Here is a 72,089-nt window from a genome sequence, read left to right on the forward strand (position 1 = left end):
GATGATTTTTGGTTTTGTTTTTATTGGTTACATGTCTGACAGTCCACTAAATAAATGCCAAAGAAATTTTCAGCATCTTTGAAGTATCCTTGCTTACCTGTAGAAAATGTTCAATAAAGAACAGATAGAGGGCACAGCCATGGTCATTGGTAAGTCCACCATTGTAGGCTAGCAAACTTGGGCAGTTTTTTTTCATCTCTGTGAGCTTCCTACCCACATCTATAAAATGGGAATCATAATAGCTACTTGACAGAATTGTCATGAGGATTAAAGAATTTCAGAGTAAGTGCTGAATAAATGGTAGATCCCTTTTCCTTTTTATTAAACACAGAGGACAAGGATGGGTTTAAGAAGTGGAAGGAAAGAAACAAATTTTTTTAAAATATAACTTGCCTAAAAATTATCCTAGCAATTTTTCCTAAATGTCAGTATTTTTTAAATGCCAAGTCTTTCTCCATCAATGCAACATGCAAAGATTCAGCCTGATATACAGTTGACCCTTGAACAACATGGGTTTTAAATGTGCAGGTTCACCTACATGAAGATTTGTTTCAATAGACACAGTATAGTATTGTAAACGTGTTTTCTCTTCCTTATGATTTTCTTCATGACAATTTCTTTTCCCTAGCTTACTTTATTGTAAGAACAGTATATAGTACATATACATATAACAGTTACTTGACTGTTTATTTTATCATTAAGGCTTCCAATCAATAGTAGACTACTAGTAGTTAAATTTTCAGGAAGTCAAAAGTTATACATGGATTTTCCATCGTGCAGGGAGATGGAACTCTTAACTCCTGCATTGTTTAAGGGTCAACTGTAGGGGGGAAATGTTGAAATTAGAAGAGTGCAAGTAACACAGTTTCTTGTTCTAGCTCTGCCATGTGACTTTGTATAAATCACTTCCCTTTATTGTCAACTTCTTTAATTTCCTTAATTGTCAAAATGAAGGTGGCTGAACCAGATCAGGGCTTCCCAAACTGACAGAAAACCATCACCAGAGGTTCTTGAATCCATACAAGCATCTGAATAAAATGCTCTCATATGGGGGTAGAAAAATAATGTTAAAAAGGGTCCTAGAATTTCAAAGTGTGAGGAACACTGGGTTAGATGATTCCTCAGTGCCTGCTGGTTCTCATTGCCTATGTTTCAGTGAAACTGTGCAGTTCTATTATTTCTACACACATCACATAAATGTAATTTCCAACATGACATTGTTATTAAGGAGGCATTTTATTAGTCACACTGAGTTCACACTATGAATGCAGATTGGGTATATGGATTCTTTCCTTGGCTGTTTAAAAATCAGGAAGCCAGCTCCGTTGTAGGGAGGCATGGTGACAATGTACACGATCAATCTTCCCCCTTTGAAAAAAGTTACGATTCCCAGTAATAAGGAAACAGGCTACTATGATGGAGAAACAGATGTGAGGCAGGATCTCAAGAGTGGCTGAAGTTAAGCAATTTCATTCATCAAATACACAGCTGCTGCTCTAGAACTAGAAGCAAATTATGAGACAGAAGTTGTTTTTGCCTGCTCAGCACCCAGTCCCGTTCTTGTGGTAGCACTTCAGTTTTCCTTGGAAGGGATTGGAAGGTGAGTCATAGTCTGTATGATTCTGGTATGGTGGGGCCCACACCTAGATTCCTGGAGGGGTCACATGATCCTAGTCTGACCAATCAGAATAATCTATCTCCCTGGACATAGTAATTGCCTTAGAGTTGGGCACATGAGTCAGATAGATCCAGTGAGAATTTGTTTCATCACTCTTACTGGAACCGTTGATAAAGATTCATTCCCATTCCTATGAGATTGTTTAACTGATAGAATGGAAGCCATAGTTGCCAACACACATACACACACACACACACACACACACACACACACAAATAGGCTCTCAGAGAACAGAATCAACACAGAAAATCAGAGCCAAAGAAGAGTAGCAATTTGCAGATTACTAAACACCTGGATTCAGCTGTACCTGAAGCAAGATACCCCAGACTTCATTTATGAGAGACGATAATTTTTTTTTCCTAAGCCAATATGAGTTGGATTTATGTAATGCAACTGCAAGAGGCTTGCTAACAATGAAAAGTCTAAGAAAAAGCAAATTATCACATGAGGATCTGTTGATAGACACATATGTGGACACATACACACACATCCCTTTGTTCAAGAGTTCCAACTTCTCCCATTTATTTGAGTCAGTAACCCAGTAGTCATCCTATCTCTCCCTATCACCTTCCAGTCCCTAAATATGCTCACAAAATTCCTAAGTTCTACTGAACTGACTTTGTTTCTTAAATATCTCTTAAACTCATCTGTTTTTCTACAACCCCATGGAGTACTGCTCTGAAGTCTTCCTCCATTCTCAGTAGAATCATTCCAACATGTACCTAATGAATCTCCTTCCCATAACTTGATTAAACCATAACCCTGTTCAAGCATTGCCCATATCCTTCCAAAATAGTGTTTCTAAAGTATGAATGTCACTAAACTCCTCAAAATCCATCAAATTTTCCATTGCATTCAGTGTAATCCAAATTCTATAGCACTGTGTGTAAGGTTGCTTGTGCTACAATGTCTAGACTCTGCATATTGTTCTAGCCTTTTCTTTAAATAGTACCCCCTGATCCCTTCAGGTCTCTTTCCTCCTCCCCATCACACACCTACTACTTATACTTCTCCAGAGTAAACTACTTCAGTTTTCCAGACAAAACAGACAACATCATACCTCTTGCTTTGTAGAATTTCACTGGCCTTGGCAAGCAGCATTTCTAGGAAATATACTGTTGTCTGCTGTATCAGACTCACCATATGCCTACATTACCAGGTAACTTGCTGTCATTCAATCCCATGGGAATTTGAACAATTACATTTTGTTGTTTTGACCCAGTCATTGCTAGACCAAGTCTCTCTAAATTGGATGCTCACCCAAAGCCAAAACAGAAAAGCAAAAATAATTAGGATCTCAAATTTTTTGATACCTCCTATAGGAGATTATTTGCAAAGACAGCCATATTTGAGGCTTCCTCTGGCCAAGATGGAATAACATTTTTATCCACCATCCTGAAACAACCAAAAAATATAATGTATGAAACAATGGTTTACAAGACACTTATGTCAGGAAAAAGAGAACAATAACCCCTGAGGGACAAGAAACAAATGAGGTGAGCCTTATGGTTGCCCCTGCTTCCTGTCTTGAGAGCATTTCCAGGACACAGTGTAGGGCGAGGCAACCTGTCAGAAGCTAATGGACTGAGTTGAAGAGACAGAGCTGAGAGTCTGGGGAGACCAAGGCCAGAGTACCAGAGAGGAGAGAGCCACACTGAAAGAGCATCCCAGAGGTCTGCAGAAGTCTCCTTAAGCACACAGCTAAGCAGTGACCATTACAAAAAGCCAAAATAGCATTGAAAAAAAGAAGAATGAAGGAAGGTAAAGGACTAACACTACCTGATTCCAAGTCTTTTAATAAGACTGTAAGCAAGATAGTATGTTATTAGCACACAGGTGAGCAAATACTTCAGTGGAACAAAACAAAATTCAAAAAGATGCATGCACACAAGGACAAGTGAGGCTTTGACAAAGATGCAAAGAGAGAAGTAATTGGATATCCATACCTCACACCATATATAAAGCTTAGCTCAATATGAATGTAGCACCTAAAACAATAAACTTTATAGAATAAACTATAAAACTTCCAGAAGAAAATATAGGAGAAAGCCTTAGTGATTTGGTGCTAAGGAAAGAGTTTTTAAATACAACATCAAAAGCATAATCTGTAAAAGAAAAAAATGATAAATTATATTTCAATAAAGGTTAAAACTTTTGCTCTTTAAAAGATACAGTTAAGAGAATGAAAAGAAAAGCCATAAAATGAAAGAAATATTTACAAATTATATTTCTGCAAAGGGATTTATATCCAGAATATAGGAGTATCTCTTAAAAGTCAATAATAAGAAAATAACCCATTTCCAAAAATAAGCAAAAGATTGGAATGGATACCTCACTAAAGAAGATATATCACTAAAGAAGATATAAGTGCATGAAAAGATTTTCAACATTATTAATTACTAAGGAAATACAATTTTTTAAAAAAATATTTATTTATTTTTGGGAGATAGAGAGACAGAGCGCAAGCAGGGGAGGGGCAGAGAGAAAGGGAGACACAGAATCTGAAGCAGGCTCCAGGCTCTGAGCTGTCAGCACAGAGCCTGATATGGGGCTTAAACCCACAAAGCGTGGGATCATGACCTGGGCCAAAGTCAGACGCTTAACCAACTGAGCCACCTAGGTACCCCTATTAGGGAAATTCAAATTAAAACCTCAGTGAGGTACCAGTGCATCCCTATCAGAGTAGGTAAAACTAAAAAGGCTACCAATTCCAAGGGATAGCTACCTAGAACCCTCATACACTGCTGCTGGTGGAAGTGTAAAGTGCTACAACCACTTTGAAAAATAGTTTGGCAGTTTCTCAAAAAACTTATACATAAAACTACTCTATGATCCAGCCATTCTACTCTGAGGTGTTTACTCAAGAGAAATAAAAATATATCTCCATACCAAGACTTGAACATGAATATTTACAATAGCCCAAAACTAAAAACAATCCAAACCCATTAACAAGTGAATGGGTAAACTGTTATATCTATACAAAAGAACAATCGCAAATAAGGAATAAACCAGGGATAAATGATTCAGCCTGGATAAATCTCAACAAAATTATGCTGAGGCAAGAAGTCGAGCAAAAAACAGCACCTACTTTATGATTCCATTTATATAAAAATCTAAAAAATGCAAGCCAATCTACAGAGACAGAAAGCCAATCAGTTGTTACCTGGCGGTAGGGAAATGGGAAGGAATGAAGGACTACAAAGAGCATGAGAAAACTATATTGAGGATGAGGGGTATGTCCATAATCTTGATTGTGATGGTTTTACAGGCATAATGATATGTCAAAACGTATCAACTATGCATTTTAAATATAAGCTCTTTGTTGGTTTGTTAATTATGCCTCAAAAAAACTGATTTAAAAAATAATAAGCAGAATTATTTCCTCTCTTGTATCCACTTCCCTTTGCAGTGTAAGTCTGCAGGCATTCCCACCAGAAGGTAATGTCTCTTTCTCTGTTCTTTGAATCTGCGATGGCTAATTGAATGTGCTAGAAGCAATGTTGCTGCCCATTCTGACCTAGGCCTTTAAAAAAATCATACATTCCCTACTGCCCTAGTCCATGTGAGCTGATATAACAGAATAGCATTGACTGGTTGGCTCAAACAACAAACATTTATTTCTCACAGTTGGTCAAGGTGCTGGTAGATTCAGTGTCTGATTAGAATCTACTTGCTAGTTCTCATAGACAGCCATTTTCTGTGTTCTCATATAGTGGAAGGGGTTGCTTTTATAAAGACATTAATCTCACTCATGAAGCTTCTGCCCTTATGACCTGATCACATACCAAAGGCTTCATCTCCTAATACCATCACAGTGGGAGATAGTATTTTAATGTATTGAATTTGGGGAAGGACACCATCAGTCTATAACATTCATTTCCCCCTCGGGACCCTCTTGCTGTCATGTGAACAAACAAGCATGATGGAGGCTGAAAGACACATGGCCCAGTCAGCTCCCCCTCCCTGTTGACATTTAGCCAACCCGCAGAAGCAGAGCCACCTACCTGGCCTGCAGGTGAGGAAACTGAGCACATGAGGGATCTCAGCCTAGAAGATATTGATGAGGGAAACAAAGGCAAGAAAATGTAGTTTAAAATTAAGTTCCCTTACAGCCTGCAGTCCATTGATAGATGCCAGAGACCTGCAGCGTGTAACACTCCACCAGACGTTTATGGCTGCCTTAATGCCTTAAGGCAACCTTACCTTGGCAAAACTAAAAATTAAAAGCAACCTTATCTTGGCAATAGCTAAATCTTTAGGGTCCTGTGAGACCCTGTTTTCAGCATCCAGGAATTACTTGGAGACTTACATTATCTATACCACCCCGCCGTCCACAAACTTGGAAGGGTATAATCAGTCATTCCTCACAACCCCAGTTCAGCTCTTTCTGTCCATGGGTCCTGTCCCCATGCTTTAACAAAATCACCTTTTTGCACCACAGACGTCTTAAGAATTCTTTCTTAGCCATTTGCTCAGGAACCCTACTTAAAGCCCATCAATATGACCCGCCCAGCTGAGGCCAACTTAAACTTTCAACCCTCCAAATCATGAACTAAATAAACAATGGTTGTGTCAAGCCACCAAGTTTGGAATGTTTTCATGTGTGACATTATTTGTGGTGTTACGTAAGTGATTTACTTCTCCATCAGGATCATATTCCTCAACTGAACTTTGCTTGCTCTTTGTAGGGCAACTAGAGGTATGGGAACTGGTTACTGTATGAGGTCAAGTACCTTCACTCCACTGAACACTCATTTGTTCATCCACCAAACACTAAGCATCTACTCTGCTCTAGACACTATGCTACACGCCAGTGTAGATGTGCAAAAGATATGGTCACAAACAGATTAGAGACTACAGACTAGAATGACCAGCCAGCAGCACTGGGTCTATCAAATCCATTATTTCCCTTTTCTAGGTTGATCTTGCCATGTATGTTTCTAAATCAATTCTTTCTAGGAAACACCTGTCCAGGTAGATCACCCTTATTTCTAATTACATCTCCCACCAGATTCCTGGAAAAGTGTTCACTTCAATGGAGAAAGGTTTCTTTTTAAGCTGGTCACTCTTTTTAATTGTTTTATTTTTTCTATCCTTTTTTTTAATTTTTCCTTTCCTTTTTGCTTTGACAGCTTTGTGCCTTTTATCATTGAAAGTGCAGTATCATTCAAATAAAGGTGAAGAATGACATTTCTAAGAAAGTGATAGCTGCTTGGGCACAGCACTAATGATTTTAGAAGGTTGCTGCTTCAAAGAGCACCCTTTTAGCACAGGATGTTAAGTGGTGCAAAGCTTAGCATGTCAACAGTCTACACACCAGCAATTTTCCTTTGCTTCCGAGACCCTGAAAAGAATCTCATTTGCTGGGAGCAGCCTGGCTGTACTTCCGGCCCTCTCCACACCAGCGCTGCTGACAGCTAGGCCCCAAGCCAGGCACCTGCTTAGTGAGCAAAACTGGATGCTCCCGCTAAGTACCACTGAAAGGAAACTGTAGCATTTTCCTGTAAGGCATGCTTTCATCACCTGTGTTCCCAACTTCTGGCTCCACTTGGCAACAGGCCGAGCCCAGAAGCCTTGATGAAGGAGCAGGAAACTTGTGAATCCTCTGGATGCTCAGTCTCCACAAGACATCAGGGAGATCTTCCCATTATGGCCTGCATTTGACCATCACGGTAGATTAAAGAGCCCATAAATCAAAGTCCAAAATAAGCCGGTCACAGCCCAATTCACTGGCAGACTGTATTCTATTGCTTCCAGATACATTGGCCTATGGGACTGAAGCCAGTAGAGGACTATTCCACAGGAGAGGTCAGCTTGGCTAAGAGACAAGAATGTAGGATATTGGGGATTGGTGTCAGAATGTGCCTTAATTTTAACCATAGTAAAAACTAACATCACTATATATCACTTAAACAGCTAGTAGTTGGAATGACTAAAATGGACGTGCACATTAAAAAAAAAAACATAGAAAAACTATCAGTTACCAACCCTGTTTTCATTGTTGCACATATAGTTTTGAGAAAATAGTTTCACTGGAGTTTGTCTGTTGTGCAGCCAATAAAATTCAGGAGGGGTCAGGGTAAAGAAGAATCAAAACGACTTTCTCCAAAGCCCACATGCATGCATTCTAAGAGGAGAATTGGTTTGATAACGCATTTCTGCTACATTCTGCAGCACTACTTTCTATCAATCAGGAAATTATTGTCATCATCATACATATTGCTAACAAAACCAGCCTCCTCCATCTCATTTCTCTTCAATTTGAACTTGTGGTTCTGCAGGAAAGACTAACATGAAGTCCAAAGGCAATGCCAGTGGTGTAGAAACAAAGTGTTATCTCCAAGACATTCAAAATTAAAGTTGACAACATCGAGGATCTCTATACTACCATTTTAAAAAGTCATCAGGACTCCCCCCACTGTCAAGGAAGTAAAATCCTTTCAAATTTCCTGGGAAGAGCTTGACAAGGGAGGAAGTGGCAGGTGGACGCCCATTCCCTTTAGAAATAGATAGTTCCAGGATAAAAATAATAAAAAGTGCTGTCCAAATCAATGCTTTGAATACAGTTTAATCACTGCTGCTAATAGTGAATGCCACATTACTTAGCTTGTCACTTTCTCTATATTAAATGTGTCTTGTTATCTGTCACATGGCATAAGTTGACTGTTTCCATCATGTTAAGGAACATTACATCTGCTGAGGACAACAGCCACTTTCTACAAATGCTCTTCAATCTGAGAGTGTTACTTGAGAATTGGTTACAGCACCGGCAAATTGGGGCTTTTCAAGGCTGAGCTCCAGTGCTGAAGGCTGACATGATGAATGTCTCCAAAGCCAGCTGAACTCACGCTCAGGACCAGACTCTGAGGGCTCAGCTCCATGTGACCAGACTCTGAGGGCCCAGCTCCATTTTAAAGCTTGCATTCACATCTTTTGATTCCCACACATGGCTTTGGTCTTAGCTCAGATTGAAGAACTAAAATCAGATGCCATCAGAACTGGCTGCACACTCCCCAATTCTCTTAATATGAGAACATCTGTTACCTGCATTAGCCTTCAGAAGCGAATATCGCCAAAGTGAATAGTATCGGGTCTGCTACTGACTTGAACTATTACCCTGAACACTTTATATCTTCTCTGCATCTAGATATTCCCTGAGGGGATTAGACTCAGTAATGCCTAAGCCTGCTTTCTGTTTTAAGATTGTGCTTAGGAATTGCCAATGAAAAGAAAAATGTATATCAAGACTGATAATTTGACCTCAAAATATTTAGAAGTTCCCCTAAATGCTGACTTGAATAAAAAAGTTCTGATTGATTGATTGATTGATTTTTACCGTGAAGGAAATGCCTAACTTTGAATGAAGGCAACATCAAGGAAGTCAGGGCACAGAAGAGCAGAGAACAGCCACAATGACACTGCGTGAGCCCCTGGATGCCAACATTCCTGAAGCACCTATGCCTCAAGACCTTTCAGTTATGAGAGTCAATAAGTTTCCTTTTATGCTTAAGCGTATTTAGGTTTAGTTTCCAGTCACTCCAAACCAGATGATTCTTGACCAAGAAGAGTGTTCACTATTTGTGTTGATCTTTGTCTCAGGAAGGTACTACAATCTCAGTAACTTGATCTTTAAAGAAGAAGCGGCCTTTGTGACCAAACTTCTCAGACTGAAATCTGCATTTGTCCAGATGAATTTGTAATAGGCTGGAAAGAAATTCACACAGTCTCCGTGGGGGGAAAGGACAATGTATAAGAGGGGCAGGAGTTAAATCTGTGGATGAACTAGTGAGTGCCAGCCCCTCTCTCCCGCATTCGTGGGCAGGCCACACACAGTCCCTGGCCAAAACCGCTGAGGCCACATCCGTGTCCTTGGAGCCAAGTGGTTGCACGGAACAGCCAAGGGCAGATGGAGGCAGAAAACAAGGTCACCCCACATCTTGGAGATTGCCAAATGACAGACCTGGGAAACCAAAATGTATCTGCAGGTCTAGAGGAAGAGACCAGGCTACAAAGGGATGAAGTCATGAAGTCCACTTAATAATGCAAAATGGTACGGGATGCTCAAACCTCACTGTAAGTGGGTCCCAGTAGTCTGGTGCATGGGGGTCAGCCTATAAAAAGTCTAAAGAGGAACAAAAGGCAGCATACCTTTAGGGTTAGGAGAGAGAAGAAAGAAAGGAAAAAAGGAACGGAAGACTGGAAGAGAGAATACAGAACAGGAGAAACAATCAAGAGGTGAAGTACCAGTGCCTCCGGAAACAGACAGACCAGGGTTTAGATTTGGGCTCTGCTCCTTCCCGGGAAGTTTATTTCCGTCCTCCTCCCTCCCCACCTTCCTTCTTTCTTCCCTCTCCTCTTTGTTTTTAAAAAATTTATTGAATTGTAGTGTACATATCAGAAAATTCACATTTTAAGTGCGCTTATCAATGACTTAGTAACTTTACCAAGTGGTGCAGCCTTTCCCCATAAAGCAGTTCTAGAACATTCTCATCTCTCTGATAAGAGCCTTCTTCCCATTTACAGTTAATACCCATTCCCCCTCTCAGCTCCAGATAGCCATTGTTTTCTATTTCTGTAAATAAATCTATTTCCAGTCTTTATGCATTTGCCTTTTCTGGACACCTCCATAAGTGAAATCATGCAATATGTGGTCTCTTGTGTCTGACTTCTTTTATTTAGCATAATGATTTTGAGGTTCATCCATCACCTACAGCATAGCAAATGTCAGGAGTTTGCCCCTTTTTTTGGTGAATAGCAGTCTATTGTAGGTAAATGAGACTTCTGTTCTTAAGCCTCAATTTCCTCACCTGTAAAATAGGGATAAGAAAAATAGCACCAATTTGATAGAGTGTTACAGGGATAAATGCAATACTGCATATTAAGAGCTTAGCACAGCAATAGGCATCCAGGACATGCGTAATTATCTTAGGAAGCTACTGGGGCAATCTGAAGAACGCACTACTGTTTAAACCTTCCTCAATTCTCTGACTAAACATCGCCTTCCTCCTACTCTTTGATCACCAAAGAGAAGGTATGTTTGTTTGCATTTTTATAGAAAGGGAAGAACAAAAGCTAAGAGACTGCCTCAAGCCCCTCTGGGTGGAATGCAGAGGGGTGCTTTGGCACAGAGAGCTCTTGAAATGTAGTGCCTCCTCAGTTAGCATGGCCCTGACTTTGAGAGAGCCCATGGCTTCTAAGTGTATCTGGGGGAAGCTGGCAGAACTGAGTCCATAATGCGTAGATTCACTTTCCTAAAAAAAAATGTAATGATAACAGTGCAAGGAAAGCTTTATAAGTAGGAATAATGGTGTGAAATTGAGGAAAGGAACAAATACCTGTGAATTACAAGATGCCACCCAGATTCTGATGTGTACTTGATTGCTTCAAGGTCCTTCCAAGGGAATTATAGATGCAGCCCCACTCCAACTGTCTAAGCTCAGATGCAACAAAGGAAAGAGGCTGCCCATTGTCCAGAAGCATCCTATAGCTTTGACTACCCACCCAGCCTTTCCTTTCTTTCATGTAGCTGACTCTGAAAATACACTTTTTAAAGCCCATGACTTTAAATTTTTCATCATTCCTGCCAGCAGAAATACATTAACCAAATACAGAAATGTGCATGGAGAAATGGATTCTAGAAGGGCCCAAAGCAGGGAGACTACTGGCACTGTCTTCTGCTGCAGGCCCATGGAGGAAGACCCACAGAGACCTACAGTTGAAGGATATGGAACGTAATTACAACTTTCAGAGGAAATAGCCAGATTATAAACAGGTGAGATTTTAGGTATAGGTAACTTTCAGATGCTCTGTAAATACTCCTGAAAATAACAAATATCCAAATCAAATTTTGAATCTCAGGTAGAGCACAGAGTTGCTGGAAAGATCCTCAGAAACCTGTAAGTTAACCTTTTCATTTAAGAGTCAGAAGGAGGAGAAAGAATAGTGTCACGCACACACACACACACACACACACACACACACACACACACCCATGACCTTGCCAGGGTGGATAAGAACCTTCCATTAGTAATTTGGTCTAGGATGAGTTAAAGAAAGTACTATAATCTCAAAGCCTGCACATTCTTTGTATTGCTAAGGATAGAGGCTCAACTGATAGCTTTTGTGTTTAGTCAAAATAAATACTCAGTGAAGTTTCTTTATAACTGCAAAGTCAAGGCAGAAGCCTAACATGAAATCAAGATTAGAAATTAAATTGCTCTGCATAATGAAGTATCAAGAATGTTGTGAGTCTCCCTTTGGTACCTGGGGGAGTAAGGAGTCTATGCACCCTTACATTTGGCAATATCCGGAGACATCTTCAGTTGTTACATTGAGGAGAGGGATATAGTTGGCATCTAGTGGGTAGTAGCCAGGGATGCTTGGACGGCCCCCACAACAACAAATTATTCCACCCAAAATGTCAATAGGGCTGAGTTTAAAAACACCTGCTGTAGAAGAAAAGAAAAAAGAACCAGTCTTCATCTGGAAAAGTCAGAAATTAAGTAGAACAACCAGGAGGAAATTCCCTGGGACTGGGGATGGACCAGAAGGTTTTAATAACATCTATTGAATTTTAAATTATTTTGTGTGCTTACAAGTACCAAAATTTCTCTTCTCATTTCCCCTATGTTAAATTCTATTACACAACAGCCTTGCAGTGGTGATGCTTTGGAAAATAAGAGGAACGATCGTTATCAGAAAGCAGGGAATTAGGGTGACAAGGGCAGTGGCAGAGACCAACAGTGATGTTTCAGCCAGGCAAGAACAGAGAAGGTGGCTGGGAGGCAGGCTGACCTACTCTCACCTCAGCCATTTCATAAATTATTGGGGAAGGCCTAGGAGTTCTGCCAATGTGTGGCAAGGACACTTGGGAAGATTGCAGTACAGGTAGGGATAAACTTGCTCAGTTTAAACCTCAGTGATAAACTTGCTTACTGCAATGTGATTCAACAGTAGAGTTCCATTCATACCCATGGTTGGCCAGAGCCCAGGCTGCAGCCTCCATTCATCTCTATGTTCTAGTACCTAGCACACCATCTGTGCATGTAATGCACCCTCAATCTGTAGGTTGGATTTTTCACTACTACATGCAATTATGGTAGTTTATTTTGGTTATAGCTACCTGCTTTCTTTTGTTACTTTTGTATGCTTACAAAAAACAAAATTCCAAACTTAAATCAACCAAAGGCATAAGAAACTCTAGATGTAGGATCATGCAGATTCTCTCTCAACCCTCATAATCCCCACGCCAAAGTTTTCAAGAACCCCCATAAATCAGACATGGTGCTTGGCACTCTTGGTCATCATGACAAGACCATGATGTACATATAACCATTCTAATTTTGTTGGTGAGAAAACTGAGACTTGCAAAACCAAAGTTACCTCCCAGGGTTAAAAAGATGGAATATCTATGAGACAGGCTTGGAACCCAGTCACCTTGACTTTAAATACTGGGGAACAAGTTACAGTAGAAGTATTAGAGGGAATGGTATGGAAATGAGTAGCCAGCACATAAAGAAATGCTCAATATTATCAGTTCAAATAACTGTGAATTAAAACAAAAGACAATGTTTAGCTGTTAGCAGATATAAAAACTCATTAAGGTTAAGGGAGTATAAATTGAAATATCTATCCAGGAAAGCAATTTGGTGATAATTGTAAAGACTGCTAGGGTGCTTGCGTGCCTCCGTCATTTAACCCTCTTCTGACACTTGATTTCAGCTCAAAGTTGATTTTGGTCAAATCACTTGATTTCGGTCATGATCTCAAGTTTTGTAGGATCAAGCCCTTTGTCAGGCTCTGCATTGACAGACCAGAACCTGCTTGGATGCCCTCCCCACCCCACCCCCCCCGCCCTGTGCCTCTCTCTCCCTCTTTCTCTGCCCCTTCCCCACTCCTGCTCGCTCTCTCTCTCTCTCTCTCTCTCTCAAAATAAATAAACTTAAAAAAAAAAGGTGCTCATAAGATTCATACTATTTGACCAAGTGATTCCATTTCTAAGATGCTATTGTAAAGAAATAACACAGAGGCTCCTGGGTGGCTCAGTTGGTTAAACATCTGACTAGATTTGAGCTCAGGTCAGGATCTCATGGTTCTTGAGACTGAGCCCTGCTTCCAGCTCTGTGCTGACAGGTTGGAGCATGATACGGATTCTCTCTCTGCCCTCTCTCTGCCCCTCCCCCACTCATGTGCCTACACTCTTGCGCGCTCTCTCTCTCTTTCTCACAAAATAAACATTTTTTAAAAATTTAAAGGGGCACCTGGGTGGCACAGTCAGTTAAACATCCAAACTTAATCTCAGCTCAGGTCATGGTCTCACTTCATAAGTTCAAGACCCGTGTTGGGCTCTGCACTGATGGCACAGAAACTCCTGGGGACTCTGTCTCTCCCTCTCTCTGCCCCTCCCCTGCTTGTGTGCACTCTCTCTCTCTCTCTCTTAAATAAATAAACTAAAAAAAATTTTTTTTAACTTAAAAAAATAACACAAATGAGGGCAGAGACTTATGCATAAATGTGAATTTGGAGGTTATATATTATAGCAAAAGAGAGAAGCTACCTGAATACCATAATCAGGGAAACTAATAAATTTCAGCATATCTATAAAATGGAATTTTATGTACATTTACTAAAAATTCTATTACCAAGATATTTAATAATATGGGAAAGTGTTTGAAATATCAAAACAGAAAGGCTTATCCAACGACATCTTCTCCATATCAATTTTTTAAATATCTAAGAAAAAAGATGCAAGTAAGACATGCCAAATATTAACACAGCATTTTTCTTTTAAATACTTTTATGTAAATTTAAAATTTACTATAAAATTTATATCTCATATTTATAATCATGAGCAAAATGAAAAACAAAAAGATTTAGATGCTACAGTAAGTTGTAAAAAGAATTTCATAAATGATGATTGTTTTCCGGTCAAAGTAAAACAGGCAAGAAATTCAGGCCTTTGACAAAGGAGTCTTTATTCTGCAAAGTAACTCCCTGATAATGCCTCCCCTCAAAACCAGCACCATCTGTGGGGCACCAAAGGTGCACAGGAGACTCACCGTGCCTCCACTGCGAGAGCTCGGGGGAGAGACTGAGAAGGACCCAGAGTCCTGAGAAAAGAGCAAAAGTCCCCCAAAAAGTGGGCTTGGGTGGGAACTAACCAAGGCAGAAACCGGGTGGACCCAGGACACCGTAAAAATTCTTAATGCAGCAAGAGTCCTCCTTACCCTCAGGGGAACCAGATTATGGCAATCCCTGGTGATCTTAATCAAAATAAGAAGTAGACCCTGCTTCCGGTTCTGCGTCTCCCTCTCTCTCTGCCCCTGCTCATGCTCTGTCTCTGTCTCTCAAAAATAAACGTTAAAAAAGTTTTTTTCAAAAATTAAAAAAATTAGAAGTTGGCCCTAGACATTTCTGTAATAAAACGCTCCCTGCAATATACAATGTAAGCAAGCAACTGCACAGTGGGCCAACCGTTGAAATAGGAGTCAGCTGCCTTTTTTTCTGCAAAGGGCCAGATAGTAAATATTTTAGGCTTTGCAAACCATATGGTCTCTCTTGCACCAACTCATCTCTGCCCTGGAGTGTGACAGCAGACAGACACAGTACATAAATAAATAAGTGTGGCTGCATGACAATACAATCATACTTATAAAAACTGGGCTAGTGTGGCTTGCTGGCCGTAGCTTGCTGATCCCTTAAGACTTTAAGCATGACAATAAAAGTAGCTTTCTTGTGGCTTTTCCCATGGTCATGCCTCCTCATGTTAAGGCACCAGTTTGAATTTGGTGAATTGTGTGATTATTTGGGGAAAGAGCTGAGTGGATCCCAGATAAATCAGAAACTGTGCTCATTTTATGGCATTTTGGGAACTGAATGAACAGTAAGCACAGTGTTAGGCCCTCCTCAAAGTACCTCCAAATTTGATGGGTGACACAAATCAACATAGTTTCTGCCTCTGGTTGTGTGGACTTCATTGCATGGCGGGAGGGGGCTGTGTGGGCTGGTAGGAAGAGAAGCCAGAGACTGGGGACCCGGGAGTGACAGACAGGCAGCTGAACATTTTTTGAGTAGAGTCTTTTAGGATGAAACTCCTCACAGGCCAGGTGTTGATTAGTCCCATATCATTCACTTAATTTCTCACTTGGAAGAAAATCTAAAGGCCTGAAGATGTTGAATTTTACCTAAGCCCTCTCATCCAGTAAAACAGTGAAGGTTAAGAAATGGCCTGATCCTCTGAGTTCCAGAAAACAGTGAGCTTCGAAGAACGGGCCTCCCCCTAGGATTTAGATAAGACTCATGGATGCCCCCTGCCCTTTATCTATGGCAAGACCAGACACAGACCTCCCCAAATTCCTTTTTTTTCTGCTTGCCCAGGTAGAGCAAAAACGCTTATTAGCCAAGCTTTGGTTATGTTTCTCTAACCCCTCCAGGCCCTGAACTCTGGCCCACCCGCAGCCTGCATCAGCACACAGCCCCTTGTTAGAACTGGCTGCCCTCAGGGTAAAATATTCTCTGATCTGCTGTCAGATCTACTACCCTTCCACCCCACCTCCCCACACCTGCCTCTTCTTAGCCTTGTTTACTCCTCTATAAAAGAAAACCCCTTCTTGCCTTATTCTTGAGGCACTTAGAGGGTTTATGATCATAACATTCTCTGTATTGGGATAGTCCCTTCCCTGTCTTGTAATAATCCTCTTGAGTAAGTCTCTCCTTACTAAGTCCGCATTTTTCTCTGACAGGCCCTAGATGATATGTTAGTATGGTCCCCTGCCACCTCTCTCTCTGTCTCTCCACAACTGTCACCTCCTATTCCATCCCACCCATACCACCCTCCTTGTTACTCCTCAAACTCCAACCATTTTCCTCCCCAGCTTCTTTGCGCATAACGATTCCTTCTACCTGAAGCTCACAGGACCCTACAGCTACCGGGGTTCCTCTTCCATTTCATTACACTGTTGGTTCCAGTGCTAGCCCATCCCTCCAAGGGGCTTCTCACATAGCTCTCTATAAAATACCCTCTCCATTGCTTTCCTCTCTCCCCATTCCTTCCTACAGTTTTCCTTTCCTCATTGTGTTTGCCACCACCCAACATATTCGTTTACTGTCATCTCCCGCACTGAGTATATAAGCTCCCTGTGACCAGGGGCTTTACCTTCTTTGTCTACTGCTGTGCCTTTAGTGCCTACAATATTGACTGGGATGGGACCAAGTTGTCTTTCAATAAATATTTGGCTAAATAAAATGATACGACTAAATAAAGTAAAATGAAAGGTGTTGGTGCTCTACTATGATTTCTAGGTCTCACAATTATCTGTATGGGTGGGCACCCTCATCTCCTTTTAGAGATGAGGACACTGAGCTATAAACATTCACTAAAATGTTGCAATCTTTACACTTGTGATGTGCTCAGGGTAGGACTCCAATAGACTCCGAAAGCTTTATCTTTTTAATTATTACATAGAGGCCTGCCTCCTAAGCCTTTACAGTTGCTGCAGTGCAATTGCCTGCAAAAGAAACCAGAAAATGAGTCCCAAAGCACCACTTACCCCTAACACCAGAAGCAAGGGTCTGCAGGACCCTGTGGAGCAACCTGTGGGAGCAACCGAGATAAAGCACGTTGCATCTGTCCCCAGGGAGGAGGGTGAGAAAGCCAGCCACGGGGTCTCCATGAGATCAAGAAGCCGGCTGGTAAGCTCACACCGTTGCTTCAACAGCCAGCAGTGCCTGCCACACAAAGTAGAGGCTAGACGTGTGTTGAATGAAAGTGCCGCGATGCCCGTGGAGGAAATGTAAGGGAGCAGAGGAGGAGGAGCACCCTGAAACCAGGAAGAATCTGAGAGGGATTAGAGGTGGCATTCAAAAGTGCCCTAGAAAGACCGGTAGAATTTGCACTTAGACAAACAGGAGGAGAGAAGGCCTGCAGGTCCTGCCTGGGACTGCCACGAGCCTCAGTGAAGGTCCCAGTTCACTGATAGAGCGCACAGCCCTCCACCAGGAGTGTTCCCACCTGACCTGCTATTTGATAGAGTCGCAAACATTATCAAGATAGAGGTGGAATGTGTGATGCCCTTGTTTTTATCAAGACGAGCCCTAAATCTTCAAGGCAAAAATAGCAGGCACTGGGGATTACATGTAAGTGATGAATCACTAAATCCTACCAATTTTACCACATATGTTAACTGAGTAGAATTTAAATAAAAACTTGAAATTAAAAAAAAAAAATTAAAAATAGGGGCTTCTGGGTGGCTCAGTTGGTTTAGCACCGACTTTGGCTCAGGTCATAATCTCGCGGTTCGTTGGTTGGAGGCCCACGTCAGGCTCTGTGCTGACAGCTCAGAGCCAGGAGCCTGCTTCGGATTCTGTATCTCTCTCTCTGTCCCTCCCCTGCTTACACTATCTCTCAAAAATAAATAAACGTTAAAAAAATAATAATAAATTAACTAATTAATTAATAATAATAAAATAAAGGCCTCACAGTTAACGCTGTAAAAAAAATTGCAGGCATTGAATACTTTTACCATTTCCCCATGTGTACAATGAATTCTGAACTAGATCTTTATGGGTGAGGGCTGAAAAATGTTTCTCAAACATACTAATGACCTTGTTTTTTTTTTTTTTTAATTTTTTTTTTCAACGTTTTTAATTTTTTATTTTTGGGACAGAGAGAGACAGAGCATGAACGGGGGAGGGGCAGAGAGAGAGGGAGACACAGAATCGGAAACAGGCTCCAGGCTCCGAGCCATCAGCCCAGAGCCTGACGCGGGGCTCGAACTCACGGACCGCGAGATCGTGACCTGGCTGAAGTCGGACGCTCAACCGACTGCGCCACCCAGGCGCCCCATTAATGACCTTCTTTTTATTAAGTTCCTAACACATGCTGGGTACCAGGTTATACATGTTGTATATACCAATGCCTCTATGTCTTCTAAAAATCTGTGAGATGATGACTAAGTCGATTTTACTGAGAGGAGACTGAGTCTCAGAGAGGTCCTTAAATCATTTGGTTATAAATTCAGGATGCAAATTAGGCCCATCTGACTGTAACCCGTTATTCTGTCAACTGTGTAATTTTGCCTTCCAAGAAATTTTTACTAACCAACTTCATATTTTGCTAACTTAAGCACCCACACAGAAACAGGACTCTTCCCCCAGGAAACCAGTTCTCTTTAGCAGAGCCTTATCCAACATAGTAATTGGTGCATAAAGTTGCAGGTGTGTTCCTATTTCGTGAATGTTAAAAATGAGAAAACAAACTTCACAGTCAGATAAATTAAGGGCAACTATTTACCTCTCAAAAGGATTCTGCCTTTTACAAAAGAATAAAATAAATGCCCTAATGTATTTCATTGTTGCTAATAAATAATTTCGCAGTATACTTGGAAAATGGTAATCAAGTTACATGTCGTGCAATTTTTTTTTTATTTTGGTATAATCTGCCCATTTCTCAGCCTGGGCAAAGGAAACTTCCAGTGCCATGTGACCTGACCCCTGGTCACAATGAATTGCCATGACAGACAATCTGACTCTAGCTGGGCTGATTAAGTTTGCTTGAGAATGTGTCGTGGAGCCCAGGGGCTGAGGTGGACTGTGTTGGGCCCTGAGGTAAGAACACACAGAGTCCGGGCAGCTATGGCTCCACAGTGACCCCACACCACACACAAACCAGTGTTCTTGAGAAGCAAGAATGAAAAATCAATATACAGAACGAGAGATGGGAAATAGTACATAGCAGACACAAGAAGTGGTGCTGCTCAAAACAAAGACCCCCAAAAAACAAACAAAAACAGAGAAGAATGGCTGGCTGATTTTGTGGGGTCACAAAACTCTCCATTTCCAGGAGGCTCAATTCTTTCCTGAAGCTAGGCTTTATGAGAGTCCCATGATTTCTTACATTAAATTTCTCTTTAGCTGAGCCATTTTCAGAGGGTGTATTAGTTAGCAGTTGCTGTGTAACAAATTATCCCCAAAATGTACCAGGTTAATACAATAATATTTATTATCTCATGCAGCTTCTGAAGCTCAGAAATGCTGGGTGGTTCTGTGCTGTTGGCTGAATCTCCAGTCATTTCATTTCAAGGCTTGACTGGAGCTGGAGAATCTATTTCCGGGATTACCTACATGTTCTTTGGCAGGCCACGGTTCCTTACAGGCTGCTTTCCCTAGAGTGAGAGGGAGAAGGAGAAGGAGGAGGAGGAGGAGGAGGAGGAGGAGGAGGAGGAGAAGGAGAAGAAAAAAGTAAAGGAAAAGGAAAAGAAAAGAAAGAAGGAAGGAAGAAAAAGGGAGGGAGGGGAAAGGAAGGAAGGAAGGAAGGAAGGAAGGAAGGAAGGAAGGAAGGAAGGAAGGAAGGAAGGAAGGAAGGAAGAAAACGGGAGAGAACAGAGAGAGAAAAAGAAAAAGAGGAGGCAAGAAGGAGGAGGTGAAGGAAGAGAAAGAAAATCTCCTGAATTGGTATCCTGGCTTCACCCTTATCAGCTGTGTGACAGTAGACAAGTCACTGAACTGCCAGATCCTGGCTCCCTCATTTGTTGAAGGGGCTGATAGCAATAGCAACTATCTCTTAGAATTGACTAGAGGACACAACTAAGTACATGAAGTGTTTAGAAAAGGACCTGGTGCAGAATCAGAGCTTGACAAATGTTAACTGCTATTATTGTTTTGAGTCTGCAACTTACCTTCCATGCCAGAAACCCCTGGACCCCAAAGCTAGAAAGAGCTCTTTCTCCCCCAGTCCAAATGAGGAACAAAGGGATAATGATTCAGTAAATGTTTCTCTCAACCAGTGAGGAGAAGATGCCTTGACTCTTTATCAGTGCAAACAAGGGTCAAAACTTTTGCATATTCTCTAGTACATTCCTTACTTCCATTGTAAAAACCTTCACATTGCTCAATGATTCAAAGAGAAATTCTTAGACTAGTGTTTAAGGATGTCACAGTCTGTACCCAGGCTACATTTTCCAGCCTTCTGGCTGGTGATATCTTACATATATGAGCTGCCTCGAGACACTGGACTCCTGGACCTACTCTGAACTCACAGTGGGTTTTCCTGGATCTTCTCCCTGCTGCTCCTCTTCTGTCCTCCCCCTTCTGTCTCTCCAAATCACACTCATGCTGCAACTCCTTCCTGCTCCATGCAGCCTTCTCTGCTATGCACTCATGCGTAATTGCTCCTGCGTCTGAATCCCCATAATCCCCTGGGCTACTTATACATTTGTTTACTCAATTAGACTACTACTGACGTGTGACAATTCTCTTTCTATTTGAGATTTAAAAAAGTTAGAACTCTACACCACACACAAAAATAGATTCCAGATGGATGAAAAAGCTAACTGGACTGCATAAGCAATTCTACAGGAACAGAAAATAGATTGGTGATTGCCAGGGGCTGAGGGGTTGGTGGGAAATGGGGAGTGACTGTTAACAGACAGGAGTTTCTCTTTGGGATGACGAAAATGCCCTAAAATTGATTGTGGTGATGGCTTCACAGCCCTATAAATATAGTAAAACCATTGAATGGTATACTTCAATGAGTAAATTATATGCTTGTATATTATACCTTTGTTAAAAATTTGTAAGTATATGTTTTTAAGGCTTCTGAGAAAAACAAACAAGAGATCATTCATAGAGCTCACAATTATGATTTGTGCATTCTTCTATACATGTATTACATACACCTAACATAGCAAGTTTATTTTTAAAAATCTAGCTGGATAAGGGAAGACCTATTGAAGTCCTAGGGGACACTATAGAAAAAATCGCTTTTATAACACTGGGATGGGCAGGACTGTCTTTGGCATGATAAAGCATTGAAAGCCATAAAAGAAAAACCAACATGTCATATTTTACTATCCATAGGTAACAAATTCCACTTCCTGTCAGGAAAACTCATAAAAAACATCATAAAAACTTGAAAGACCAACAAAAGAGAATATTTACTCTACATATATGAACACATATATACATACATATGTAAATGATAACAAGGATGGATTTAATATTTCTTAAAAAAGACCTTACAAATTAATAAAAATTACAAATAATCAAATGTAAAGTAAAACAGGCAAAGATATGAACAGGAGGTACAAATGGCTATGACCAAGACAAAGTACTGTCTTGGAGGTGATGGGGAGAGGCTTTATTCTAGGATGTCTCCTCATTGTTCCTCAGTAACTACCATAGCACCTATACGTAGTGTAGTTAGTACACGTTTCTCAAGGGCAGCATTCTTATTCTATCTTCCTTGAAGTTCCAATTTGCTCTGTATCTTTTGCCCTCTAACAGACTTTACATTCTCCACCCCTACTTTTGCAATAGCAAATGTTCCTCTTTTAGTTGTATTTAAAAGCAAAAACATTTTGTGTGTGATTTTAGTCAAACCCTTCTATTTCATACTTATCTTTTTTTTTTAATTAAAGATCAGTTTTCTTTTGATATGTTGCTGCAGTCCAAACTAATTCATTTCCCTTCTACACTGAGTTATATGTGATCTGTTGAGAACAAGTAGGTAACATTTCAGTGGGGAGAAGGATGGGTACTGAGCATTTTCATCAGGAATCCCGTCCTCAGTGTAATACACAAAATTGTTATGCTTTCAGGAACTTAAAGTAATTGCCTTGGGCAAAAAGTAGAATTTCCCATTTGCTAGTAAAAATAGTAAAGAGTTCTAATGTATTAAATTGGCTTTAGTGCCATGTTTCCCTCTTAAATAACAGTTGAAAAAACTGCACATAGGTGGATAGAAGTAAAAGAAAAATCTTAGTCTTGGATCAGCCATAATAGCATGATGAGAGATTACCAAAAACAAAAAAAACAAAAAAAACAAACAAACAAAAAAAAAAATGAGGTGAATGTTTTTTTCTCTCATGCTGAGGAATTTAATGGAAAAAATTCTCTCCGGAAATGGATTTCTCACTTTATTTTCCCCCACCCATGCCCACCCACCTCCTCTCTGGTAACCATCAGTTTGTTCTCTATAGTTAAGAGTCTGTTTCTTGGTTGGTCTTTCTTTTTTCTTTTGTTCACTTGTTTTTTTTTTCTTAAATTCCACATATGAGTGAGATCATATGGTACTTGCCTTTCCCTGACTTATTTCACTTAGCATTATATATCTGTATGTCTTCTTTGGAGAAATGTCTGTTCATGTCTTTTCTTTTTTTCACATGTCAGGTATCTTCTTCAATGTGGCCTCTTCTCTCTTTAGCTGTGGAGTTTGTTCTGTCGGTCCTCAGGTTGATTTCTGGTGTATATAGGATGATTTGATAGCTATCTAGTTGTGTTCACTGGATGATGTGAGCCTAGGGTCCTCCTACTTACTCCACCAACTCTTCCTGCTCCCTCTCTTCTGCCCATTTTTAATTGGATTATCTGCTTTTTTGGTATTGAGTTCTATAAATTCTTTATATATTTTGGATACCAACCCTTTATTGGATATGTCATTTGCAAATATCTTCTTCCAGGATTTCTCATTGTTAATTTCCTCACCCAATAGCTGAGTTTGAGAGAGCCATAGAAATCACGGATTGAACCTCCAGTTACCATCCTTTCCCCTCATGCTATAGCCTACAAATGAAGGTTGATTTAGAAACCAACCAAGAGGGTGCCTGGGTGGCTCAGTTGGTTGGACGTGACTTTGGTTCAAGTCATGATCTCCTGGTTCGTGGGTTTGAGCCCCATGTCAGGGCCTGTGCTGACTGCTCAGAGCCTAAAGCCTGCTTTGGATTATGTGTCTCCCTTGTTCTCTGCCCCTCCCCCACTCATGCTCTGTCTCTATCAAAAATAAATAAAACATTAAAAAAAAGAAAAAAGAAAACCAAGCCAATAGGCCTGTGGGCATCTCATATACCACAGGTCTAAAGCCCTTCTAGAAGCTGTTCCTCTTGCCGTGCTCCCTGCGGCACCACAAACCCTGTTGCCCATGCTGCACACTGGTCCTTCTCGTTGCCTCCCTCTACTCTCCCTCAACACCCAGCCATACACTGAACCCTGAAAGGTCTGCCTCCAAGAAATTTCTCAAACTCTTCCAGACTATCTATTCCATGAACACAGCTCTGGTTCTGTTCCTCATCATTTCTCACCTGGGAATTTGCAGGGGTCTTCTAAGTAGTCTTTCTACTTTCATACTGTTCCCCCTCAAATCCCTTCTTACATAGCTCTCCATTCCACACATCTGAAATGCAAATCCAATCATGGTACTCTAATCAATTAAAACTGTTCAAGAATTTCCTATTGGCTAAGGATGCTATTGGCTAAGGTTCTATCTAAGCTCTTGGCATGGCAATCACTGCCCTCTACAACCCTCACCCTACACTCCTCTCTAGCCTCATCTCTCTCCATAGCTTCCTCAAAATATATCCTCATCTCTACAGACCATTCACCATATTAGCCATGCACCATGCTTTGCCAGGTATCTGCCACTGACAGTTGAGAAAGAGAAACAGATGCCTAGAGCACAACACTTCTTCATCTGGCCAGGTCCTATTCATCCTTTAATGATCCCCGGTTTTGGGGGATCCAACCAACCAAACTTGGTTAACTTCTCCTATTGCCCCTACCTTACCTCTCTTATAGCACCTATCATATCACATTCAAATGGTCTGTATGTACCTGCTTCCTCCACTCGAATATTAACTATTGGGCAAGGGAACCTGACTTTGTTAGCCTTTCATTGTCAACAGCTGACCAAAATGTCTGCTTCACAAGAGATTTGTAACAATTATACATTAAACACATCTCACCTGGGCAGCACTCTCTTCCTCGCAAATAATTATAAGGCATTTTCTTGGGTATGGAGAAATCCTTCCTCCCCAAAAGGTAGAGTCCCCCATATACCTTCATGGCAGTCCTGTGCCACCCTCCAGGGACATTTTTCTTCTACGATAATATTATGTGTGAGATCTTGTCTTTATTACTGATTTTCAAGTCTGGCTGCATGTTAGAATTACCTAGACATTTTTAAAAATATTCTATGCCCAGGTCTTAATGATTCCAGATCAATGAAATCAGACTTTCTAGGGGTGGTTCCCAGATTAGTTTTCACAGGCTTTCTAGGTGATGGTAGCATTCAGTCAGGACTGAGAACTTTAGCTCTACATATAAAGTGAAATAGTGGAGGGATAAAACAGCCCTCCAGACAGCACTGCCCTATGTTGACAAGCAAAGACTCTACTCAGGGGTCCTACACTTTGGAATCTCTTCCTCAAAAATATTTAAGCCCCAAATGCTTGGAATTTGCCTGGACCAACAATGCCAGCCCAGGCAAAGAGTCCTGAGCCCAAACCAAAATCCATTTGGGCCCTAATCATCCCCCTTGAGAGTCTTCGTGTGGGATTGACCAGATGCCCTCACACCTACAGGGTCATCTCACTGTCTGGTGCTGGGCCCCAGTTTTAGGAGGAAGGACTGGAAAGCAAATTACTCCTCCTGGTTGGCATGACATTTCTTTCACAGGACAGCATAAAATGGGGCCACTAGAATGATGCTGACATGCTAATTTGGAGTTATTCCACACATAAAATAATAGAAAAATTCAGGGCTTTAGACTCTCCTATGGTCCACTCCCAACTCCCAGACTTGAGCTAGATGTGTGGGCTTAGTGTGTGCTAGCTATTCTGTTCCACCAGTGGAGCCACTTTTAGTGCACAGCACCTAAGGGTAGTTAAGCATCCTTTCCCATGAGTCCTGTATACTTCTGCAACCCAGGGCAGTCACCCTACCTCTACGGCTGTGGGCTCCCACAGCACATAACAGGCAGTTTCCTGGAAATGGCTGTACCTATCCCCTCTGAGTATTTTTAAAACTGTTGTTCCACAAATTTTATAGGTCCCTTCTAAGTGATGTCCTCTCTTGCTCTGATCAATGGAATCATGTACTCACTTGGGTCAGTCTGAAGTCATGCCAGACAAGGAACAGACATTTCTTGCACAACTGGGGCCACTCCTTTCAGTCCACCAATGGCCCCTCACCTATCCTTCCCACTGAGAGAAGTGTGTGGAAGGCTGGGACATGGTCAACACTGAACGAGATCACATTCTAGCAATGCAGTGTTTATAGCCTAAAGAGTTCAACAGAAGACCAAACCACAAGTCGTGTTGTTCTCTTCATGCTATAATAATTCTGGCAAGTGAGCTTGACATAACTAGAAAATGAATTACCATTAATACTTTCCTGTATATACTGGGTGTAACTTGTATTTGTGGTAATCATCAACAAAGCACAGTGACAATCTCAAAGAGAGTCACTGGAAGCCAATTTCACAGCAACATCATGGATGATGCAGTATCATGAGTAATGATAGGACCAGTATTAAGTAAGTCGCATTAGGGAGCTGGAGAGGCCAGAAGATGCACAATTTAATACAAACAGGTTCTAAAGAACTATAGCATTATGAGAAATAACAACATCGCCACCTCTTTCTCTCAGTGAGTTATGCAATTTGCCAGAAATGGTTCATTTGGCAGCAAAGAACATAAAGAAATAGTTTATGGACCCATACATGAAGAGATGGTGTCTGAACACAATGATGAATCTTTATGCACTGATTGGACAATGTACCATTACTCTGAATTTTTATCAATAAATCATTATACTGTGCATCAGCCCATGAATTTTTTAATACATTTTATATGACACAGCTGGCCTCAAATAATTCAAAGCATTGTTGGGGGGGAGAACATTTTAAGGAACTTAGATTTTGATGTATTCCATTACGTCATGCTTAAACTTTATTTACAACCCTACAATGTATTCCTCCAATTGACTAAGATCCTAGAGTTCAGGGCGTGAGAAAAGGGGAGAGGTTATTCACTCATCTTAGTATTGCTAGGAAGAGAGACCCTGACACATGGCAGGTTGTTCAAATAAATGTTTGCTGCATGAATAATAACCTTAATAACTGCATGAAAAAGTCTAAGATACCCCATTTGCTTGCATTCATGAGACAGCTCTGAATATTTTTGATCTCAAACTAGAGTAGATTTTCCAGTTTACAAAGTTCCATGGGATGAGTTATCTCATCACTCAGGCATTATTTCCTGAACCTTACAATATGTCAAGTTCTAGGGGGAAAGGATAAAAGGAAAAGTCATTGTTCTCAAGGATCTTAAAATTCAGCATAAGAAAGTGTCAGACATAATATTACAAGGCAGCATTATTAAGGACTATGTGATGATTAATTTTATGTATGTAAGGGATACCAAGATAGCTCATAAAATATTATTTCTGGGTATATCTGTGAGAGTGTTTCCACAAGAGATTAACGATTGAATCTGTAGACTGAGTAAAGAAGATCACCTTCACCAATGCAGGTAAGCTTCATTCTATCCACTGAGGGCCTGAATATAACAAAAAAGCAGAAGAAGGTGAGTTTTCTGTTTCTCTCTGAGCTAGGACATCCATTTTCTCTTGGCTTAGACATCAACATTCTTGGTTTTTAGGCTTTCGGACTGGCTTAGAAAAGAATTTAGGGCTGAGAATACGAATGGATGGTCACCTGCCAGAAATAATTTCCCAAAGGCTGTAAGAGGGGATCCTTTATTCTTGAGTATTGATTTTGGAGCATACCATACATAAAACGTAGCCAGGAAAATAAAAGTAAGAGGAAGGACTAAGAGTAGCCAGGGAAGGAGAAGAAACAAGAGCTCATGGTCTTGGAAGTCAAGTGATGAGGAATTAGATCTATTTTATCTTCTTGACCACCTTTTCAGGAAGACAAAGAGCAAGTGTGTTTACCTCCATTTCACAAATGTGAAAATGAACACTCAGAGGAGCTAAAAGACCTGGACAAAGCTATGCAGGCAGCAAGGAATAGAGGCAAGATTCAAATTTGGATTCTCTCATGCAAGTTCAAAGCTCTTAATCAAGCGTTTCCCTTCAGTGTAAGAGAAGAGTTGTGTTAAGTGTCGTGATTTGAGGGGATCTCAGATGGCTCAAGTCAAACGGATACATTTACTTCACTAACGTTCCACACTGCCTGAAATGTTCATCACCAGCGTTGCTCTTTGGGATAAAGGAATTTTCAGAAGACCTTTAAAATTGCACATTTGCAGGAGAATTTTAACACATGAACACATTAGCAGCTCTTAAGGTGAGTTTTCTCCTAGGACAGCCCTGTTCACAGCCCCTTTTCACCCAACTTCCAAAGAAATAGCAGGTCATAAAGGATGTCAGAACATGAGAGGGAAAGAGAGGGAAATGTCTTTTGTAGGCTGAAAAGTTTCAGTAGCTATCAGTTAAGTGGGGTAATGGAAGGAACTCAGGACTGACCAAATCAAATGGGGTAATGGAAGGAACTCAGGACTGACGGAATAATGCAGCCAAGATGGTAGCTGGGTGGCCTAGATTAGGCTTAGGTTCTGCAGGGATGGAATTGGAACAGAGTACTTCATATAAGGCAACACAAGCACTGAGAATCAAAGGGCAAGTGTCAAATTCCTAAGACCAGAGAAGATGCCTCAAATATCAGACACCATAGGTAGGACCGGGGCAGGGAGATCATAGATCCAGATAGAGATGGGAACAAAAGTGAGAAGGTCAGGAGTAGGTAAAGGAGACTGAAGGAATGGCAAGGAGGGTAGGAGGGGGAATATGGGGAATAGGACCTTAAACAATCATGAATATTTATGACTAATGCTCATGAGCCAATGGGTACATGGGTTGATCAGGAGTGGATCCAGAACCATGACCATCTAGTTATGTGATCTTGGAAAAAAAATACTTTGTCTTTCTGAATCCCACGTTGCTCATCTATAAAAATGACCATGTGATTAAATTATTTCTAAAATCTCCAGGTCTAAAATCAAATGAATTTTCTTCTACTTTCTTTCTATTCTCTTCTATTTTCTATTGTTGAGATCAGAGATACCCTATACCTTTAATGCAAATCCAAAAGCAAAATCACACTCAAAATTTAAAAAAAAAATCCATTTCTTATCTACATTAAGGAAACTGTCAGATGCTTAAGAAAAGAAATTACCCATTGATTTATTTCTTACTTTCTAAACAGCTATTCCTTTTAGTAAGAATAAAAGTGAAACAAACCAAGGGGTGAAAACAAGAGGGCATTTTAAATCTCTAAATTGAAACAGAAAAGGAAGAAAGGTTTAAAGGTAGCATAATAACAGCTTTTCTGTTTTCCCACTAAGAGCTTTTTCTCTAAAAGGTTCACCCAGAACGCTAACAAGGCAAAGTTTCAGAAATGCATCACATGAAATCATTTCCATTTCCAATGGCATTAATCCTTTCTGTGGTTCAAGCAGGATTAAAAGTAATCCCTAAGAAGTTGGCATCCCTCATATGCTTTCCAAGTATACCTGTCCAGGTGTTCCAAGGCAAGGGCATCACCCTGTTCACCCCACATTCCTCAAGAGCCCCATGGACTTCTTGAGCATGTAATTCCCTAGAGTCACCTGCTTGCTACAAAGGGCCCCAGTCAGAGACCAGTTGGATGAGAGCTCTTCTACTGGAGGCACTTCACTTCTACTGGAGGGGATCTCACTTCCAGCACAAACCCATCAACAGATTAGGTTTGGGATAGGTTACATCAGTATAGGTCTGATCACTTATGTTTACATTCTTCCATATTGCAGAAATAAAACATGAAATCTCCCATAAAATAAAAATGGGAGATTGGGCAAATTCTACCTTCTGTGTGATCTTTGTCATTAATTCATGCATTCTGTACATTCCAGGTGAGCTAACTGGCAGGATTTGGAGTTAAAGTCAGTCTACTTGAGCACTGGTCAGTTATATCTTTGACCACTATACCAAAAAGTAGCTCTTTGTGCTTTTAAAATATGAAAAATGCAAATAAAGAAGAACATTGTTAGCAATGTCTTAAATTCTCTAGGATCCTTGTCTCTGGACCAATGCAGCAGCAGCAACATCAAGTACCACTTGATAAAGACCTCGGTTCAGCACAAGCTGCTTTCTTCCCTCTGACTCTTGATTCCATACCACCTGGGAAACTTAGTCAAGCTTATGCAATAAAAGGCCAGTAAGGGAGGGTAAGCAACATTGGAATCTCATCAAAACCATCTTTAAAGTTTCACTCCAAAAGAGCACCTATAATTTTCAGCTCCAAAATACTTTGTAATTAGAGATGCCACACATCAGGAAGAAAATGACAAAGTTGACATTTCTACTGAGAAATCACTGGAACCAAGGAATCTGTCTCCAAATGTATTAATTACAGAGAGATGCTTTTGAATGGTGGTTGATGGCAATTACTAATGCTAAAAATAACCTTTTCTTTCTATCAGTTATGCCAATTCCACTTAGGCCCCCCAAAGTCTTGCCTTCTCTATAAAGTCTTCTCAGATAGTGGGTTTTGTTTTCACAGACTGTAATAGAAAGAATAGGCATTACATGTTCAGATAGCCCTGAGATAATGGGGTTTACTCTACCAGGGAGGATAGACCTAGAGTCAAATTGACATTGAGAGACTGGACAAGCTTTCAAAATCCAAGCCAGTTCATGCAAGAAACACACACACAGTGGAGTTTCTGAGGAAGGAGGAACAACTTAAAAGTATCTTGATCACTATGCCCTGCAATGGCCAGAAAGACTTACAGCCTGGGTTCATCCCCAGAACATTCCAGGCTTACTCATAACCAATGGAAAACAAAAGTCAGAGCACAGAGGGTGAAATTAACATTCCTTTTTTGCTCCTTCCGGGTATCTTTCTGGTCAGAGCTTGAGAATCTGCCCACATGAGTGCCATGAAGACCCTTAGACACTTCAGTTTTTTTCTCTTCACCTTTCTTTCCTTACTAGTCCCCCTAAGGTCATACTGAGATTTCCCATGCACTGAGGCTCATACTTCCCCACTTTTATTCAGTTCTTCTTCATTCTTAACATATTGTAGGTCTTGTTTCACACTGATTCCCTAAGAACTGGCCCTGGCAAGCATAGTTTGGTCTAGGACACTCACTTCCATTCATGTAGTATCTGTAAAGAAATAAGTCCTTTGCTAATATAGATCAGCTCCCATTGCAAACTTTTTTTAAAGTTCATTTATTTATTTTGAGAGAGAGAGAAAGCATGAGCGGGGGAGGTGCAGAGTGTAGCAGAGAGTAGGAGACCGAGTCCCAAGCAGGCTCCATGCCATCATTGCAGAACCAGACATGGGGCTCAAACCCACAACCTGTGAGACCATGACCTGAGCCAAAACAAAGAGTTGGACGCTTAATGGACTGAGTCACCCAGGTGCCCCTTCTACTGCAAACTTTGATGATTATTATTATGTTAAGTAACATCCTACCCACCTCGGCTGAAGATAGAAAGGAGTGAAGGGAGGACCCTGTCCTATCACATACACAAATCTGGGTTACAGTCCAGAACTTCCAGTACCACTTTTGTGAATTTAGGCAACACACTTCTCTCTGGGCTTCAGTTCCCTCATCGTAAAAAAAAATGGTGAAGACTCAGGTTGTCAGAGTCCTTTCCAGCACTAACATTCCCTTGTCCTGTCATTGGTCTTGCTCTTCTGCCCTCTGCCCGTTCCATATTTTTCAGCCCTTAAGAGAAGTATTCTCAGGCTATTAGTATCATCTTCCTAATTTGATCATAAACTCATGGTCTCATTGCATCTTAGGGCAGGAAGGGATGCCAGTCAAGTTCTAATCAGCCTCAGGAAGGAGGAATGGTCAGCCCAACTCAGTTGTTCTGACCTATACCCCACATTGTTCCAAAGAAGCTTTAGGGCAGCTTAGCAGGATATGTTATGCAAGATAATTTAGTAGAGGAAAAGACAGAAAACAAAGGACAGGGATATATGGAGCCTGAAAGCCACTCCAAGAAAAAAATAATATAAGCCCCCTTTGAAAATTCTGTGGGAAATACTAATTCAGAGCCACACATTGGGCTCTGAGTTCTCTAGCAGCCAAGGGGAAAAGGGAAACCCAGTGAATCAGTTGAGAAGTCTTTCTATTCTCTCCAATATTCTTTCCTCTGTTCCACCGTGCCTTTTGGCTGCACCTAATGCAGTGCTCAAAGCTAACTATCATTCCCTAAAGCGTTGTTAATTGATGAGGTTGGAGCTCTTTAGTCTTTGGCTAACTCACAGCTCAAGAAGGAAATAGAAACCATAATCTAGTGTTCCTTAATCAGGTATGGGTTGCACAGGGCTGTTCTTTCCTTGTATCTCTGCCAGGAAAACCCAGAAAAAAATGTTGGTCCACTGTAATGTTTCCAGGTTTTCTTCTAATACCTTACCCATTGGCATAAGAATTGAAACCTGATTGCTGAAAACATGCTTCTTACTCGTTCTCTTTAGAATACAAAAGTCTTCATGTGCTCCCAAAACAGTCTTTGATGCATCATTAAATAAACACCTGGTTTTTTGAAGTGAGACACCTTTTCTCAGCGTGGCAAAGACCATTTCCAAATACTTGCATTCCACATCATCAGAAAGAGCACGTTCTTACCTTCTCTTCAAAGAGCAGCCACAGACAGTGATGAGAAACCTGGCAGAGGGAGTATTTTTCAGAAGTCTGGGAGGCAGTGTGGTCCTGAAGAAATCCATCCTTAGGTGTCCTTATAGTTCAATAATGGCTTACCATTTCCAAAGCATTTGTGTAGTTTATATCTGTCTTAAAGTTCCTCTGAGGTAGGTAGGAGTGATGGTACAATCCCCACTTCTGGAAGAGAGTCAGAGAATGATTAAGGGGCTTTTCAGAGAAGGGTTACATAAGTGACAAAGATTTTCTTCTTGACCAAACTATAGCTAGGCTTCTTTGAGCCCTTTGCTCGTCGAGGCCCCACAGTGGGTTTCCATCTCCATCCTTGTGGAGTCCAGTTTTAGCAAGAAGCCTGTGAGGTTAGTTTAGCCAGAATTCTCCACCGTCAATATCTGATCAAATTTCCTAGGTGATGTTTGATCTCTCTGGCCTGCCTTCAGCAAGACTCCTGCCAGGTCAGTTTAGCCAGAACTGCCCCCTCCCTTATCCCTGATGTGTCCTCTTAGCAATTTTCCATCCACTGGCCCCCCCCCCCACCCTCTTCCTTGGCTTTAACTCCCCACTTGCCCATTCAGTGCGTGGAATTGAGCTCCAATCTGCATGGAGGTCTCTTTTCCCCCACTGCAGCATTTCCTGAGTAAAATCTGTTTTTACCATGTTCATTACTGTCCAGCTCTGGTTTGTCTTTGGTAATAGTCATGGGTCAGTTATTCCAAGTGTGGTAGAAAGCCCTGGAACGGCTTGAGTCATGGGACTCATGGGACATGAGTCATGAGGCCCTAGATCTGCCTCCCACTAACTGGTTGTTGGGTCTCAGACAAGTCACTTTCTCTTGGATTAGGGTGGGGGCAGAGATGTAAAGCATGACTCCACCATCACTACTGGGCAAGCATAAGGCAAGCCCATCTCTCTAGCCTGCCTCCCTCCATCTGTCCCTGCCCTTTTCAAGGCCATCTTTTCACTGGGATATTGCCTTCTGTATCCCCACCTCACATGTGCTCCGCCTAGCACTTATACGGAGAGAGAAACAAAGTCGTTTATCTAAGAGGTGTGAGCATACATGGGCATGTTCAGTACTGGCGCTGTCTCTTGTACTCCAGGAACAACTTTATCAGGAGGCAGTTGGGTTGTAAGAACAGAATGGTAGAAGCATATTGCCTTTATAAAAGTAAAATTTCATCTACTTAACCTTTATCTTTTTCACATAAACAAGATAATGATGCCTTAGCTGCTCCAAAGACTCCTTGCCGCTTGTGTAGAAAACCCAGGTTAGCATTCTTCGGCATCACTATTTGTGAATAAAAAGCAATCACGTTTATGTTGTCATTCAAGCTTCTTTTTAATTTAGGAAGACAAAAACAGCCTTCCCTGCCTCCAGAGTAATTACAAATGAGAGCAATTTCATCTTCTAAGCAATCCACAACTTGCCCTCCCTAGCCCCCAAACCAGTAGAGAATGATCTTCACTCCCTAAACTCCTGCCCATAGTCCTCTACTGCAGGTACTATAACGCAATGTGGAGCACGATTTTAAAAACCTGCTTAATCAGCTAGAGAAAGTCTCTGGATATTCCCATTTACACAGAAAGAAAACACCAGAAAGAACTAGGTATCCATAGGCCCTAACTCCAACATGGGCCAGTTTAGAATTCTTTGTCAGAAAGAATTCCATTTCTATTTCCTGACTACATTTCCATTATGGCCCCGTTTAATCTTTTCCTGCAAATGAAATGTGTTTTTATCTGTTCTCCTTAGGAGCTGCCCTTCTATAGAATGATGCACTCCAATTAATTAACTGGAGCTAGTCTTAGATGAAAACTGGAAACTGGAAACTGTCCTTTTTCCTTGCATTGTCTGCTCAGAAATGCCAATGACCCACTAAACAGTAAGACCTAAGGGTGGATTATAACCTCTGTTGTTTCCTATAATCATAATGACCTCAAAATTTAGAAAATAAATCTCAACCTAATGCTCCTTTAAAAAGCAGAGCTATTATAAGGGGCGCCTGGGTGGCGCAGTCGGTTAAGCGTCCGACTTCAGCCAGGTCACGATCTCGCGGTCCGTGAGTTCGAGCCCCGCGTCAGGCTCTGGGCTGATGGCTCAGAGCCTGGAGCCTGTTTCTGATTCTGTGTCTCCCTCTCTCTCTGCCCCTCCCCCGTTCATGCTCTGTCTCTCTCTGTCCCAAAAATAAATAAAAAATGTTGAAAAAACAAAAAATAAAATAAAAAAAATAAAAAGCAGAGCTATTATGAAAATCTTCGGGATGTCTTAGTAGCATTCCAAAGGGAAAGCACTTTTGTTGCGGTACGGCGATGATTCCATTGTTCCTGGTAAAATAACAATTTATATACAATGCTGCCAATCATGTACCATAGTGAGGTAGGCAGCCCTAAAATCTTCTACAGTGGGCATATAGCCACAAATGTGTGTGTGCACAATTTGTTTGCGGTCAAACTGACTCTGCAACCAAATGAGCTGTCTACCAGACTGACCTCACGCATCCACACATTTATGATTTACCACCACGACAGCAAAAGCTTTGGAGCCTTATCCAGATCTACAGGCTGGTGCTTTCATCCTTCTTCCAGCACTCAAAGACAGTGGCCACCCTTCTATTAAGAAGTATCCTCATCAACAGGAACTGCTTTCCCCAGCAATGCCTTGGAAGTTACTCAAGGAACAATCTCCCATGGAGGAGGAGAAGAAGCCTGCAGACTGAATAATATGCCATATTAAAGGTTGTGCCCTTGATTCCCCACCCCCCGGGACAACTCTGGGGTGCTACTCATACTCCACAGCCTCCTATACCATCATACTGAAGCTAGACCCTCACATCCTTGTCTAAGTCTTCTGCAGACCTCTCCTGCTTCCCTTGCTTCTTTCAGGCTGTACCTGAGAACATTTGTTCAAGAAATCACTTACACAGGAATCCTATCTCTGGCTCTGCTCCTAGGAATCCCACCTTAAGGCGCTGAGTAAAGAGCAAGGCTGAGCACAAGAAATCACATCTGTATGTCAATGGTGGTAGCCCCTTCCTTGGGAGACAGAGGTTTCTTATTTTCATTCCATGGTGCTGCTTCGCATCAAAGAATAGGAGCATCCCCTGACTTCAAAGGCTCAGTGTGTCCTGACAGGCACATAAACTTACTCATGTAACCAGCAGAGATCACACTCTAAGGAATGAGTGCCATGAAAAATATGCCTTAGGAATGTATGTGTTTGCATAAGGTTTTTAGGAAGGCACTACTGATTTCTAATTTAATAAGACATTTAATCACTTAATTGAGGGAAGGATGAAGTTAAGATTAAGCAAAGGTATCTTAACTGTTAAGAGAAGTTGTGTTTCAACTTGATCAAACATTTATCGAGGAGTCCCTGATGCAAAGTTTTACGCTAAATGCCTTGAATTTGAATAGTCTATGAAAGTAGACTTGCATGTCTGAATTCTATTCAGGAATATGAATGAAATACAAGTGGATTAATTTTGTGGTACTCTCTATAAATTATGTAAGTACTGCACCAGACCGTAAGCACCTTAAAGGCTGAGATTTTTTTCAAATGAATGTGTCAATAGTCTTGAAATGGGTATCTACTACTTTTTTGCCTATCCAGAATTGATTGTACTTTTTAGTAGCAGCACTTCAATTGTCTTTGTGAACTATCTCTCTGGACTCAGCCCAACGGGCTCTGGTGGAATTGGCCTTGTCCTTTAGATCCAGGGGTCAGTTTCATATCCCCTGGTAACAATGACTGGTTAAGGGATGGGCTATGAATTCAAGTCAGTCTGAGACTATTGCTGGAACAAGTGGTAGAAACATTTTTTTGGCGCCCCCCCCCCCCACGTTGGTAAAACCTATAGAAGGCAGGCCTGGAGCTCCCGGTGCCATCTTTCCATAACAAGGAGAGAGCCAGCAGGAGAATAAACCCAACACAGAAGCAAGTAGAGCTAAAAGGTTAAAAGCTAACAACTTTCCTCAACATATCCCTGTCCTATTACAAAGAGAAATAAATTTTTTAAAAAGTTTGGACCATCTTCAGTTAGATTTCTGTTAGTTTCAATCAAACACTACAATTAAGCCCTAACCCCATGATAGACATCTCACACATACTTTAGGTATGAATGTGTCAATCAGAATGTTTTGGTATCTTTACTAGCAGGTAGACAAATACTTTTAAACCATAGCAATTGCCTGTAATTTAACAAATATGTATTGATCACCTACTCTGATCCAGTTATTGGGCTGGGATCTTTAAAGGATTGTAAGAGAATTAAGACATGATTTTCTTCCCTTAGAACATTAATAATACATCTGGCTTCTGAGAGAAACCCATTAGATTTTAATGGTAGTCTGTTCTACTCATCTCCCTTCCCATTGGAAATAACACATGGACAAAGAAGCTTATGTTGAGAAATGTTTTATTAAAAACCCAATGGAGAAATAGGTGAGTCAAGTTGTTTCCTGGATCTAAACCACAAATTGGTGTACCAAGCCATAGATGATGACTCTACTGGGACTCAGACATGTATTTTTAAACTTCTGAGATGGGAGAGTAGCTTGAATAGAACAGCCAAAAAGGAACAGCCTGTCCTGCAGAATGACTCACTTGAGAAATTTCCATTTTTATGCCATTTCGAAGCAGAATTTTCAGACTTAACATTTGTGTTGCCTTTACAGTAAATATGTTATGTGGGTAACCTTCTTTTGCTGAAATATCATGTCATCATATTATAGATACCATGGCTTCAGTTTTTATCTACCTTTTTTGATAATCATTAAATTTAATAGTGTTTCCAAGATTTAGATAAACTGATAAGGAATGAGCTAGTAATAGCAATATCCTATTTTCACATAGCACTTTGTAGTTTGTGAAAACACTTTCATGTGCATTATCTCCTAGGAAGTGGGGAGTCAAATCACTAAATATATCTAAACAATTGCTTACCTCTTGATGAGAAATAATTTATTTCATTCATTTTTATTCCCTTTTCTCCATTTGTATTACCCTGGGAGAGGCTATCTCTCACTAGGATTTTTGCAGTGGCATCATAAATGTTCCCCATTTATTGTCTTTTATTCTCAATATCACTCAGGGCTCTGAAAATATCATTTCCCAACTCACTGGTGCTCCATACTTAGCAGAACAAAATCCAGACAGCTCAATTAGTTATCTAGTGAACCATCTTACATTTCCAATACCAGATCCCACCCATTCTTCACACTGACAAGTTTCACAGAGGAAGAAGAATTGGCATAATATTATAGGATGGGAAGGATCCGAATAAGAAGACAGAAGTAGAAGCTGATTCTCAAAGGAAAGGGGGAATAACATTGGCAAATGTCACATGACTATAAAGGCTCAAGGTGGTGCAATCAGGAATGTTAAGGGGCTCAGTTTGCTTGGAGCAAGGCCCAGAGGAGATGGGGATACCCAAAGAGCCTTGTCTCCTCTAAAATTCCTTAATTCTACTCAATAGACCAGGAGAGTTTATTCTAAATACTGACTATCTCTGACAGGCACAGAAAGTAAAAAGAACAGAAAGGAGATAGAAAAATATAACTACAAAAAGCAAGTAGGGGCTTTAGCTCTCAAAGCCAGAAAAGGTATCTCACAAAGAGGGAACCTGCTTCTCGAGGGCACACAAGTTCATGAGGACTACGCCTTATAGTGGAGCCCAGAGCCCTACTCCAGGCACAACTTTGCCTAGCACGACCATGGTGTCCTCTTCTGTAAAGGTCAGACCAAGGTGATGTTAATAGTCCTCCAGAGGAAGCAATGGTTGGGTTCTGGAATCACATGAGTCTTAGGTGCTATGGCCAGCCACTAACAGATATTACAGGACAGGAACAGCAGCACATGGAATTTTTAGAAGATGTGTAGAAGCAGGGCAGACTTTATTTCAAATAATACATATATAATGTGCAGCAGTAGGTGGCTTAGAGGGGTTAATAAATGCCCCCCTGTGGCAGGCCCTTGAGAGATGGTAGTTCAGCTCAGATACCCATGCTGGGCTGGCTATTCCCAAGTACCTGAGGAGCCTGTTAAAAAATACACATTTCCAAGGCCCTACCTCAGACTCAAATTCAGTAAATCTGGGTTGATGCTCTGCATTCCAAATTTCTAACACGTTTCCAGGTGATTTGGATGCCCAGCCAGCCTCGAGAAACTAGGACAAACCTAGTTTGTCACCCCATCAGAGGATGTGACATTTTCCCTCAACCTGGTTCCTTTGCTAACTGAGCTGCTGCTGAGTCTATCAGGTGCCAGCTGTTTATTTTATCAATCGTGGGCCCCAACTGGTTATGCATACTACAATCACCTAGAGTCTTAAAAATTCCAAAGTCTAGGGCACACCCTACCCCAATTATCACAATCTCTGGGAGGTGGGACACATGTCAACATTTGTCTAAGTTCCCCATGTGGTTCCAAAGTACACATGTTTGGCCATCCCTGCTCTATAGTCTTGCTACCGAAATAGTGGTCCACAAACAAGCATCATCAACAACACCTGTGACCTTCTTAAAAATGCAGAACCTCGGGCCCCATTCCAGAACTACCGAATTCAAGTCTGCACCTAACGAGTCTCCATGTGATGTATGTATATAGTCCTGTATGAAAAGTCCAGTTCTGATGACTTTAACCTTTCCCATTGTGCGTAGGAAGATCAGTTCTGCAGAACTAGGTGGGGAGAAGAACCATTACGCGCCCCAATAGAGAATCAAGTTCCCATGAGCAAACCAAAGAGAATTTTTTCAATGCCTAATGACTGCAGGAAGATCCAGCCTGTCACCCAGTTATTCAGCACTTACAGACACCCATGTGCTCATTCTGACATTTCCATTTGGTAACTATCAAAGCAAATAGAGCCCAACATAAGTTAATTAACTTGTGGGATGGATAGATCTTCAGCCCAGGCTGCTCAGGCTGAATGGAGCACACCCAACCCAGATCCTGCCTGTCACAGGTCCTGTGGAAGATGCACCTGGGTGGTGGCAGCCCCAACTGCTGAGCTGGCTGAGGATGAGCTAGACAGAGCTGGCAAATTGCCAAGGCTGCTCTTTTCCTGGGAAAGAGGTGGGAAAGGTTCCAGAGGCATCGAAGGCATCTTGCACAGTACCTGACTCAGGAGATGGCAGCCTGCCAAGGAAATCTCCCACAAGCACGGGCTCAGGAACAAAAGTCCAGGGCAGCATTATTTCTGCTGTAATTGCCAATTTGTCCATGTCAGCGCGCAGCCACATCTAATGTACTGTGCATAAGCAGCCGGGCTCGGGGTGGGGTGTAAACATGGCAGGGCCATGGATTACACCAGCCAATGAGCAGCACCCTCACGTGAACCACCCTTGGGTCACGCTCACCTGAAGGATGGGTTTGTCCTGCAGCAGAATTTCCCTCTCTTCCCACCCAGGGAAGCAGGAGGAGCAAGGGAGGCTGTCTTTTTAAGGAACTCTATGTGTGACAATTTATTATTGTGTTTATTAGGCCACGTTTCAGGGAGATGAGGAATGGTCCCTGTCGTCTTTGCCCTGCCTGTATGCTACTCAAAGAGGAAACAAATGTATTAAACAGGTTTCTTCTGTCCTCTCTTCCCTCCATTTTGTCCAATCTAGTGTCCTTAGCAGATGCTATACAGATTGGCAGTGGCTGGAAACTTCTGAAAATTGGCCAAAGAAATCAAGAAGGAGAACTGTGCCTAATGAATTGTGTACCAGGGATAAGTTGAGGAGGAGGGGAAGCCCAGACTGTGCAGAATTAGGATGCACACCCCCCTCCTTCCCCCATCCCTTCCTTTACCTGCTCTTGTCCAGGTCCCAGAGGCTCTCTACCAGACTGGTCAGCAGTTCTCAGACTTGAACAGACAACGTCATCCCCTGGGGGGTGTTCTAAAACCCCAAACTGCTGGGCTCCACCCCTAGAGTTTCTGAATTGATAGGTCTGGGCTGGAGCACAGGAATTTGTGTTTCTGTTAAGGCCCCAGGTAATTCTGTTGCTGCTGGTCCAGGGACCACACTTTGAGAACCAGGGAGCGGCTGTGGGATTCAAAACGTACAGAGAAGCATCATGAGGTATCTCACCCCGTCTTCGTTTGGTGAACAGAGTATCTGTGTTCTGTACTTTGAACACTCTCTTAAAAATAGATTCCCGGGGCGCCTGGGTGGCTCAGTCGGTTAAGCGTCCGACTTTGGCTCAGGTCATGATTTCACGGTCCGTGAGTTCAAGCCCCACGTCAGGCTCTGTGCTGATGGCTCAGAGCCTGGAGCCTGTTTCAGATTCTGTGTCTCCCTCTCTCTCTGACCCGCCCCCGTTCATGCTCTGTCTCTGTCTCAAAAATAAATAAACGTTAAAAAAAATTTTTTTTTTAAAATGGATTCCCAGAAGCAGGATTTACTGACCCCAAGGATATGAACACCTTTATGGCCTTTAATAATTATTTCCAAATTGCTTGCCAAACTGTTTGGGCCAATTTATGACAACATTACCATGTGTGAGTACTGAATACCAGCACTTTCATTACTGGAACGGAACGCTAATGATTTGTTTTATTTATTTTATAGGCAAAATACTAATGAAGATGATGATGTCATTTAAGAACATATCTACCTCTGGGGCACCTGGGTGGCTCAGTTGGTTAAGCGTCCAGCTCCTGTTTACAGCTCGGGTCATGAGCTCACAGCTTGGTGGGCTCAGTCCCCCACACTGAGAATCCCTGCTTGGGATTCTCTCCCTCTCCCTCTCCCTGCCCCTCCCCTACTCATGCTGTCTCTCTCAAAATAAATAAATTTTCAAAAGAAACATATCTACATGGTTGATCACTCTGTACAGTGGGAATATTGTTGCCAAGTTTTTGTCACCATTCTAATTTGATTGTTCATATTAATTAAGAAGACAAGAGAAAACTCTGTCACCTAATTGGGTTAATTGAGAATTCTTTCCCAGCCTCTTAAGAAATGAAGCCCACATTCCCACAGGCTAAGGAGAAGCATTTGTAAGTTGCTCATCCAAGGATGATGTCTGTGGGATGCCAAGAGGCTGGTTTCCTTGGCTGCCAGAGGAAGAGGGATGTGTGTCAGTGGAGATAAAAGGGGGCAATGGATCCCAGTCTTCACTGCTGTCATGGACCTCATCACAGAGTGTCCACAGAGCAGTGGAATCCAGGTGTGGTTCTTCAGAGTTGATGCTGAGGTCCCTAGAGGAAATGATGGGGCCATGATCATGTTAAGCTAACGGCAGGGCTGGGTGAGCCCATGTCTCACTTTTTTCGTCCAGATACTTTTGTTCCTCTTGAAATAAAGTAAAACTTACACGTGGTCAGTTATGACTAAATCTTCAGTATTTAACTCAATTTTTACTTATGTACACACCCATTCACTGCCACCCAGATTGAGCTAAATGATATTTGCTGCAACACAACTGGCTCCTTTGCACACTCCCCGTGTCAGTATTTCCCTAAAGGAAAGCACTTCTCTGACCTCCATCATCATAGACAAGGCATGCTTGTTACAAATTTTATCTAAATGAAAATGTGTTCTTTTTTTGGTCTGGCTTTTTTCACTCAGCATGTTGCTTCATGTGACAGTAACTCATCCTTTTTTCATCGCTGCATATTATTCTGTTCGATGAATACACTGATTTATTGACGTATTCTCCTGTTGAGGGTATTAGGGTTGCTCTCAGTTTGGGACTATTATCAGTTAAGAAGCTGTGAACATTCATGTACGTATCTCTGGGTGGGCATACACACTCCTTTCTCCTAGATTTCTCTATTCTCAGGAATAGAAGTACTGTGTCATAGGATAGGCAGATACCAGTATTTCCTAGATTAGTAAAATACTGTCAAAGTTTTCCAAAGAAGCAGTACCAATTTACATTCCTACAAGCAATATGTGACAGTTCTGGTGGCTCTGAACCCTCGCCAGCCCTTGAAACTATTTTTCCTATTGATTTGGACATTCTGGTGGGGGAAATGGATGTATCTTACTGTGCTTCAGTGCCATATCTAGGCATCTAGAAAACTAACATTCTAACAACAGAATCGCAGAATTTTACTTGCTGGGGGAAAGATCTCCATGATGTGACCAAAATGAAATTCCCAGGTTTGGAGAATATAAGGGACCATCACTAGGTCATATCTACATGGATCAGCGGATGCTGCTCAGGGAAGTTGGGTTGGAGAGGCCACCAGTGGTAACAGGAGCATGTTATACAAAGACAATGATTCCAAAAGGAATGCGGTACATGGTGGGAAGGCCTGGAGAGGAAAGAGAAGATAAATAAGGGAAGAAAATGAAGGGGAAGAGGAAGGAAGTAGGAAGAAGCTTCCATTTGTCAAGAGGCTAAGTGGCCAGAAATCAGCATTCAAACTGCTCTTAAAACAAAAACAACTCCTGTCTGTCTTTTCCTCTGCTGCTCAAGGCAGAGTAGAGGCCAGAAACTGTGTCCTTTGCAGGCTGTGATATGCAAACATTTTTCAGTTGCTGTCAGTCTAGGCTTTCTTTTCGTTAGTGGATGAGATGCTCCCCAGTTGCCCACTAAGTACTATCAGGAGAGGACAGGAAAGGCCTCACCGTGGAGGAATAGGGACAGAGGGGACAGCTGAAACCAGGAGCGAGCTGAAGACAAGGGCTGCTGCCTGGGAGGTCCCGGGCAAATGGGCAGATGGGACAAACAGGGCCCTGTTTGTGCACTGGGAGAGTCTCTGGGGCAGAGCTTCCTTGGGCTAACTGCCTCATCCTCCAACACATGGGGGCATTTGATGGCCCCTGTCAAGGGCTAGGAGGTTGGGGAGTGGCATGACGCCTAGCCCATGCTCTAAGTCTACTCCACACCACCCAGCTCACCCCTCCCCTCGACACTTCTCCATGGCCCTCCCACAACAACTTATAGATTGAAGGGAAGCGAGACTGGGCTGGGCGAGACTCTGCATGGGGAGTCTCTGGGGCTGCACAAAGTACACTGGGATAACCTCAAGCCAGGTCAGCGTGCAGTGGGACGTTCATTTTAGAGACATATGTTATGTTCCGTTGAATTATCCAAACCTCCCTGTGGGGTGGGTGTTAGCAGTATCCCCACTTTACAGATGTGAAGACCGAGACTGAGCATGTGTTGTAACACGCTCAAGGGCATGTTGCAAGGATGTGAAGGTGTCAAGAGTAAATCAGAATTCAAGCACAGACGCGCTCAACTCCAAAACCCATGCGGTCTGAGGCCAATGAAGAGACCAAAAGGAGCCGGGTCCTATTTTTGTCTCAGCTGTTTTGTCCACTTGCTCTTATACCTTGACACGTGGGTGCAGGATGAATGACTAAACAAATGAATTAAGAAGAGTATGCAGAGTGGAAACGTAACACTTTTGTTTGTTTGCATTCGTTTCCTGAAACTATCAAGTCTTGTAACAGGCTTATGCACAGGTAGTTCTCTCTGCTGACAATTGTCCTCCCCTCTTTGCTGGTCTAGCTTGAACTCTAAAGTGTCAGCTTCCATAGCACCTCTTCCAGGAAGCCCTCCTGAAGCACCCATCCTTTCTACCAGGCAGCCTCAGCTGCCTACCTAGTTCCTGTATCATAGCACCCCATGTGTCCCTCCAAACCACTCTCCCCCCTCATCTAAGCTCCATAACACAGGATGCTGTTTCGTTCTCCATAGCGTTCTTGGCACCTAATCCAGTGCCTGCCGCACCGTAGGTTCTCAATACATATTTGTTAAGGGAATAAATTATACATCCCCTTGCTTTGCTAGAGAAAACTTACATATCATTGCTGCTTTAAAATAACATCCCTTCACTCCCCATCCCTTCTGTGCTGTTTGTTCAAAGAAATGAAAGTTTGATAGTGTTTTGCATTGCCAATGCTGAGGATGTGCTGATGCCACTGAACTTTTCCGATCAGCTAACAAGCATCCCTGAGCATCCATAGTAAGCAGGAAGGCGAGCACGGTGTCACCTGGTGTTGCCCCACATGGGCTCCCTCCGATGTGTTCCCAGCATTGCCGCAGCAGCCCCCAATCTGACTCCACTGGATTAAAAGAGGATCAGAGCCTCCCCTGAGCAGCCAGGCAGCAGTGAGTGCAGGTAGAAGCCAACTTTGTCCCCTTCCCTCGTGGGCTACAAGCAGCACAAAATTTGCCCTGGGCTCCTGGGACACAGCAGCTCCCCAGGCAGTCAGGTTCATTACAGAAGCTGCAGTTACTCTAACTCAGACGCAGAGACGCAGACTCAGCCTCTGCTGCGCTTGTCCCGGAGATCAATGATTTTATTTTTAAAAAAATTTTTTTTCAACGTTTTTAATTTATTTTTGGGACAGAGAGAGACAGAGCATGAACGGGGAAGGGGCAGAGAGAGAGGGAGACACACAGAATTGGAAACAGGCTCCAGGCTCGAGCCATCAGCCCAGAGCCTGACGCGGGGCTCGAACTCACAGACCGCGAGATCGTGACCTGGCTGAAGTCGGACGCTTAACCGACTGCGCCACCCAGGCACCCCGGAGATTAATGATTTTAATTTGATTTGAGGAATTCATACACGATGGTTCAAGTATCCTAATCAGTGCTGTCACTTGGTAAGCAGTCATAAAATCAAAGGTGGCCCTCCGAGATGGCTGCGATTTTCGGGGTGGGGTTGTTCTCAGCTCTGGCTCTGAACTCGTCTTCTTGAAAACGGCCAAAAAGCCAACTGCCCTCTATAAGATGACCCTGATATACTTTTTCTTTTTTTCTTTTTGGGACAGAGAGAGACAGAGCATGAACGGGGGAGGGGCAGAGAGAGAGGGAGACACAGAATCGGAAACAGGCTCCAGGCTCCGAGCCATCAACCCAGAGCCTGACGCGGGGCTCGAACTCACGGACCGCGAGATCGTGACCTGGCTGAAGTCGGACGCTTAACCGACTGCGCCACCCAGGCGCCCCCCTGATATACTTTTTCAAGTTCAGCTGTCATTACTGGCTGCAGGTGGAGGGAGAGCCCACGCACGCCATTCTTGCTTCCACACCTTTGTCCACATCTCATTCCCTGCTTCCTCGCGCTCATTGGGAATGCGTCCACCCTCTCATCTTTTGAATCTTAACCACCCCAGCAAATTCCTTTTGGGCCCCATCTCTTCTGGGAATATGCACCTGATAGCCTCCCCCCACCAGGGATCACATCCTCCTCGACTAAAACAAACTGTGTGTGCAACATTATTTGTTTCTTAAACACATGCCCACTTAACAATACAAAACTATATGTTTTATATCTTGTCTCCCCAAGTAGAATGCAGGATTCAAGCCTCAAATACCTTGATGTCCCTCCGAGAGTCTTGAAATCACTAGGTATTCAATAGCTGTTGAGAGAAGTTTTTTTAATGAGAAGAAATTTTGCAGGCATCCTTTTATAATCTTATCTTTATTTGCCTCACACGTCTGCAAACCAAAACCATAATTAAGTACAAACCTAATGTGACCCTAACTCCAAAACACTGAGCATGACGTGTGTGTGCACTTGTGTGGATGCAGTAATCAGAACATCAGTGGTGCCTTCAAAATCTGAACACAAAGGCTGGGGCCACTCTGGCAAAGACCTCTCCGTATTTCCTTCGGAATAACCAACGAGGAATTTGGAAAACCACCTCACATTCCTTTGATGATTTTTTCCTATATAAAAACCCCTTTCCCAGAGACTCGTCCCATATAAAACCCGTTCCCAGAGACTCTTGGGTAATCTGTTTCCTGTCCGCTCCTATGAACACGTGCATGTCAGTACCAAAGCCTCGACAAGTGCTTGAGCCACTGGCTGCTTTTATGTGTAACACCACACACTGCTTCCACCTTGTCTCTCTGAAACACCCACTGCCCTACAAACCCCTCACCCTGCAACGTTGTGTGTATACCGTTACCACCGTAACATAATTTTCAACCAACCTGTTTCACACATTATCGACCTGCATTATCAATTCGAGGGGAAGGGATGATAGGTGTGCATTTAACACATGTGCAGCTGAATGTGTATCTACATCCTAGCCGCAGTCTGGAAGACCATTTAAAGCTATCTAGAATCGCCTCATTAATAGATGCTACCAGAAATAGGTGGAATGGCTTATTGATTTACCCAACGACCAATTTAATCTTTATAGAAATAGCCATCCTTGTGAAGTCAGAAACGTGTGAATTATGCTTCTGTTTTGTCTCTTGTTCACAAGGCTAATATGTTTGCTGATCTTTTGTACATGTACAATTTTTCAGGGAAAGATGGAAACACTGTACATAAACACGTGACTCCAGAACTTTTAAAAAAAAATAAATTAAGATATAGGGCAACAAACAAATAAGTTGAAACCAGGCGTGGCAAATTGCATTTTACAAAAATGGAGGTGATGATATCTTTCATCCTACAAGGTCGTCTACAATGTGACCTTGATAGTCCTGTCATTAAGAAGTAAGGTCTGTGTCCTCTCTCCTTGTTGGCTGGGCTCATGGGTCCCTTGTCAGCAAAAGAGTATGGCAACTCAGCCTCTGCCTTGTCCAGTGAAATGCCTGTACTTGGAGCCCTGAGCTGCTATGTAAGAAAGCCACCCTGGAACAGCCAGCCTGTGAGGAAGCCCCAACCCCTGGGAGAAGCCACGTACAAGACTGGCAGTCCTGGTCTTCCTACTCCAAGCACCAGTCACGTACAAGAGTCCTAAGGACGTCCCAGCTTCCGACAGTCGAGTCCTCCCCGGTAGAGGCCCCAGACATCATCAAGCAGATTCAAGTCATTCCCACTGTGTGCCCTTTTGGGATTTCTGACCCACAGAAACCATAAGCTTAATAAAATGGTCACTGTTTTACTCCACGAGATTTGGAGCTCTGGAGCAGTAGTAGCCAGAACACCCAGTAAGACTCGCTTCACATCAGGATTTTCCACATTGACCTGGGAGGTACTTAGGTCCCTTCTATAGCCTAAGAGACCTCAGTAAAAGCAACCATCACATAGCAGCAGAATCACAGTGCTGTTCAGGAAGTCAAAAAGCATGCCTTCTGATTCCAGCTCTGTCACTAAAGAGATTTGTCACACTGAGAACAATAGTATCTGCATGATGTTTTCACCTTCCACTGACATCCTTTCACATTGATAATTTAATTTTTCTTCCCCCAAACCTTGTGAACTAGAGCAACTGTTCATCTCCTTCAACCCCACTTTCTGCACTGTAAAAGGAAGACAATGTCTGTTCTCACTACTTTGTAAGGCTTTTGTAAAACTCAAATGAGGTATTGTAAGTGAATGCACAGTTGAAGGGCAAAAAATAAGGATTTGCCAGCCAGAGACAGAAATGTCGGCACAGACCAACATACTGATCACTGTTAGACTTACAGAGTTAGGAGCTACGCAAACACAGGTTGTCATATGGATTTCATATTCTTGCTACTCTGGAATAAATAAACTTGAATTAAAAAAAACAAAAAACAAAAACCTCAAACCTGGAAGGAGATGCTTCCTTTTCCTGCCAAGCAACTCACGGAGACTGCTGGATTCTGTCCCTCTGTTCCCACTTTATCCATGGGATCCTTTCAAAGGATGGAGAGCACGGCAGGTGGAGGCCCATGTCTCGTGTGCGTCTCAGGCATCCTGACTATGTTCACCAGGGCCACGTCCCAGACTGTAGAGCGCAAAGACCAGGGCACCTGGTAACGCCTGCATATGCAGGAGGCAACGTGAGGGGAGAGAGCAAACGTGGATGAGTTGGAGAAAACAAATCCTGGTGATAAATCTCACATACATTCTTGCTTCATCTCCCGAGGGGCCTTTGTTTGGAACAAAGCTAAAGAGCTGACATGTTTCATGCCAACCAAGGGACCGATCTCTAAGATTGAGAAGGGAGAGTCAAATAGGAACGTGAATAGCCGAGGCATTGAACTCACCCGTGGGTCCCATGGCTCTGCTCAGAGAGAGCAAAGAACACTGTGCCAGGAGTCCGAAGACCTGGGTTAGCATCCCAGGTCTGCCACTGACTAATTCTGGGTAAGTCCAGATCTATGTCTTGCCCATCGCTATATCCCTGGCACTGGCATATGTGCATATACAAGAGGCCCAACAAATGTCTACCCAATCAATGAATGAGTTTCATTAATGTGATAGCTAAGATTTGGGGTTTTTCAATTAAATAAACTAAATCCAAACTCAAGTCCCGTCATTTACTATTGGTTACTCAACTCTCTCTGTGTGCTCATCTGGAAAATAGGGATAATAACCATACGTTCCTGTAGCAGGTGCAGCTGACATTCTGCCCATCCCTCTCCCCACTTCCCCTTGGCACAGCTGAGTTTCCAGCTGAAGCTGACAGCTTTCCACCTTAAACACCTGATCTCTTCTGTATCTGCTGGAGGGCTTTCTCTTGCATCAAAAGAGCCTGCTTTCCAGAGACAGAGGCAACTCCAAAATCTAGAGAGTATGTCCCATGCAGAGTCTATGGCTCAATGCGCCAGCCTCTCCAGACTCTGGTCAGGCAGTTGTGACATGTGTTCTCCAGCAGGACTGAGGTTCAGAAACCTATTCATAAGCACCCCTTTCATGGGCTTTTCTACAGGTCTTACTTTCCCTTAAAGAAACTCAATTATGCTTTCCAAATGAGCTACCTGCACCCAATCCTTGTCTCAGAGACTTCTTTTGGGTGTAGTGGGCTGAATTGTGTCCTCTCCAAATTCATATGTTGAAGTCCTAGAGCCCCAGTACCTCAGAATGTGACTATATTTGGAGACAGGGCCTTTCAAGAAGAGATTAAGTTAAAATGAGGTTGTTAGCATGGGCCCTAATCCAGTCTGACTGGTGCCCTTATAAGAGGAAAAGACACACAGAGGAAAGGCCATGTGAAAACACAGTGAGAGCACATCCATGCACAGAAAGTAGGCCTCAGGAGATTCCAAACCTGCTGACACCTCAATCTTGGACTTCCAGCTTCTAGAACTGTGAGAACATAAGCTTCTGTTAAGTGAGCCCCCAGTCTGTGGTATTATGTAATGGCAGCCCTAGAAGACTAATACAAGGGGAAGTCCAAAATAAGAGACCACCTCATGGAGTCATTATGAGGAATAAATAAGAAGACAGGACGTCTAAATTACCTAACACATGACTGGAGTAACTCAACACCTGTCCATTGTTGCTATCGTTACTAGGAGTAGTGGTGATGGTAGGAGCACAGACAGTGGTATCATCACCATCACCACCTGTAAGACATAATCGCTCTACTCTGTTTCCTCACAGGGCAGTTGGGGAAGGCAAAGAAGAGAACAGATATTGGGGTGCCTGGGTGGCTCAGGTCATAATCTCGCGGTTGGAGAGTTTGAGCCTCGCATCGGGTTCTCTGCTGTCAGCACAGAGCCCACTTTAGATCCTCTGTCCCCCATTCTCTCTGCCCCTCCCCAACTTGCACTCTCCCTGTCTCTCAAAAATAAATAAATAAACATTTTCCAAAAAAGAAGAGAATAGATATGGAAAGATAAGTGTTTAGCAAGCACTCACTCTTTCCCTGAGCAAACATGTCAGCACCAACCCCAGGCACGGGCTAGGTGCTGGAACCACAGAGTACTGCACTATTTGGCCAGGACCGTGGATCCTAATCATGTGTGGCTCTTTATATTCAAATTATTTAAAAGCAAATAAAATTTAAAGTTCAGTTTCTCAATCACATTTCAAGTGCTCAAGAGCCACATGTGTCTGGTGGCTACTGCATTAGAAAGCAGAAAAAACATTCCCAGCATCAAAGGAAGTTCTATTGGATAGCCCTAGTAGAGAGGAAAAAATAAATTCCTACTCTGAATGACTCAATCAGTTACAAATGCCATCCAATAATGATGATGTTTCTGGAAAATATACTCCAAAGTCCTTGCCGTGGGAGGTCAGTCTTTGCTTCCGAAGGACAGTACAGTGATTCCAGACATCCAGGTTTTGAGAATAGGCTACTCCTATTCAAATCGCTGCCAGTAACAGCAAGGACATTCTTTCATTCATATAACGCCACTGGATGCCTACTCTGTTTAAGTCACAATGATGGACAGCAGGGCGCATTAATATGGAAAAGCCACAGGTTCCAGTCCTCAGAAACTCACACTTGAGGTAGAGGGATAATAGGTACACACAGACAGCCACAGTTTATAAAAGATTGAAAGTAGCGTCACATGAGAAGTGACTGTCCTCGGGGAAGCTAGCATGGCTGAGCACTTAACATGTGCCAGAATCGTGCCGAAGAGTTTCACAAACATGCTCTCACTGCATTTGAATAGTCACCATGGTAGTTATGCACTGTTATTATCTTTATTTTACAGAAAAAGAAAATGAGGCACTTTGTTAATCTTTTTAAGGACCAATCCCAGGGTCACACAGCTTATAGGTAGTGAACCCAAGCAGCCAGACCCAGGGCTAATCCTCTAAATCCCTAATAGTTAGGATGCCACCAATGTGGCTCATAGTGGAACATGAGCAAGACTGAAATCATGGGAAGACCCATTTGGAAAAACAAAAGTTTATGCCCCCTCTCCTACAAACTTGTCTTACTTAGGGTTTCCTCCAAAGCAGAGTGAGAGCCAAGGGCTAGGGTGCAAGTGTTTTATTTGGCAGATGATCTCGGGAAGCAAGAGTGAGGGAGGTAGAAAAACAGGATAGTGAAGGAGGAAAAACCAGTGTCACGGTGTATCACTCAGGTCACTGTCCTGAGCAACTGGGACTCTCTTCCACACCTACAGGGTATCTCTCACAGTTGTCCATTTAAACACAGGAGACTTTATCTGCCAACGTATATCCACCAGCTCCCAGACCTCATTGGCTAGTGTCAGTCCTCCTAACACCCCAAGAACATTAACATTACCCTACCTCTAGGTTGCACTGCATGACAATGCAAACCCTGGTGACCTGAGAGCAGACCCAAGGCAGAATGCAGGAAGACACATCATACTTTGCAGGAAAGACATGCATACTGCATATCATGGAGTGAGTCTAAAATTCCCCAGGCACCTGCTGATGATTCAGAGGGAGAGGAGGAGATGTGACACAGGTGTCAGAGGTATCTACTGTATCACTCTAATTTCTCCCCTTTGGACTTACTCAATTGATTTTCCAAGCACATATTTGTGGCCAAGACATTTGAGATGCCCTGGCCAAAAGGACAGCAGTTTTGCCCTCATGGAGCTTACAGTCCAGTAGAAATTTATTTCTGACCAATTTTCAAACCAGAATCTCCCCAGTGTCCACCAAAGTGCTGGGACCTATGCTCGAGATCCATCCACTGCTGTACAAACTACTGAGTTCCTTTTCTGGTTACACAACCGCTTTCCCAGGAACTGGCTATGTCCCAGCAGCTACTAAGCATTTTCCTCCCAAACTTTAGTTGGCAGAATTTCATTACTTTAACCTCATTTCAGCTACCAAAAAACATCATGAGCTTCTCCACTGGGCCCAAAACATTACTCAGAAAGAAATGAACATGAGAGAGAGAGGGGAACACACACAGAAGCAATATCATTACGATCGTCTGTTCCTGAGCCAGGATGCCTACATTGTCATTTCATCTTTGTGCACATTTACCCAAGGCCCTTCAGTTCCATTCTGAGTTCCAAAGTTTGAAGTTTTCTTGAGGGAAGAAGAAGGAAGATGAGAAAATCTACTTCATTAAAGTCTCAGGTTTGCACTTGAAGTTCGGCAACTTCCTTGTTATCCCTCAACTCCAGGGGAGGGATTTCTCGGCGAAATTTTTTTTTTTTTTAAGAGAAGGAGGGGAGGAGTCTAAAATCATGAAAATTAAAGCATTACATTAGAATCCAACTTCCACTGAGGCAGAGCAACTCTAAAATCTCTTTCCAAAGGGAGCTGTGACTTGAAGCCTTCTGCAATAGGCGATTCGTGACCACTGAAACACAAGGATATATGAGGTACAGTCTCCCTCAAAGATCTGATGAAAGACTACTGAATTTGGTCGCATCAATACTCAAGAATTTCTGATCCTTATTATATTGATTTCTATAGTATGTCTCTGATAATTCCCCATTGGTCAGCTTCCACTCCTACTACCACACCATTAGTTTGGTTAAATCCATAATTCAGAGATTTGTGCAAAAGAGATCAAAGTTTGTAGATTAGATATATATCCCATCAGCTTATTTTGTTCCATTGTTAAAACTGCCAGTCTTTGACATTACCTTACAATGTAGGCCACTAATCAGAATGGAGGTGGATGGATCAGGAAAACCAGTCCTCAGTATAGCCAAAACATACGTCTCACCATGGCAAGGTCAGGAGCATCTCACACTGTCATCTTCACAGGTGTAAATGATGGTTATCTGTCTGGGTCTATCTGGGTGGGACCCAGAAAGAGCCTACATTAAGTCTGGAAACCTCCTTTCCAATCACAAGGACAAAACTTGCCACAAGACAAAAACTTGTAAAAAGCCTATAGCTACATCCATAATGGCCGCCTGGTTTTTGGTTAGTGGATGTCGTTGGCAACCTTTAGATGGCTCTTCAACTCAAAGAACATTCCAATCTTTTTTTCCCATTACATCTCACTTGGAATCTAGCCCTATGTGTTTTCCTGTCATCACCAAACCATTTCTCATGGCAGAAATAACTGTTCCTCAGAAGTTCCACGAAAGAGCAGTAAATCTATATCCTCCTGATTATTCTTAAGATATGTCATCTATGAGGTTAAACATAGCGAAAAGTTAGCCAAAATCACATAAATAGTGTCATAAATGCAATAAGAAAATGCAATAGAGGGGCGCCTGGGTGGCGCAGTCGGTTAAGCGTCCGACTTCAGCCAGGTCACGATCTCGCGATCCGTGAGTTCGAGCCCCGCGTCAGGCTCTGGGCTGATGGCTCGGAGCCTGGAGCCTGTTTCCGATTCTGTGTCTCCCTCTCTCTCTGCCCCTCCCCCGTTCATGCTCTGTCTCTCTCTGTCCCAAAAATAAATAAAAAACGTTGAAAAAAAAAATTTAAAAAAAAAAAAAAAGAAGAAAATGCAATAGAAGCATTAGAAAACAGTGCTTCTATTTCTAATACAGTGCTTGTATTAGAAAACAGTGATAGTTCACTGTTTGCAGATGATATGATGACTGAACTGGAAAATCTAAGAGAGCTTTAGGATTCAGAAGTAGCTCCATCAATGTAGTCAAAAGGAATATCAGCACTTAAAAATCAGTAGTTTTGGGTGGCTCAGTTCATTAAGCATCCGATTCTTGATTTCCATTCAGGTCATGATTTCATGATTCACAGTATAGAGCTCTGTGCTGGCGTTGCAGAGCCGACTTGGGATTCTCTTTTTCCCTCTCTTTCTGCCCCCCCCCACCCGCTTTCACTAAACAAACAAACAAATATTTAAAAAAAAATCAGTAGCTTTCCTGCACACCAAAGCTATCCCATCACAAAATATAATGGAACAATAAATTCTGTTTATAATAGAAATATAATTATGAAACTAGCTAAGAATAATGCCCACAAAAATTTCCAGAACTTTATGAAGAAAATAAAAACTTAAAAGTACAAAATAAGACTTAATTAAAGGCCCAGAAATTCTATCGCAAGGTGTTTGTCTTAGAGCAAATAAGTATCTGTGTACAACAACTCATGTTTTACATTGTTCTTTGCAATACAGAAAAATTAAAAACAACCTAAATCTTCATTAGGAGATGATTAATTAAATAAACTATGGAACAACAGTACTAAGAAAAAGATTGAGTACTGACAGAAAAATCTATAAGATTTTTATGATAGCTAAGGAGAAAAAGTAAGCTGTAAGATAGTAAATACAGAACAAGCTCATTTACTAAATAGAATATGTACAAAACACAAAGGTATATTTTTCTAAATAGAATATGTACAAAACACAAAGGTATATTTTTCTTTATGAATATATAGAATGTTTGGTATATACATATAGAATATTATATATAACAATATATATAAAGATACTTTTATCTATTTGCTTGAATAGTTCCACAATTAAGATCAAATTTATACATTACTTACTAAAAATAATATATTTTCAAAAGGCAAAGAAAGACAAGAAAGACTGAGTGTAGCTTTGTACTCCTTTGGTGTCTGCTCAGGTCCCCCTTTCCCATTTTTCTCCTGGTCAGTACCCCACCAGGGCTGAGTCCTACAATGCAGAAAACGCAATACCATGGAGCATGGAATCTTCTTCCTGAATGGTTTCTGGGGGGCCAGTTGACCGAATCTACAAGTTCCTGAACTGTAGATGAACTGAATCTCAACCAAAGGAAAACGGGAGTCAGGAGACTGGGAAAGAATTTCCCTGAGAGGCCAAAATCTTCCCAATGCCAGGTGTTGATCAGCATTTTCCCCTGCTTGGGATGCCCTCTTTTCCACGTAGGTAACAACCCTAAATACTTCTTGAGCACTTACTCTGTACAAAACATTGTGCCAGGGGCCTTGGAGGACCCAAAGAGTCAGTAGAGCCACAGTCCTTGTCCTCATGGCGTCTACTACTACCATAGCAATCCTGTTGGAGAGAACAGGCAGAGTGGAAGTCCAAAAAAGCAAGAGTTAACCAAGACATGAGATCAGGAAATAGAGGGGCACCTGGGTGGCTCAGTCGGTTAGGTGTCCAACTTCATCTCAGGTCATGATCTCATGGTCCATGAGTTCAAGCCCTGCATGGAGCTCTGTGCTCACAGCTCAGAGCCTGGAGCCTGTTTCAGATTCTGTGTCTCCCTCTCTCTCTGCCCCTCTTCCCCTCATGCTCTGACTCTCTCACACAAAAATAAATAAATATTTTTTTAAAAATCAGGAAATAGGAGAAGTGATGGGGCAGAGGAGGACCGATCACTCTCACCTATGCTCTCAGGTCTAATCACAGAACCTTCTCAGCTTACCCCATCTGAACTCCTGCCACTTATTATAAAGCCCCCTAATTCCTATTTTCCTTTTTAATAGGAAGAACCAAATTTTCTAATGCCAGGCACAGTGCTCTGCACTTACTTGCATTATCCCACTCAATATTCACAACAATGAGGTGCAATTATTTTCCCCACGTCACAAATACGGCAACTGAGGCAAGAACAATTAGGTTACCCACCCAAAGTCACAACGCTTCATGGGCTTAGCAAGGATCGACTTCTCCTTATATGGATAGACTATCATAGTCTCAGGGAAACCAAGAGAGGGACAGCCTAAGGGAGGCCTCCAATGGCAAAGAAAAAAATCCTTGGGAAAGAACAGAAATTGCTGCTGGTCCTGAAAAAAAGGAGACCCAACGAACCAATGACTTGCTATTTCTAGGTATTTAAAATTGCCCAGCTGCCATAGCAACAAGTGCAGTGTGAGTGCTTACACTCCCTCCCAGGAAAAATATTTATGACTCTACTAAAGACACATGATCAGTGCCTCATGTAAACAGTGACAGGCATTTTGCTGTCTTCCTGAGAAAATACATCTCTGTTTTCCTTGTCATTTTAAGTGCACAATTCCCATTTATTCCTCTCTTGGGGCAGGGAGAAGAGGGGATGAGAAGGAGGACAGAGTTGAGTTTCTGGGGACCGTTCTGGTTTAGAGTTTGAAGATACTACTCCAGCAAAGCTCAGAATTACACTGAGTATTTCCCCCCTTGGTCTTCTCTCCCTACCACTTTGCTCTTCCTCACGTGTCACTCTACTGTGACCACAATTCTAAGTACTTTTGCTCACCAAATGACTGCTGTGTAGACTGTAATGATTCACTCTACTGAGCACTGGGAAAGTGCACAATCTGTGTGTGTGTGTGTGTGTGTGTGTGTGTGTGTGTGTGTGTAGGCAGGCAGTGGGGGGAGCTGTCTAGAGCTGGAGTCCCTAGAATTCCACCTTGCAGCAAAAAAGTATTCTAGGGCAATTAGCTAAAAAAAAATTGGCTTTATTGCAAGCTGTTGGAATTCTGGATCTGAGCACCTGAAATGGGAAATAACACATGGAATGGAAAACAGAGGGGAAAATTGTTGGCTGAGTTTGGCATTGCAGATGAAGAAAAGGAACTGGAGTTGTGTCTCAAGGGACGGGGAAAAGGACAGCACACACTGACCTGGAATGAGCAAGGCTTAGAGGCAGTAGACGGGGAGCCAAAGGTCAACTCAAATTGAAGCCCTGGTCAGACCAGCCCATCAGCATGTGAAGCATGTTTTTCAAGGAACTTTGCACAGGGGGCTGACTTTTGTCTGGAGATCATCACCAAATCCGTGTAAGGTGAAGAGACAGATCCTCAGCAGCCAAGACCATCTCTGCCAATCAAGCCTCACTCAGGTCCCAGGAGGAAAAGGCCAAGGGAAGATATTGGCTCGCTGAGATTAGAACAAGTGCCAGAAATGCATTTGCTCCATGGTGGTCTCCTGCTAATTTTGCCAGCCTATACTCTGTTCCCTCTTATTCTGGCAACTCACCTTGGTTTTTGCTGAGCAAACATAAGCCTGCATGTGCACACATGCGCATGTGTGTGTGTGCAGATGCGCACGCACATACACACACACACTTAGTTCATTTCAAGTTCAGCCTGACCTCGTCCTCAGCTCCAAGGATGAGCATAGACTCAGGTCTGACCAATCAGACACTATTTTCCACTGGTTATGGGGACTGATTAAAAAATGAGCATAGGAAGGGGCGCCTGGGTGGCGCAGTCGGTTAAGCGTCCGACTTCAGCCAGGTCACGATCTCGCGGTCCGTGAGTTCGAGCCCCGCGTCAGGCTCTGGGCCGATGGCTCGGAGCCTGGAGCCTGTTTCCGATTCTGTGTCTCCCTCTCTCTCTGCCCCTCCCCCGTTCATGCTCTGTCTCTCTCTGTCCCAAAAATAAATTTAAAAAAACGTTGAAAAAAAAAAAAAAGAAAAGAAAAAATGAGCATAGGATGGATATCCCATTTGACTCCTGAGTCCACTCTCCATCCCTCTGCACCCTGCTTTGTGCAAGAAAGAAGGAGATGGGGTGCCTGGGTGGCTCAGTCAGTTAAGCGTCCAGTTTCAGCTCAGGTCATGATCTTGCAGTTCATGAGTTGGAGCCCTGCGTCTGGCTCTGTGCTGACAGCTCAGACCCTGAAACCTGCTTCCGATTCTGTGTCTCCCTCTCTCTGCCCCTCCCCTGCTCACGCTCTGTCTCTCTATCTCTCTCTCTCAAAAATAAATAAACCTTAAAAATTAATTTAAAAAAGAAAAATAAAGAAAGAAGGAGGAGGAAGGAGTTCAAGAGTAAGCTATGTATTCACCTGGGTTCACTGCAACTGTTAACCAAAGGTCATAACTCCTGGCAGACAGCCCTTTCTGTTTTCAAGCCTAGGAATAATAATAAGACCTCAGTGTTATGACCCCAGAGTTCCCTGTAGTTTTCCTACACACTGCCTATAGTTTGAGAATAGTGCTTTCATTCAACTCTCCTCAAATCATCCCATTCCTATTTCCTGGTGAGACCCTGACTGACATAGCCATGACTGACAAGCAGAAACAAGAGACTGCTCAAGACTTTGGGCGAGACTATTGGGAAAAGGATTTTATACCAAGGGTCTAACGCAAGCTAAAGCTGGTGTGGGGAAAGCTGCCTAAGGATGCAGCCAATGTGGAGGAGAACTGAGCCAGGAGGCAGGGAGAAGAAGAGAGGGACTCATTCTGACACAATTCTTTGAACACCTGGATCCAGTTGTGTGTGAAGACTGCCTGCTCCCTGGACTTTCCATTACACCAGACTATTTTTGCTTAAGCAACTTTGAGCGCCTTCTTTCACATGCAAATAAAAGAGTCATGACTTATCCATTATCCTCACATCTACTGTGTGGTCCAACCTGGATTGATGGGCACAGTTATCTTCAACATAGGATAAGTGACTGTGATTGTACTTGTACTCAGGCGTCCTTGGAGAGGCATAAGCAGGCCAACGGGAAAGACAGGAAGAGACATAAAAGCTGTCAGCACCCCATGGTTCCTAGAAATGGAACCTGGATGTCAGCACATTATAGAGTTCAATTGCTTCCTATTACAGAAGAGGTAAGCAAGGTCAAGAGGCACGACATGACGCAGCCAGAACTGGAACTGGGACTTCTGCCACCCAGAGCCACGGAGAGTGGAAAACTATTTTTCTCTGAGCCCAAATGTCAAACATGAACAACTCACATGCGAAAGCATTTGCGGTTTGGAGCCACCACAAGAGTTAAACCTTTGTCCTTGAAACTTCTAAAAAGCTCAATTTTTCAGAGACAGGTTGGCCCCATATTTCCAGAGTTGGAGGCATCTGGAGGAGGGAGACGGATTCCAACATCAAAAAATCTGGTATTGGTTTCCCAGGCTGCATGGCTTCCAGTGTGCAGGGGGCTTTCAAGAGGCTAGGAGTATGTCAGGAGACACAACCACACACAATCTAATTTCATCTTGACGGCTCTCACACTGCCGCTGCTACAAACAGTTCAAAGAAGGGGGAAAGAAGTTTATCGTTCTACTTTTGTTTTTACCAACCGGACATGTAAAAATAAACAAGAGCTGCTTGCTAAGGTGAAATGTTAGTTAAAACCACATGGAATATGGAATGAAATGTCACAAAGTTTTGCTTTTTTTTCCTGTAGAGCATTCTAACTAGGTGAACCCCAAATCACATTTGTCAATCTCTATTTAAAACTGGAAAAGGCTTTCAGGGCCAAATATTAGAATTTTCTGGATGGGAGGCTGTAGTTCTACAGCCTCTGAAGAAATGTACATGAACACATGGAAAAAAAATCATATGAAGCATTCACAAAATTCAACACTAATATATGTTTAGAACAGCAACATTGGAATAAGAGTCTTCTTAGATGTGATAAAGCTAGTCTCCCAAAGTCCTATGTCAAATACCATTCTTAATGGTTAAATATTAAGAATATTTGCGTTAAGGCTAGGAAATATAAAAAGAGACCCATTACTATGCCTTTTGTGTCACATTGCTTTTCAGAACCTAACTAAAATAATAAAAAAAAGGACAAAGAGTGAGAAGAACGTGGCAGAACCATTATAATTTACGGTCAATGTGTTCATCCTCAAAAAAATCCAAGGGAAAAATGGTGACATTACTATAACTAATGATAGAGTAGTCTTTAACACCGGCAATAGCAAAATTATTATTTAAAAACTGATAAAAAAAAATCAAGGTAACTATATGAGTATGTGGTTATCTGCACAATGTGTGGGTCTGCTGCCGATACTCCCTCTTACTAGCTCTGGGTAACTGGATACAATACTTAAATTCCCCAGTTGCCTCATCTGTAAAACAATTTTTAAAATATTGGGCTCATATATTTGGGACTTCCTCAACTTACCTGCCCAACCCGGGAGCGCTGCAAAGACAGAGTGGTGACCATTGGCTGTATGGGTTTCCCAAATGTGGGAAAATCCTCGCTGATCAACGGGCTGGTGGGGCGGTAGGTTGTGAGTGTCTCCAGAACCCCCGGCCATACCCGATACTTTCAAACCTACTTTCTCACCCCCTCTGTGAAGCTCTGTGACTGCCCTGGACTCATCATATTCCCCTCCCTCTGCCCAGGCAGTTGCAGCTGTTGGCGGGGATCTACCCCATTGCCCAAATCCAGGAGCCATACACCGCAGTGGGCTATCTGGCCTCTCGAATCCCTGTGCAGGTCCTGCCTCACCTGCGCCACCCAGAGGCCAAGGATCCCTCAACAGAACATCCCTGGTGTGCCTGGGACATCTGTGAAGCCCGGGCAGAGAAACGTGGTTATATGACAGCCAAGGCAGCCCGGAATGATGTGTACAGAGCAGCCAATAGCCTCCTGCGGCTGGCACTGGATGGCCGCCTCCGCCTGTGTTTTCAGCCACCAGGCTACAGTGAACAGAAAGGCAACTGGGAGTCCCATCTGGAGACCACAGAGCTGGTGGTTTTGCAGGGCAGGGTGGGGCCAGCAGGTGACGAGGAGGAGGAGGAAGAAGAAGAGCTAAGCAGCTCCTGTGAGGAGGAGGGAGAGGAGGACCGAGATGTGGATGAGGAGGGGCAGGGGATGAGGACACCCCAACTTCAGCTCCAGGGTCCAGCCTGGCTGCCCGAAACCCTTAACGCCCTACTGGGTGAGGACGAGTGCTGAGTCCTTGCCCTGCACCATCTGCTCCACCCAGTATCTCTGCTTTTGGACTGACCCGAGGGTACCTCCCCTCTGCCATCCCAATTGTGAATAAAGATTGTCTGCTTTGTAAAAACAAAAACAAAAACAAAAACCATGGCACTAGCATGACGTCTGAAATGCAGAACTGTTCAATATTAGATGCCTTCTCCTTGAAGATGATTGGTCATATGGCTCTTCGTTATATGCAAAGAGAGCTAAATAGATGCATTGAATCGTTGAAGAAGACATTCTGTTCAACTAACAGAGGAGCTCCCCATCTCATCCTCAATTAAAACCACAACCCAAGTGCTACCAAGGAAGAAGAAAGAAATGTAAGTCATTTGGGGTTTTGTTCAACGGCCAAAGTGGGCAAAACATCAAAGACCTCTCAGGCTCTCTATTTCGTGTCACTCTGATGACAATGTAGTAACTTCTCTTGGAAAGGCCTTACCTACCAAGCAAGGAAGATGCTTTTCTTGTGCTCTCTATATTTGTTCCATGGTATTTGAAGTTCTGTGCAAAACCTGCGGAGGAATTTTTCAGCGGCCTATGAAATGAGGGTGGCTTTAACAAGACAACTGAAAATTTGAATAAACGTTTAATTATCTACAAAATTTAGTATTATGCCACTTTTTTTCATAGCTAGATTTCATTAAAAATTTTTCACTTTATGGAAAAACAACACTTTGGCTAGATTTTTCTCACTACACAAGTATGAATACATACTCCGAGGAATTCATACAACAATTGCCGACTAATTCTAAACTGGATGGCACGTACCCAAATCACCTTAAAGGCAAAAATGATTCGAACATCCTTTCAAAAATTTTTCAACAGAGAGTGATATCGAATGTTAGATAGGATGCTTTTTAATTGATCTGATACACTGTAAGGAAAGTCAGCTACAAAAGGAAGAGCTGGCCTAGGGTTTGGGAAAGAGAACAGCTGCTAGCAAATCGCTTCCCTTAAACTCAAAGAGGTATTGGAAAGATCAAAGAGCATTCCAGGAAATGATGGGCACAAGGTGCAACACATAACTCAGAGAAATGATACCCCGTACCTCATCCTCTACACCTTTGCTCAGAAACCAGTGGCATTGCCAACTGCATTAATTCTGTGGATTGTGCTATTTTATTTGCTTTTCACACGTCTGTCCCACTCACCAAGTAAGACAATAAAATCCCTGAGGTCAGGATTCATAACCACTGTCTCCTTTTATCTCACCTTGAGACATGTAGCAATCACTCAGTATTTACTTCCAAAAACTGAGAATTAAAAGAAGCAAGCACTTTCGAACACATCTTAAAAAAAAAAATCCTTCCAAGATTGTTACTAACAACATATGAAAAGAATCTGAAACTTTGAATTGTAAAACGTGGCTGTGAAATTACATTTTCATGAACATCTATTGTTTCTTTGTTCTGTGCCTGAAAATATGTTTCTCCCTGGGATATTAGCATATAACAAATGAATCCAAAAGTACCTTATTTTCCTGCCCAAATGCAGTACTTAACTCTGGTTGATTTCTTAGCTAAAATTACTTACAGGAAGAAAAACTGCCTAAGTGTCTTTGATTATTATAGAATATCTGAGCCCTCATCAAGCAATGCCAACCGTGCTACACAAAAAAAACAAAACACACCTCAAATGGCATTGTACTTAAATATGATGATGCTTCAGTTTGTTTTTGATGAGGAAAACAAGAATTATTATTACTTATATGGATTCCCACCTAAGGATTAATCTTGCTCTATGGATTTCATAACGATGGCATTTATAGCTGTGCTTTTCGTAATGAAGGGAAAATCCAGCATCAAACAAGCAATTTGCAATAGTTTATGCACTCCCCCACCCCTGTGAGAGGAGGAGAGTCAACTATTCCAGCTATGATTTTCTAAGATTTTTGTTTCCTAAAGAGGAATTTACCTGAGTTCCCAGAGGGAAGAGATGTGTGCTCAACAAACCCAAGTCATAATGTCCCGGACCATTACTGCAACTGTAACATTTCTTTTGTTTCATTTGTTTGTTTGTTTGTTTGTTTGTTTGCCACAAAAACGACTCAAGAATAGTCTCAGGCTTCTGTTGGAGAACAGGAAAGAACCAACTGTATCAGCTGTAGTTCCATCATCCCTCCCCAGCACCAAACCCCACCAAACAGCACACACTAAACCAGAATGGAAATGTTTGCAAAAGATGGAGAACTGAGCAGTACCATGAACTGGGTCATTGGCATCTTTGAGGAAACCAGGACAAACGAAAGAGGGGGTTGTTGTCTTAGCTAAATTATTCCTCCTGAGCTCTGTGCTCCTAAGAATAGCTTCCATTAATCAGTTTCAAATGACCTCCAGGATCTCCCAGCCCAACCTGACACTTGGGACACCTGCAATTCCTCTGAGGTCAGTGGTGTCCAATCTACTCACCACCACAGGGATTTGTCATTCTCTTCTTCTACCTTGCTCATCCACCAAGATTTCAAAGATTGTGTTCATTAAAAACAAACAAACAAACAAACAAACAAACAAACAAAAACCCCAGCACTCATTACATCCAATTAATTAATGAATTTCCACTTCTAATTAAACAGACACAGATAACCACCAAGCAGCATGTCTGAGCAGCATGAGATAAGCAGGGATACCACATTACCATACTGAGTTGGTTTAACTACAGCCCAAAATAAACAATTCTGAGGTCCCTAGCACATGCTATTTCAGGGAGGCTAAAGGTAGTATTCTCACTAGGTTTTCTGAAATACAGAAAATGACTTAGAAACCCTGAGCTTAGGAGCACTGCCTCAGAGTCCCCACGGAAAACTGTGCTGGGGGGGGTCCATCCTATAGGACCCATATGAGCATTGTGACCTCCCCCTCATGTAGATGTTCCAGTGGCTAAACTTGTGTGGATGACTATATCTCAAGATTTTACTGAATATTAAGCATTGTACTGAAAGCTTTCCAAACATTGTCTGAAATGACCATCAGAGTAACTCTATGAAGTAGGGATTCCATCATTTATTCATCTACCAACTTAACAAAAATTTATAGAGCATTTATAATATGCAAAGTGCCATCTGGGCCACTAGGAAATCATCTAAATAGTGCTATTTAGATCATATGCTCAAGAAAGTTATCACTGAGTCCCTGCCTTTTGATCTAAGACCTTAAGGTATTAAACCTGCTTTGACAAGTGAGAAACTGAGGTTCAGAGAGGTTTAGCAAAGAGCCCAACATCACATATCTCCTGAGTAAAATTCTAACTCAGGAGTTAGAGTTGTCAATCTCCAAACCTGTCCACTTTCTGCTACACCTTGTTGCCTCCCAAGAGGACCTGATAAACACTCCAATTCTGTTCTACATAAGAGGCTGTTGTGTTAGAAGTTTCAGCCCAGTTAGGGTGTATGGGGAAGAAGATGTTGCCAAAAAGAGAGATGAAAATAAAGAAATAAAATTTATAATCATCTTCATTTATGATTAGATAAACCATATCCAGTGGTAAGGGATCCACATTTTTCTTTCTTCATTTCTTTAATCCTTCCCAATTTTTCATGAAAATCAAAATGTCCATTTATTTTTTTCTCAAGGAAAGTAACAAATGGAGCTCTGATTTAATCTCTAGGTACAATAGATTTGCAGAGCCTATCTTTTAAGACATGAAAGACATATGTCCTCAGCAAAATCTAGACCTCTATCCCACACCCCCCAACTATCTCCATAAAGTAGATTCATTAAAAAAAAAAACTCAAAAGAAAAAGTGTTCTTGTTGGCTGATTGGGTAGTACAGCAAACTGCCTTGATTACAAATGACATTTGGAGAGGTTCTCTCTTCCACTTGGTCATTTTCTCTGAGTGATAAGGTGTTCATTCAGGACACTTCCAAGAGACCAGTCCTAAGGCAGTGAGTTATCTTGATTGATTGTTCACAGGACACTTCCAAGAATGGTTTTATTGAATCCAGGTTTTACTGAAGCTGAAGCACCCAACCATCTTTGAGCACCACAGAAAAAAGTTCTTCCAGTAAATGAAAGGCCATTAGCTTAGAAAGTGAAGCAGGGAAGGCAGTACGTCAGGGGGAGAACAAAGCCTCATCTCTGAGCGCACAGGAAAGAACTGAAGTTCAATTTAAAGAAGGAAGCTCTGTTAAAAACGTGCAGGCACCATGATCAGGAAAGATTGATCGTGGCTATTCCTGTTTCTCTTTTCAAAATGGGACAGCTATTAATTTCTCTGATGTACAGGTAGAAAAGTAATCCATCCGATTTCACAATAGTCTAATACAAAGAAGGACCAGAAACCCAAGACTCCTAAAAGAAGATGTGACTCCGACATGATTCTTCCATGATGGCCTTTAGTGATCTTCCCTTTTGGCACCCCCTTAATGTTATGCTATTGTTAACACTACAAGTATGGTTGCTGGTGGAGTTCACCGAAGTTTAGAACCTGGGCTTTGGAATATTTGACAGACGGGTCTTGACTCTGCCACATTATAGCAGTGACATGGGATTTTCATGAAAGAGGAGTGGGCCCACTGTTTCTCCAAGGCCTTGAAAATGTCTATACAACATATCTTTCTCCAGCTGGACAAAAAAGAGAATATATTTTAAACAATGATAGCCAAGATTGCAAAACCAGAGACAGAAAGAGAAAAGGCAAGAAGAGGAGGGGGAAGAGGAGGGCAGAAGAGAGAACAAAGAGAGAGAGAAAGATGGCCATAAATCCAGAATTGCAAGGATCGCTAATGATGTGTAGATGGGCACTTGTTTTGCCATTGGTGACATCAACATTTCTCAGAAACGTTCAGCAAGTCTGAGTAGCTGGGAAAACATGAGTTTTTCATGTCATCTAAACCTCAGAGCTTGTGAATCTAAAAGGCATCCTTTCAAAGGTCCTCTTGCTGATAAGTAAGTTTGCTTATAAAAACACACAGTAGACATTGTGGCTGACTTTCTGGTAGCCCCTTCACACAGGTAGGTCATGGTAACTCCATTTGCATGACCACTGAGCAACCCAGGGGCCTATGCCAACTTGAGTTGGCAAGACTCAAGGAGAGAGGTGCTCAGGGCTCGTGAGCAAGGAAAGTTTCTTCTACACACTGGACATTTTTGAAGAGAGTCTCACCAACCTACCTTGGTAAACCTCAAGGGATATGTTAGGTGAGGACCCTGCCTCCAAGGGTAATACCTGAGCTTGAGGAATTTTTCAAGTTTGAAAAAGCTCATACTCGCATTATCACATAATTTCACAACTTATAAAATGAAAAAAAAGACAACATATTCTTTCTTCATAATGCAGACCACAGAAAATAAAATTTCCTTAGCTAGAGGATATAGACAGATTACAGAATGGTGCCTCTCAAGGGAGAAAATGGAATATCAAAAATTTGGGGCTTCAGCCCTAAGAGACATATTGGTTGGAAAATGGGGAGAAATCCTATTGCTGATACTCAACCTTCTGTTGGTTTGCAAACTGGGTGCCATACACAGTAGGCAAGGAGATACCAAAGAAAGAGGCAGGTCACTCCAGACTGGCTGGAGGCAGGTTTTATAGGCAAGAGAACTTACATATGAGGTTTGTCCTGGGAAACTGCAAGATGAGTAGATCTCCGAGCTGCCTGCCAGAAAATTAAAGTTCATACCAAGACTAACTGGGTTCAGTTGCATATACCATTCAGGTGGTCTCACCAACACCTTTCTCTCTCAACTCTGTGTCCTTGAAACTGCTCCCACTCTGGGAACAGTGAGCAGAGCATACATCCCAAGGACAGGGGAGAAAGTGAGGAGCCTCCACTGCCCAGGTTAACTCACAGGTGAACCAGAGGTCACATTTGCTTGACGACCTTCCTTAACATCCTGGCAGGTCATTTCCTCTCATCAGTGCAAACTCTGTAATTCTGTGAAGTGCAGAGAAGTGGAGGAGGGAAGAAACCAAGCAGGAGAAGAGAAGAAGAAAGGGAAGCAAGAAGGAGAAGAAAAAAAAGAGAGGACTCCCCAAATATTCACTCCTCAGAGGAAGCCCATATCAACTTGAAGTCCCAACTCAGAGACACATTTCCCGGGCACAGATCAAAACAAGGGAGGTGTACAAGGGAGGAGAGAGGCATTCTAGGTTGAACCAGGGTGACCAGGCTTCAAGCTGGGTCAGAAGGCTGGTGGAAGAGCCACAGCCTACAATAGCCCTTCACTCCCCCCATCTTGTGCTCAGAGCTTTGTGCAACCTCTCCTGCTGACCTCAATCAATCCATCAATCAATAAATAAAAAGAGGCAATCCCCAGCCCTCCTCTATCCCACTGTACCCCAACACTCACAGGCACAAAAATCTTTGGAGTAAATCAAAAAAACTCTTGAGCATTTTTCAACACCTTCTGTGTTCAGAGAACAATGTCACAGACCTGAAAATATATATACAGATACACACACACGAGTCAACCCTATCACAACAGACATGAATGAACATTTGGGATGCTTCTGTTATTTACTATCGGGACCAGTGACTAGTTATTTCTCCAACTATGCTGCATTTTACTAATGCAGGATTTGCCCAATAAGAAAAATAACGACTTTTTCCTTATTTATTTTTAACTGAGCAGGACTGTATTTACCAGATAAGCGCTCAGCATGCAGTGTCTTATTTAATCCTTACAACAATCTGGCGAAGCATTAGCATCCTTATTTTATAGGAATAAAGAGAAAGGAAGGAAGGAAGGATGGGAACAGAGAAGGAAAAAAAGAGGGAAGGAGAAAACACCTGAAGCTCAGAAGGAGTAAATAGTTTGAATCCGGGAGCAAAAAAGCTAAATTAAAGACCTTGTTTTACTTGTGGTAAAACTTCTTAAAAAGGAGACTCATCCTGGAAAGCATTATAATATAAAGAAAAGTTCTTCAGGCATCCAGTTAAAGAAAAAAAAAGATGACACATAACTACACAAAATTTCTGGCCTCAAAAATTTACTCTGCAATAAGAAATACTAAAAGGCAATGAAGCAATAATTACAGCTTTGAGAAAGAAAAATTGTAAATTATAACTGTACGACTTTATTCCCTGCTTTTCGTATATGAAGCTGACAGAGGGGGGGATTAATTATGTGAAAGCTCTAAAAATATACCAGCCATTTACCTTTGTTTAAAAGCCTGCTTGACGGTATATTACAGATGACCAAGAATTACCTAAAAATTAAAAGAGTCAAGAATAATGGTATCAGTTGGGGCATAAACGACCTGGCTTACTGGCTAGTGGAACCCCCAAAAAGCATAGCACCCAATTTATAACAAGAGTCCTGAGGAGGATTCTCTCCTAAGTCAATCCCACTTGATTCTACTGGCAACACTTACTTGTAAGTTTGGGGGAAAAAATGTGGATAGCTAGTATGTTCAATTACGATGCTATCTGGATAAAGCCTAATAATAAAAATATTTCTTACATTGTTATGAGAAAAGCCTTAGAGTTGGGCATAAGTTATTTCTCTGGAGGGGCACCTGGGTGGCTCAATCAGTTGAGCTTCCAACTCCTGATTTCAGCACAGGTCTGGATCCCAAGGCCGTGGGATCTGTGCTAAGCATGGACATGCTTAAGATTCTCTCTCTTCCTCTCTCTCTCTCTCTCTCTCTCTCTCTCTGCTCCTTTCCCCTACTCGTGCTCTTTCTCTAAAAAATAAAATAAAATATAAAAAGTCTCTCTCTGGAAAAGACCTCCCCTCAGACAGGCTTTCCATCCATTCCATTTTGATTTTCCATCAAAAATCCAATTAAATATTTTTACAAATGCAGAAGAAAGAATATACACAAAAATATCCATGTGTTCATCTTTGAGTAAAGGGAATGATCAGGACAGGCATTTCACTTCCATGTTCCTGTATTTTCCCAATTGTCTTTAATAAACAGCACTACAGTGTTCTAACGAAAAAAAAAACCACCTTCTAAAATATGTAAATACAAAACAAATTTAAAAAACAAAGATTCATGAAAAAATGCTCAATATCACTCATCAGCAGGGAAATACAAATCAAAACCACAATGAGATACCATCTCACACCTCTCAGAATGGCTAAACATTAATTAATAACTCAGGCAACAACAGATGTTGGCGAGGATGCAGAGAAAGAGGAGCTCTTTTGCGCTGCTGGTGGGAATGCAAACTGGGGCAGCCACTCTGGAAAACCGTATGGAGCATCCTCAAAAAATTAAAAATACAACTACCCTACGACCCAGTGATTGCACTACTAGGTATTTACCCAAGGGATACAGGTGTGTTGTTTCAAAGGGGCACATGCTCCCCAATGTTTATAGCAACACTATCGACAATAGCCAAATTATGGAAAGAGCCCCAATGTCCATCGATGGATGAATGGATAAAGAAGGTGTATGCACACAATGAAGTATTACTCAGCAATCAAAAAAGAATGAAATCTTGCCATTTGCAACTACGTGGATGGAACTAGAGGGTATTATGCTAAGCGAAATTAGTCAGAGAAAGACAAATATCATATGACTTCACTCATACAAGGAATGTAATATACTAAACAGATGAACATAAAGGAAGGTAAGCAAAAATAATATAAAAACAGGGTGGGGACAAAACATAAGAGACTCTTAAATATGGAGAACAGAGGGTTATTGGAGGGATTGTGGGAGAGGGAATGAGCTAAATCGGTAACGGGCATTAAGGAATCTACTCCTGAAATCATTGTTGCAGTATATGCTAACTAACTTGGATGTAAATTAAAAAATAAATAAAAATTAATTTAAAAATCTTAAAAAAAAACAAAGATTCAGATTCTGAGATGTGGCTTACATTCTGAGATCTGAATGTACTAGTTTCAAAAAAATGTAGGTGATGACTTTAAAAAAACAGTCCAGTATTCAATTTAATAAGACCTGAATCATGAATTTCAAAATACACCAGATTTTAATTTCATTTCATCCCATGAACAAAGATAAGAAAACATACCTTTAGGGAAAAACTTTTATTTAAACATGTTTCAACTATCAGTGATAATAGAAAAGGAAATATTTATGAGTCTGAGTAAAAGAAAGAGAATTCTTTCAAGTTCTTAACGAAAGACACTTTTTTAAGGAGAATTAGCTAAAGGGAAAAAATCGCATAAAGAGCCGAAGAGAAAAATAAATTATTTATCGGCTCTCCTGCAGTGCCTTCTAAACTTTAGATACGCATCAAAAGATGCCTGAAGTGAGCTAATTTCCGCAGCACATTTCCATTTAGAATTACATGGAAGGTTTCAAAACACCTTTGTTCTGTGTGCATGGTACATGTGCGGAAAGATATTCAGGTTCAATGCTAACCCTAATCATATAACCAGAGCTGTCTTCACAGGGTAAATTTTTTCCTGGAAAGATGTATATAAATCAAATTATATTTGAAGTGAAGTTGGGAATTCATGTTACAGTGAATCCTTTGGGAAACCAAGAATCCTTGAATAATATGAAAAAAAATAACCCACTACATTATCCATCTGGCAAGCTTAAATGTTTTTCATATTTGCTTTCTTCCAAAGGGACATGTTTGGACAATATGCAGAGAAACCACTGACAAAATCTGCTACTTATATTAGAGATTAGAACTTTCAATTTAAGAACAAAGAACATTTGACGAGTTAGAACAATGGAGGAGAACTAAGACAAAACATACCCAGCTCCAATAGAGGTAAGCTATACTTAAATTTGTTTCCCATGTTAAGAATTTTTATCATACAACTAACTTAAGACTGGATTTTCTTTTATTTTAATTGATGGCACCTGTAAGTCAATTGGCACTATTAGGAGATGTATGAGTACCAGAGAGCCTTAAAAGGGTAATTATTTTCAGACCACTCATGTATTTTTAAATATTTAATGTAGAATTCAAAATATAATTTGCCTTGTGTGTTTGACATTTTGTCCGAGAAAACACAAATGCTTCAAAACAATGAGAATATCAACTGTGATTACAACAAATTAGAATCACATCTTCAGTCTCCTCCCCGGGGGTTGTTTTGGGACCAAGACAAACACAGCTCAAGAAATTAAATTGCAATAGCTAATTTGCCTTGACATTGAGCAAGAAAAACTGGAGAAGGCAAAATTACCCTGGGTCACCTGAACCAGGAGCGCTGCTTCCTCAGGTTAGCTGAGGCCTGTCACCTGCCACTGGAAGCTGGGGGCATACAAGAGCCCTGAAGATACAACTTTTGGGTTGGGTGGGCCACTCCCCAGTGCTCCAAATCTTTATTTGAAACACCCACCGGGTCCTGAAGGTGACCACTTCCTTGGGGCAGATAACATGATATGTTATATGAGTGGGGAAGGAATGCTGAACTTGTTATTAATAACAACAGCGCTCATGTGTTATGTGTTATGTTCCTCTATTGGGACTCTTCATGGGCTAGGCTTTCTGCATAGTTTACCTCATTTGTTATTCACAACATTGTTTTGAAGAAGGTATTACTAACTCCATTTTACTCTTAAGAAAACTGGGGCCGTTAAAGTGATTTGCCAAGGAAACATAGATAGTGGATGACAAAAGAGAGTTTTTCTCAATCATATTTGAGTCCTAAACCCAGGATTTTTCCAATATGCCAAGCTTCACAAGAATTGAATGATCAAGCATTTATGCAAGTTGTGGTAGCCAGCCTCCAAGATGGCCCCAGGGATCCCAACTTCCTGGTATTCACATCCTTGCAGAGTCTCCTCCCACACTGCACCAGAGTTGATCTCTATGAGCAGTCACCTATGGCAGAAGTGATAGTATATCACTTTTGAGATTTGGTTGTAAAAGACTGTGCCTTGCTTTTTGGGTTCAACTCTCTGGTCTTTTGCCAGCTGCCATGTTGTGAATAACCATATGAAGAAGTCCACTGGTGAGGAACTAAAGCCTCTGGCAACAGCCAGTGAGTAACCAACGTATGCCAGCAACCACATGAGTGAGCTTGGAAGCATATTCTCTGGCCTGATCAATCCTTGAGATGACTGCATGTCTGAACAATAGCTTGACCACAACCTCATGAGAGACCCCGAGACAGAACCAACCATTTAAGCTTCTTCCAAATTCCTGACCATGAGCAGCCGTGTGCCATAATGTTTGTTAAGCTGCTACGCTTTAGGGTAACTGGTTCCACACATAACAAAGACACCAATGTACATGCACTTTCATGAAGACGATTGAGATGCAAAACCCTATCTACCATAGTGTACTAAATGTGACAAATGTAAAAGCATAAGAATAACAGGGCCCCAGCCCTCAAAGTAACTATGAGCTAGAAGGAAAGAGGAAAACATATATGTAGTTAGATCACAAATGTTTTCAAAAATTTTTCTGCAGTTTTCTCTTGGGTTTTTCTGTATACAGTATCTCCTCCCTAGTTAGCCCAAATTATCTAACCAGATGCTTTGGGATATTAGGATTATTACAGAAGAGCTACAAAGAGAAAGAGAGGGTTATAATTAAGCTTCTTAAATTCAAAATAGGATTTTTTTTTTTTTTTGCAAGATAATTGGTTATGAGCCAGACATTGTTGAGAATGAAACAATTTTCTAAATCCTTTTAGCTCCCACTTACCATATCAAGGGCTAGTCCTGGCATATCAAATCATAGATTTTCTTCTATAATGTAGGGAATATAATGTAGCCTACCTATGTAGGCTGCCCTGAGCAGAAGGAAGATATGACACAGGACAAGAAAAAGAAAATTCGGTCTATAGTGGACACTGTGGTTCTCCAGACCCATCCTCCTCAGGACTGAAAAACCTACCTTGAAGCTACAGAGAGTAATACTGGCAGATGGCCCTCTGCTATGTACCTTTAGCCTCAGCTAAAGGGTCACCTTGCCCAGGCTATGCCTCCTTTGCAGGTCAGCTCCCATCCAATAACTAGTAGACGTAGGGCAGTAGAAAGACTTAGCCCTCCTGCTTCAACTCAGGACAACTCTGAAGGGCCATT

The sequence above is a fragment of the Neofelis nebulosa genome, chromosome 13 (assembly GCF_028018385.1).
Source record: "Neofelis nebulosa isolate mNeoNeb1 chromosome 13, mNeoNeb1.pri, whole genome shotgun sequence".
Lineage (NCBI taxonomy): Eukaryota > Metazoa > Chordata > Mammalia > Carnivora > Felidae > Neofelis > Neofelis nebulosa.